Genomic DNA, 71,488 nt, shown 5'->3' with positions numbered 1-71,488 from the left:
AAGTGGGTCCCAGATCAAAAGTTTGAAATAAGTGTTTTGTTTTTTGTTGTTGTTGCTGCTGTTTTGTGGGGAAGAAGGGTTGGGCAATGAACAGTTCAGGTATTTCTTAAAGATTTGTTTTATTTCATTGGAAACAAGGATGTAAAGAGAGGAGCAGAGACAGAGGAAGATCTTCCATACTATGATTCACTCCCCAAGTGACCACAATGGCCTGTGCTACGCTGATCAGAAGCCAGGAGTGAGGAACATTTTTCCGGGACTCCCACGTGGGTACAGGTTCCGAAGGCTTTTTGCCTTCCTTGACTGATATCCCAGGCCACAAGCACGGCATTAGATGGGGTGTAGAGCTGCCAGGATTAGAACCGGAGCCCACAGGGATCCCGGCATGTTCAAGACAAGAACCCTGACCATTGCACTATTGCACCAGGCCCATAAGTAATATTTGATGATGTTCACCTGGTTTGGAGGGATACATGTCCATGTGGACCACCCATGAGGGTGAGAAGGGTCAAGAAATAGGGGGCAAAGTGGAGGAGACAACTGCCTCCAATCCCCTTTTTTCTTCCTGCATCTGGGGAAAGCTGTGAGAGAAGGGTGGAGGGCCACTCAGAGCAGCCCAACTGCAGCGGTATCCACGCATGGGGGAAGGCCACTCAGTCTCATCCCAGGGTCCCTGGTGTGGAGCATGCTCTGAGGGCACTGCTACAATGCTTTGATAGTTCTGAGATGATGTTGATCCTGTCGTTCCAATGTTGAGGACATCCCTCCAAGGTCCATTGGCTGACAGCCCACCTTAGCGTCTCCACTCACCCAGACACTCCTTGTCAAAGCTTGGCTGGGAGAGCTCTCCAATTTGTGCCTCCTCCATGATGCTAGATGTCCTCTGTAGACCTCAATGACCTGGTTGTCCTATCCCTCCTGTGTGTCTGGGCATGTTGTCCACTTCACAGGCCATAGGAGCGAGGAGACCCAGTTCTGATGTATACACTCCATCAGCACATCAAAGCTCCAGTGATTTCCACGTGTTTGGAGCTCTGAGTCCAATGGGCCAGTTGAGGGTCCAAATAAAAACATCACCAGAGGTGACCCCAGACCTGACTCCTGTGTGCAAGTAAGTGTGGGGTCTTACTCAAGCCATCACCCTCATCAGCTCACACACACACACTGGTATTTGCACTGGACCTCTGACTAGGGTGCAAAGGTCAGGTACAGAGAAGGTGGGTGGGAATGGGACCCATGGTGCAGTACTTTTTTTTCTTCTGTGTGCTTCTTGTTGTCAAACTATATCAACATCCATGGTTGGAGGCCATCATTGGATGACACCTTAGTGACCTCAAAGTGGGGAAGAGTATCTCAAGGGTGCCACTGGACTGCCTTGATGGTTTTGAGAACTTTTGGGGATCACTGTTCAATGGTTGAGAAAATCTGTCTGAGGTCTTTCACATGACCAAGTCCACTTCAGTGCATGGGCAGCCCCAGGGACATGCTGCACAGCTTGGCCAGGAGAGTGGGTCAACCTGTCCCGCTCTCCATCCTCTGGCAAGGCAGTCAATGTCCCCTGCTGGCCTAGTTGAGCCAGCTGCCATGATCCCTGTGTACACAGCTGGGCATGCGGTCCAACACATGGGCATCAGCAACTGAGGGCCAGTCCCCATACATGCACCCCAAGGTCAGACCACACAGCCTGTGTTTCCCTGTAGCCAGGACCTGAGTCTAGAGGTCTACTTGAGAAGTCCACAAAGAAACCCAGGCTGACCTCAGACTTGACCCTTGTGATGCACCAGCTAGTGTGGGGTTCAGTTCAGTCACCCCCATCAGCCTACACACATACTGGTGCATGCAACTGCAGGGTCGTTCTGTCCCCAGCCCCATATCTCACACAAACCAACAGGTGCTCTAACCCAGCTACCAGAGCCCTTTCAGAAACCTGTGTGCTGAGGGACGCTGGCAGTCCCTTCCCCTGGGTGAGCTCCTCCTGTGACCTTGAACTCCTGGCACCACCATCTCAGGGTCTGACCTGGGATAAGCATGGCCGGCACGCGCACCCATGCCCATAGCAGCTCTTCCCCAGCAGTGCAGTGCAGCCCCCTGGGGTCAGCAGGTCTCTGCCTGTGGCTGAGGGCTTGGAGTTTCTGACCACTCAATAGGAACCTGGGGAAGGGCCCTGCAGCATGGCAGCGGCTAAATTCCTCGCCTTGAAGGCGCCGGGATTCCATATGGGCACCAGTTCTAATCCCGGCAGCTCCACTTCCCGTCCAGCTCCCTGCTTGTGGCCTGGGAAAGCAGTCGAGGATGGCCCAACCTTGGAACCCTACACCTGGTGGGGTACCCGGAAGAAGTTCCTGGATCCTGGCTTCGGATCAGCATAGCATCGGCCGTTACACTCACTTGGGGAGTGAATCATCAGACGGACGGGAGATCTTCCTCTCTGTCTCTCCTCCTCTCTGTATATCTGATTTCCCAATGAATAAATATATCTTAAAAAAAAAAGAACCTGGGAAAACTGCTACAGCTGGGCTCTGGGGGCACAAAATGGGACCAAATGCATTCCAAACAAACAATTTAATTGCGCATCAAGAGGGTGAGAAGTCCTGAGAGTTCCTTCAGGAGGGCACAAGGGGGCACAGCCCCAGAGCTCCAGGCTCAGTGCCTGGACTCATGTGCCTAGTCAACCAAGAGGAGTTGGGAGGGGCCAGCAAAGAGGTCTCCAGCTAGGGAGTGCAGGCGGGGCTGTTCTCCCATCAGTGAGGCTCGGGGAGGCAACAGTCCATCAGTGTCACCACGCTCCAGGAGAGACTGGTGCAGGTCCTGGCATGAAGCCGTCTTCAGCCCTGTTACTGGAACCCATATGGCCTGCCTGGGCCCTGGGCCAACAGGCTTGAGGTAATGCAGGGAAGGGGCCCGTGGGCCCTCCTGGCTGCCCAGCTCTGGGGCCGGGCCGTCTGTGCCATGCACAGGCACTGGGAGATTCGGCAGACTCCACCACCGGAGCAGCCTTCCTCCGTGCCATACGCTCCATGGGGCCCTGGCAGGGCTGGGCCCACGTGCAGTCCCGCAAGCCAGCACTGGGGTGTCTTGCTCAAGGTCCTCAAAGATGTCTTCGTCCGTAGAGTTGTCCTCCTTGTCTGTATCTTCTAGCGAAACGACACAGACGCTGAGTGTTTCTGAAAAGCTAGTCTTGGCCAGGGAAGCTGGAGACTCAGGGCGCTGGCACAGCGGCCTGGGGTCCTGAGCTGTCTCCCTGTCCTGCAGGGCTGTGGGGGCAGCAGCAGGCCTCTCAGGGACGTGGCCCTGCCCATGCCCCTTGCTGCATGCCTCACTGGGCTTTGCTGAAAGGAAAATAGAGCAGGTTTGCTTCTCCACAGGCGCCATGTGGCCTGCAGGGTGAATCGCCCATACCTCACCCTTCGGGTCCCCAATACCAGGGCTGACATGAGAACACCCTCCAGGCTGCTGATCCTGAAACTGGCTGTGCGCGTCCTGGGCCAGGGCTGTGGCAGGGACACTTCTGGATCCCCTGGATGGCTCCCTGGATGCCCCCCTAGATGTGCACGGGCCCTGAGCGCCCTTCCTCTCAGGCTCATTTCAGGGCACACTTGGCATCCACTGAGGATCCAGGGGTGCCCCTGACACCTAACCCCTCCTTCTGTTTGCCCCATCATGGGAATGGCTGACCTAGGAGCATCTGAGTCCCCCTTAATGACCACAATGAATCTGAATGCTCCAGTGTTGGTGGGAAGAGACAGCATGTTGGGCAGAGCTGCAGTCCCAGGCAGCCCTGGGGGACAGGGCATGCTCTCCTTCACAGAGGGGGCAGGGCAGGCTCTGTGCTCCCAGTCCTTGGGCCTCTGCCACCTGAGCACAACATGAACCCCGGGTGCTGGACAATTCAGCCATCACCATCTCTGCTGCACACGGACACAGGGAAGGCACCCGCTGGGAGGCACAGCTGGGCCTTGCCAGTTCCTGCACAGGCCTGCCCTGGGCACACTCTGTATCCTCCAGCTGGGACAAACCAGCTCTGTGCCGCATGGCTGACCCAGGCTCCCCGGCCATCTCCAGCAGCAGCTGTGAGCAGACACAGGGACTCCCATCACACCAGGAGCCCTCAGAGGCCTTGGCCCAGCTGAGGCTGTAATGCCACACTCAGCCGCACTCTGGTTGTGCTCAAGGACATTCAGTCCTGTGCCCACATGTGGAGTCAGGGAGACTGAGCCTTCCAGGTGGGGAGGTGCCTCTGTGGGGGTAGGAGAGCCCCTGCACCCTCCCACATGGGCACATCTGGAAGCTGCCCGAGGCCCAGCCAGGCCTTGTGATCAGAAGCTTCTCTAACAGAACCGAGGAGCAGGGGAACACAGGGCATGAGGAGGAGGTAGAATGCCCCACTGCCAGGTCCTCCCACTGCTGACACCCCAACGGAGATCCGCCTGAGTCCTGGGCAGGGCCCACCTGCGGGAGGCAGCAGGCACTTTCGCTTAGCCAGCTCAAGCTTGCAGGCCTGCAGCTGCTTGATGACAGCATCATCATCCAGGTCCCAGTTTTCTTTAAGGGTCACCCTGAGGTGACTTCCGGTCATCTTGAGCAGGCGCTCTAGGCAAGAGGGTGGGTGTCAGACAGGGAGGGTCCACAGGGATGGACAAGCAGCCACGGCTGCTCCAAGCCCTGTCCCTGCACTAATAGCTGCCAGCTGCTGCCCTGGGAACCCGTGGGTGACAAGCCAAGCATGGAAGGGACTGGGCAGGGCCACACTGCTGGGGAAGGATCCTGCTGATGGCCCCCTGTGGACTGTGCTGGACTGATGGGGGTATCCCAGGGGCATTCTCAGAGCCCTCCCCACGTACCAGGGCTTCCCAGGCCTCCTCATCCCCACCCAAAGCCCTGTTCCCTGGGCATCACCAGGGGACCCCAGCTCCTCTCCCCTGGCACTCTGGCCTCCCAGCCCTGAGCACTTACTTTGGTTCAATTTCAACACCACATAGCCCATGGTGCTGAGCACCTGTGCCCCTTCCAGGATAAAGGTATCCCATAGCCTCAGGGCCAGTGGGAACGGCACCTAGGAAGAGCAGGCATGAGAGGACCCCACCCATCCAGGCCTGAGCAGGACCCCCAAGGGCTGTAGGGGGCAGGGCCCATGCCCCAGCACAGCTGCAGACCCCGGAAGCTGCCTCACATGATGCCATAGGCTCCTAGGTGGGGACTCCTCTGGCTAGCTGCTGGGGCCACGTCTGTCAGCCACATGTGAGCATGCAAGCCCAGAGAGAGGAGGGCTGAGGCCTGGCCAGCACAGACAGAGCCATGGGGGCATGGAGAGGGCTCTGTGTGTGTTGGAGGACATGGGAAGGCAGGTGCCACTGTGACCTGTGTGTGACAACAGGGCCCTGTGTCCAACCCAGCAGTGAGGCCACAGCACAGCTCCACCCTGTGGAGGCTGCCCAGGCCTTGGGCATCTCCTGCCTGCTCCTGCAGGCTCAGGGCTTTCTCAGGCTTCTGCTGCAGTGTGCCCAGGGCACCTGTCCCTCCCTGCTGGCTGGGAGACTCAGCATCTTCCCGGGCCACCGCCTGCAGGGCAGGGTCTCCCTGTGTAGAGCAGGGTCCCTCCCGGGTCTGCTGAGGTGGGCGAGCTCAGCCCTGCTGTGGACAGCATGTATGAGTGGGAGGATTAGCCAGGCCCTGGGCCAGCAGATTCCCTGGGTGAGGGATTCCTGCGGACACTTACCTCATCCAGAAAACAGTGGGTAAACCAGCGGGCCATGGTGTCACTCAGCCTCACTCCTTGCTTCTTCTGAGAAAAAAGCAGAGGGCGCTAAGGACTGGGAGCAGGCCTGCAACTCCCCTACTTGGAGCCCCTTAGCAGAGCCACTGGGTGCAGGGAGCCCGGCAGCTGCTGCATCTGCACCTCACAGCCACACAGGCTCTTGGCAGCATCCCCCTTACATCTTTGCAAAGCACAGGCACCAAGTGCTGGAAGGCAAACATAACACCCACACTGCCACAGACCCAGGGAACCATGCACAGCCTAGGGAGATCAGCCCCGAATAAACAAAGGCTGGAGATTTGGTGGCACTCCCTCCATGTGAGCAGGGCCCTGGGCCAGAGCAAGGAGCGCTCACTCACCAGGTGTTTTCCGAGAGTCGGGAGTGTGCGGTGCACGATGTGTCCCAGGTGCTCCAGGAGTGTCTCCAGCATTGGTGATCCCAGTTTGTAGAGCCCTGAGTAGGATCAGCCCCAGCCCTGGGATCAGAGCCCCTTCCCTGGAAGGCGGCAGAGCCAAGGGCTGGGCCAGAGGAGACTCTCAGGGGACAGGTGGGTGGACAGATGGCCAGGGAGAGAAACCTCAGCATGTGGGTGCGTGCAGGACTGTGTGGGATGCAATCCAGGCTGTCCCACGTGACTGTGGGAAACGCTGCAGCCAGACTCGGTGCATCGTGACCATGCCCGCGTGCATGAGTTGGGGACGCGGGGTTGCCTAGTGGGGCTGCTGCCTTCGGGAGTGTTCAGTGGGTGGGCGTCGGCGTAGACCCTTGGGAGGCACAGAGGCCAGTGTGGACATGAGTCACTTGGACATGGACAGGACCTATTGGTCTGGAGGTACCCACACAGGTGACAGCCAGAGCAAAGCTGCAGGGCCTTGGGTGATGGGAGGCCACTGTGTGGCTCAGCACACGAGGCCTCTGCCAGCCCTGGCTTCTAAGGAACTCTCCAAAGGGAGATTCCCTCCACACCAGAAGCCAGTGAGGACACAGACCCAGGCACGTGACTGCGTGTCGGGAGTGGACTTGCCTGCACAGGGCCCACCTCTCCCATCTACCTACCAGACATGGAATATTTTTCCTTCTCCATCACCTGCACCAGGGCCCAAAACGCGTCCTCCTGATCCAACCACATAAGGAAGAGAGCCACGATGTGACTCAGGCCCTGGCCATAGCCAACCGCCTCCTGCAAGAGCCCAGAACATTGTGTCAGCATGAACTCAGGTGGGTTGGGTGACCTCCCTGGGAGGGTTGGTCACCTGCTAAGGGAGTAGGAGGATGGAGGAGGGAACCCTGGGCCTGTCATGCCCTTGGCTCTCAGGGCTTTAAGAACTGGAGCGTGTGCCAGATTCCCACATTCCTGGAGACAGCCCTGCAGGGCCTCAGCTCAGGAAGTGGCTGGGAGAGACAAGAGGCAAGCACATGTGTGTACCCCAAGATTTCAGGGTGGGGCAGGCTGCTGTGGGAATCCAGGCTGCACCCCTAAGGCAGCCCCTGCAGCTCTGCCCTCTAGGGGTGCCCTAGTGGGTACCACTTCAGACAGAAGGAAGAAGCACTGGGCTCAGGCCTGCCAGGACCAGAGCACACAACAGACACATCAGGAGTGTGAATCCATGCTTTCTGGCCACCACTCATTCAGGCACCAGGCAGTGTTCCTGAGGCTGAGTCAGGAGGATGGGGTGCCCAGACCTTGGTGGGGTCTCCCGAGGTGTCCAGCAGCTGCACCCAACATGGGAAACCTCTGAGTGGGTTTGCGAGATCATGGAACTGTGTGAATGGCATTCAGTCCCATGGCACCTGCCGTGTGTCTGATGGGGCCACAGCGTCAAAACTGCCCAGGATTGACTGTGATGAGCACTGCAAAGTGGCACAGCTTACCCATCCTCCTTGTGGAACGCAGGTACTCAGAGAAGCATCCTCCACCCTGCCTGCTCCTGGGGCACAGAGAGCAGATCACGGGGAAGGCACTCCTTCTCTTTCCACAACTCGAGGTGGCGTCCAGAGCCTGGACCCTGAACCTACTCTCTCCAGTGGGGATCACAGAGCCCCCAACAAGCCCACCTTGCTTCTCTGGGACAAGGGACTCCCTGGATGGACAGCCCAGGAACAGAACCTGCAAAAGGTATTCGAGCATACTCACGGGCTTGTAGATTGCATAGGCTGCCAGCACTTCAAATAAGGCCCGTTGTCTGGAAGAGAGAGGAGGCAGCACTGCTTCCTTGCCACCCACCACATCCTGCCAGTCCCACAGAGGGCCCAGTCCACTGCTCTGCCACAGCAGCAGGGCCCTGCTCAGGCCACTGCAGGTTCTGCACTGTCTGGGTGAGGGCTGCCCACCAGGACCCACACACATCTCAGGGGTGCAGTGTGTGCAGTCGGACCTTCCTTCTGCTGCCTTTCCATTTGGCACAGCTGAGCATCTCACAGACGAGGTGCAGTCCGAGGGTGTTCCATGCCTCAGACAGTCACCACCCACAGCCAGTGCAGCCATGTGAGGGGCAGTCCCTGCACCCAGCAGTTCCCCATGCAGTCTTTTGGCACCTCTCCCCCTCCACCAGCCTGCGCCACCCTCGCCTCATCCTGGCCTCTGGCCTTGGCCTCTTTCAGCTGTCCTTGAATGGCTCACAGCCTCAACAGGCCGGCCTTGAGGCTCTGTCTCCTGACTTGGCAGAACAAGCCCGGGATCCCTCAGGTCAGCAGAGGAGGGACCTGGGCTTCCTGCCTCTCCCTGAATCTCTGATGCCTGTCTAGGAATCAGACACCACACAGATGAGCCGTTCCCAGGTGACCGTCACCCAGGCTACCTCCATGTTTCCTGAGTGTGAACACAGCAGCAGACCCGAGTAGGCGGTTCTTGTTTGCACTGGGTTCCTCAGTGGTTGGGGAAGTGTGCCTGCGTGTGGTGTGTTCCCATGGGAACTGGATGTGGCTCTCTGTGAGCATCTGCCCGGGGTGCTGTTGAGCAGCAGGACCTCTGCCCCTTCCTCCTAGCAATGACCCAGCCCCGTGCCTGTGTCCCACACTCACGGCCACAGTGTCCTGATTGGATCATTCCACCACTCGAGCAGCAAGTGCAGGCACCCGTGTTGATGCAGGCACTAAGCCTGCGTCCCTTGTGCACGACATGAACTGCCTGCGCTCTCATGCAGTGTCCCCCCACCCTCCCCCGAGCCTGTGTCCCTGGGTGCTGGCAGGCTGTCCATTGCTCTTGGTTAACAATGGCACCTAAGGGCTCTTTGCACATGCTGGCAGTCATAGCATGATGAGGTGTGAGTGCAATAGGTTATCTGCCCTTGAGTGTCTTCTCCTTTCTTTCTCTCATGCTGGCTTTAGAAAGTGTATGCAGTATAAATAAGGCCTATGGGTCTATTTGTTTTTCCCATAAATGCTCTGTGCTTTAGACCTCCATCTAGACTCCCTCATTCCCCCAGCTCCCTGGCCCCTCCACACCCCCCAGGACCCCAGCAGCCCAGAGGCCTTACTTCATGCCATAGCGCTCTCTGAAATGCAGGTGATTGGGGAATGTCCTCTGCACCGCAATGTTAATCAGGTGGAATTGATCACAATGCACTCGGGCCTGCTCTTTCAGCATCTGCACAGGGGACCACTGTGGTCAGCATCAGGCCAGCGGCATGACCACGTCCCTCTGCCAAGTCCCCTCCTGCCCACAGCACTGCTCAGGCAGCAGCCCCAACCAGCTCTCAGCTCCTCCCCACTGGGCTCTCAGCCACAGCCTCATCAGCCTCAGTGCTGCCCCCTGCAGGAGAACCCATCTCCATCCAGACAGTGGAAGCTGCCCTTGGCTTTGATCTGACCCAGGGAGATGAATGGCTCCCAGCCCAGCTCTCAGGGACAACTACCAACTCAAGACTTGGCGTTGGTGATGTGGGGGATAGGGCTGGCTACACCAGTGGGCCCTGTTTCCTGATGGCAGCACAGGAGGGTGACAGTTGGCCCTTGTTGCCAACCCTCTCAGGTCCTGCTCCCACATCTCCCACAAGTTGCTGACGGCTGAGTGGGACAAGTGGACCAGCCACTTGAGATGTGGGCATTGCTGGGTGATGCAAGGCCAGGAGAAGGCAGGCCCCGGTGAGGGCAGGCCAGATAGCACAGAGCCTGTGGAAGGTCAGGGTGTCACACTGCAGCCTCCTGCCCTTCATGGACCGACATAGCCACTGCTCAATGCCTGCCCTGTGCCAAGCTGCCCAGCTGTGCCCAACAGGGAGAAGGGCAGGGCCTGGTCAGAAGCACAGGTGGCCAGGCATGGCTGGGTCTGAGGAGCAGGATGCCAAGACATGAAAGCAGGATGAGGAGGCACCCAGGCTCCATTGCAGGACCATTCACCTTTGGGTATTGGGTCAATGGTGCTAAGGCCTGAGCTGGACAGTTGTTTGTGGGCTTAGGGCACAGCCATACCTCGAATGTCCCCGGGTTCTGGGCCTTCTTGGCTTCTACATCCAAAAGCATTTTCCACACTCTCCCCCGCACCTCGCTGGGGATTCCCTTGCGGCATCTCTGGTAGAACTGCAGGAGAGAGGGGGCTCAGGAGAGTGGGGCCATGGGCACTCTGGGGAAGGAGGATCAGGGGAGGGACCAGAATGGGGAATCCATGACTCCATGTGCTGTCAGCAGAGGGAGGATCTGCCTGAACCTGGTGACCCACAGTGAGAGGAGGGCAGGGCTGAGGGCCCAGGTGGGCATGCACTGCCTGCTCTCTGTGGGATCTGCATCTGGGCATTTCCACAGTGGTGAGCCTGGCTTGTTTCCTAGGATAGTCCCCTGCACGTGTGGACATGGGGTTTAGGTGACCCATGTTCTTTAGGGCAGGACAGTTAGCCCGGGTGTCTGAGAGGCAGAGATGTGCAGCCCAGCAAAGGGCCCTGCTCATCCCTGTGCTGCTCAGTGTGGTCCCCAGGGGGCGCTCCCTTCCACACTACCTTTTCACTCTGATGGTACTTGGAATAGTTGCCCAACATTTTGACCCACTTTCGGAGTCTCCGGGACTCTGTCCGTCTTTGCTGCAAAAGGAGAGAGGATGGGATGAGCCCAGTGTCTGGGCTCTGAGAGCCACCCTCAGGAGCAGCTCAGTGCCCTGTGTGGACTCACGGAAGGAGCCCCACATGCCACAGAGCTTGTGGCTCTCACCCCCACAGGTGCCTGCAAGAAGGGCAGGTGCAGCACCTTGCAGCTCCCACTGCCCACCTCCTGCACCCACGTGCTCCCCAGCTCTGCTGACCAGAGGAGGGGCCCATGGCCAAGGGCTGGCTCTCACCTTAGTCCCCAGGGCTCTGTCCCTGGGCTGTGACTTCTCCCTGGAAAGGAAGGGGATGGAAGCAGAGCCGTGAGTCTCACACCGGGCACTTCTACCTCCAAAGACGTCCGGGAAGAAGCAGCCGCATGACCTCAGTCCAGGGAAGTGAGAAGGGAAGAGGGGAGGTGGCCATCCTACTGGCCCATGCCAGGCAGGCCTTGGTGACTGTGAGCTCAGGGCTCCAGGACCAGGCAGTTGCTGTCTGTGGGGTCTAGTGCTGTCATCAGGCCCATGCCCTGGGGAGTGGCAGCCCCTCTGCAGCAGCTGTGAGGTTACTGGCCTGAGCAGGCACAGGATGCCCAGGGGCGAGGGGACTGTGTGCTCACATCAGCCACACAAGGAGTCAGCCTGGACTGGGCCGAGTCTGGCTGGCCTCCTGAGACCTGCTCAGGGTGAGCAACTCACCGCAAGAAGCCAAACTTGTCCGGGATGAGCTGGATGTTGTCTTTGTCCTCATCTCCAGGATCAGCAAGGAGACTTCTGCGGGGTCCCTGAAGCCAAGAGGGGATTCCCGTCAAAGAACAGGGGTGATCGGAGTCCAGCCCCTCCCTCTTTTGTGTCCCCAGAGATGCCAGGGCTTCGCATCACAGCCACAATCTGAGGCAGTGACCACCTCCTCCCCAGCACCTGCCCTGTACCTGTTCATAGAGGGAGAAGATCTGAGCTCTCTCCTCGGCCATCGACTGGGCTTCCTCCAGGAACATCAGGGTGCTCAGGGCAGACCCACTGATACTGTAAAACACACACACACACATGACCCAGTACAAATGAGTGGCCAGGAACTGATGCCCCATGAGGTCTGTCTCCATGGTCAGAGCAGGGAAGAGCCTGACAAGCAGGCAGGCAGGCACCTGGCGGCTGGGTCCCAGTGCAGGGGACAGAAGGATGGTGGTGCAGGGATGGCTTCCCAGGAGGGAGACTCTGACCCAAGCAGAGCAACCAACCCCCGGGGTCTCCCTGCCCTTCTCAAACTCTCAGGGTCTGGGCTCACAGATTGGCCCAGCTGTTCCCCACCCGCTCTGTTCCAGGTGAGAGCTGAGCAGAATAACGTCTGTGATCCCACACAGACACACAGAGACATGTTCACACCTGCTGTGTAGATGCAGCTGAGCAGAGTGTAGCAGTGAGGTGGCTGTGCACACGCCCTGAACACAGGGGCACCCCTCTCAGCTCAGGAGCTCAACCATGGAAAATACAATTGGGGGGCCGAGGCCTCCCACCTGGGAGTGGCTGTCCCCATGCCACAGCACACGCACATGCTAAGTCCCACTCACCTCCATTGAGAATCCATTGAATTCAACAAACGTGTCTCCTACGGTCACTTCTAACACCTTCACAGTTTGCTAGTCAACAGACTACAGGCCACTGCTTGTGTCACTCTCAGGATGTACACCTGCCAGTGACTGTGACATCATGAATGCTGCCAGCTGCTCACAGGCAGTGTCTCAGGCAGCAGGAGGGCCAGGGTCCTGAGCCCTGCCATCATCCACAGTCACCAGGGATAGGGCCAGGGCTCTCTCAGAGCCCAGGAGGAGGGGAGCCCAGATAAGGCTGGGATGCCATGGCCAGGGCTGCCAGGACCCTCTCTCTCTGCCACCTGCTGGGAAGGTCCCCATCCCAGGACACTGGCCCTCCTACCCCTCCTTCACTTCCTCCTCTGCACTTGAATTCTCTACCTACCAGCTGGGAAGGTCCCTTTCCTAGAGTTCAGGAAGCACAGGGAGCCCACCCTTGCCTGTGCACACTCCTGTGTCCCCACCCCCTGTGCCTCTCACTCCATCACCAGACCTGGGGACTGCAGGGGACCACCTCTTGTCCTACAGCAGCCCCACCACCACCACCCAGACAGAGGCGGGAGAGCCCAGCAGGTTGGCTTCAGGCTCATGGGCTCTGGCTCAGCCTGCCTGCCTGAAGCTTCCCCTGCCCACCCTGGGGAGGGGAGCTGCTTTCTGTGTGGGGTGTTTCCATTCCTCTCCTGTCCTGATGCGTGTGCGTCCAAAGTGTGTGTGCTCCCTTGGTCTGGAGGCTCCTTGTCCAAGGTGTCTCAGGGTGTTTGCTTTCATCATCTCAGCAGAGAAAGAAATACTCAGGGAGCAGTGAGGAGCAGAGAGAAACTGTGTGCAAATTCAATGGGAAAGCCCCCAGCACCCACAGCAGCATGGAGCTGGAAGGGGTCACCACCCACATGACCATCGGGGTCTCAGGGAGAGTCCTGAGGTCTAAGGGCTCCCTGACCCTCACTGTGTCCCTTCACTGGGCATGCCTTGTTCTGTGGGACGTCACCTGCATGGGGACCCAGGAAGACCTTCCTCGTGGCTGGTGACTCATCAGTTAGGAGAGAGCTCAGCCATTCCTGTGCTGCCCACTTGAAAGTGTTATCAAGGACAAATGACATTGCCCCATGCTGTCTGTGTGTGCTAACTTTAACCTTGGGGACTTGCCTCTTCCCCACTCACCCCAGTGACAGCAGAGCAGAAAGAACACCAGGGCATAACTTTGAGTCCCGCACAAGGACACATTCACACATGCCACAGGGCACAGTGTAGGAGTGAGGTGGCTGTGCACACGCCCTGAACACAGGGGCTCCCCTCACAGCTCAGGAGCTCAACCATGCACGATACACCTGAAAAGCCAGCGCCTCCCACCTGGGAGTGGCTGTCCCCATGCCACAGCGCACGCACAGTCTCAGTCCCACTCACCTCCATTGAGAAGCCATTGAATTCAACAAACGTGTCTCCTACGGTCACTTCTAACACCTTCACAGTTTGCTAGTCAGCAGACTACAGGCCACTGCTTGTGTCACTCTCAGGATGTACACCTGCCAGTCACTGTGACATCATGAATGCTGCCAGCTGCTCACAGGCAGTGACACAGGCAGCAGGAGGGCCAGGGTCCTGAGCCCTGTCACCATCCAGTCACCAGGGATAGACCAGGGCTCTCTCAGAGCCCAGAAGCAGGAGCCCAGATAAGGCTGGGATGCCATGGCCAAGGGCTGCCAGTACCCTCTCTCTCTGCCACCTGCTGGGAAGGTCCCCATCCCAGGAGACTGGCCCTCCTACCCCTCCTTCACTTCCTCCTCTGCACTTGGATTCTCTACCTACCAGCTGGGAAGGTCCCTTTCCTAGAATTCAGGAAGCACAGGGAGCCCACCCATGCCTGTGCACACACCTATGTCCACACCCCTGTGCCTCTCACTCCATCACCAGACCTGGGGACTGCAGGGGACCACCTCTTGTCCTACAGCAGCCCCACCACCACCCAGACAGAGGCGGGAGAGCCCAGCAGGTTGGCTTCAGGCTCGTGGGCTCTGGCTCAGCCTGCCTGCCTGAGGCCTTCCCCTGCCCACCCTGGGGAGGGGAGCTGCCTTCTGTGTGGGGTGCTCCCATGCTGCTCCTGTCGTGATGCGTGTGTGCCCAAGGTGTGTGTGCTCCCTGGGTCTGGAGGCTCCCTGTCCAAGGTGTCTCTGGGTGTTTGCTGCCATCAGTTCAGCAGAGAAAGAAAACCTCAGGATGCAATGGGGAGCATAGAAAAGCCTTTTTTTTTTTTAACAGACATTTATTTTAATGCAAAGTCAGATATACGGAGAGGAGAGAGGGACATCTTCCGTCTAAATATTCACTCCCCAAGTTACCGCAACAGCTGGAGCTGAGCCGATTTTAAGTCAGGAGCTTCTTCCCGCTCTCCCAGGAATGTAGGGTCCCAAATCTTTGGCCCATCCTTGACTGCCTTCCCAGGCCATGGGCCCTTACTGTGTCCACGCACCCAGCAGCCAGGCCACTGGGCTAAGCCTTTGTTGCCATGACGGCTGTTCACTAAGACTGTGTGTCTATGCAGGAGTTAGGGGTTTCACTGTGCTCCCTGATGGTTTGTGCGGAAGCTGGTGAGAGTGAGTGCCCACTGTCTCGGCTCCCTGGTGGGCACACGAATCAGTGCATTCAGGCCAGGGCTGCTGGGTGCTTTCCTGGCATCTAAGGAGGGCCTTTGGGTAGGGATGAGCCTGTGTCCTGTGGTTGCTAGGATGGCATCCTGAGACTGAGGCCCCTTGGCTTGCCTGGGAAGCCAGTGCAGGGGCCAGAGAGCACTCCCAGCAGCCCTGGCCCTGTCCACCTCCAGGGTCAACCTGATCCTTTGGACACACGTCAGGGCCTCCAGAACTGGGACCGAAGCAAGTGTCACCATACCAAGAGGCAAGCCCAGGCTAGTCCAGGGTCAGCTCCTGTTACCTTCCAGCTACAGCAGGGTCTGCCGCGTCCTGCCCACTCCCACCTCTCCTGCCCTGGGCTCAGACCCACCCCACACTGTCCCTTCTCCAATGCTCCCATGCCTCGCTCCATCCCTTGTCTCCTCCACTGGCCTGACAGGGGCACTGTCCCCCCATCACTCAGTGTGATATTGTGGCATTTCCTGCAAGTTTAAGAACACCTTTAGTCAGAAATGTGGAAATACACGGAAAATAAAAAGAAACACAAGAAAAGTGACCCTCTGGACTTGTGTCCTGAATCTCTCACACCTGAGAGAAACCCGGGGTGGCAGAGGAGTGTGTGGTGGTGGCAGGGCAGCACGCATTCACGCATGTGCAGCCAAAGCTATACACCTCGGGTTAACGGTACCTGTGCTCCCCTCGGATGGTGGCAGCTGCTGCACCTCCAAAGCTGAAGCCCTGCCCTTGAGCACAGAGCCTGCCACCTGGGAACTGCACAGCCCCACAACCAGTGAGGCCAGCTACAGTTGGCTGTGCATGCTCCTTGCCCTGGCATGAGGTCTGCAAGTGTGACGGTCGTCATTATGCCCCAAGGCCAACCAGCACAAGAACTGCCATTGTGCACCTAGGATGACAAGCACGAGGAGGACAGGTGTCCAGCAAGGACAGACAGTGAGTGCCAGGACAGCCACTCTCTGCAGAGCTGCAGAGCATGTGGACACCAATGTCCCCCGAATAAGGACAAATGTCATCCATCCACGTCACCAAGAGCTGGGTTGGAGAGGGCCTGGAGAGCTGTCTTCCTAACCTCTCCTGGCCACCATGTGTAGAGTGCCCACTTGCAGGTCAGGTCCAGGATGCAAGCGGCAAAGCTCTGGGAGCTGCTTGGTTCAGCATCCCAGGGCTGCCCACCTCAGCACAGATGAGGCTGTGATGGGGGGCAGCTAAAGGATAGTGCCCCACAGCGGTGGGCAGGCTTGCTGGGTTAATTGACATGATGGACCCAGTGGCTCCTCACACCCTGCCCTTACTGCCTCCTCCTCCTTCAGAAACTGCCATGAGGCATCAGCTGAGTGGGTGGGTGGCTGGGTGGGCAGTTGAGCTCATTGGAATGTGAGGACTCAGGGCCCCCTGCTGGGAAGTTAGAGCAGTTGGCAGATATGTCAGTTAAATGGCTCTCTGGCCCGGAATGCTTAAAAACCACTGACTTCAGCCAAGCAGTGTTGGGAGCTCTCCTGCAGGGCAGTGGGAGCTGCTGTCGCCTCCGTGGCCAATAAAGACTCCACCTTACAGCCTGCATTTGTGTCCAGTTCATTCAATCTTGCTCTAGGCAACAAGGCAGTCCTTTAGGGGGTGAGCATGGGATGACCCCAAGAAGTGCTCACACTGGAGAGTGGAACTAAAGGGGCTGGGCATGGAGAGTGGTGCAAGGTGTCGAGAGACCCAGGAACAAGGGGGACAGAAGGGACAGAGGGGACAGAGGGCCCAGGAGCTCTATTCAGGCAGTGGCAACAGAAAGTTTGAACCACACAAATGATTCACCTGGGCTCATGGTTTCAGAAATGGGAGGAGGCTGGGAAGCCAGAAGGCCAGCGCTCCCGGTGCAAATCCAGGACCAGGGCTGGGGGCTGGTCTGGGAGTTTGGGCCATGACCAAAGTGGAGATGCAGCTAGAGGGCCATGTGGACTGCCTCCTGCCCTCTGGAAACAGTCTCACTGCTGCTCTGAAGATGACTCTGTGCTGCCCATGGGCCTGAGGGCCTGAGCAGGTGGAGGAGACCAGCAGGCTTGGCTCCAGGAGGAAATGCTGGGAGAGCAGCTCTGGCCCTGCCCTCCGTGAACTGCAGGAAGGAGGGAAGAGCACTTCAAAAAATCAACATATAGGAAAGCACACTGGCTCCGCAGGCTCATGCCCCAGTTGCAAGGACTAGGACCCAGTACATGTGTGGTTCGTATCCTGCCTTCTGCACTTCCCATTCAGCTCCCAGCTTACGGCCTAGGAAACCAGGGAGGATGGATCCATTTCTTCAGCCCCTGCACCCATGCTGGATATCCAGAAGAGGGGCCTGGCTTCATGGTTCACCGTTGCAGCCATTTGGGAAATGAAACAAGAGGTAAAAGATTTTTCTGTCTCGTTTTCTGTCTGTAATTCTGCCTTTCAAGTAAAAAGCACAAAATTTTAGAATAAATTGAAAAATAAGCAGGACATGTGGAAGCTCCTGCTGGGGACCCCTGCGATGGGAGGCTGTGGAAGCAGCTGCATCCATCCAGTGCTGGCTGCCCTCAGGGTTGGAAAATTCCCAGCACTCCAGCCAAGGTAACTGCCCAGTTGGGCGACCCTGTGGGTCACCTGGCTGCTCCTTCAAGTGCATTTGTATCTAAGGGCTTCAGAAGGTGGATGCTGTACCTGGAACCGTGTGACCTCTGAGAGAAAGTTTGCCTCTAAGAGCTTTTCTTTGAGTCGTTTCAAGAGCATGCCTTCTCAATGTTCTCCTCAAACCTCTTTTCAAATAGCAGGGAAAACTCTTCCAGCCCGAAGCACGTGCGTCTTTCTCATCTCCTCCTCTGCTTTGATTGCCTTCTGCAACACGTCTTCATGAGCACTCCCTTCTCAACCACAGCGGCTGGACTTGGAAGGTTTCTGGCAGGTGTCTGAATGGTTCCTGCAAAAAGAAATGACCATAGGCTTGCTGCAGTGAATAGCACAATCAAAGCTTATTTTGGTTACCTAATTTTTAGCCTGTTGCCCATATAACTATTTTTAGATCTATGAGGTTATAGGGTTGTTTAAGTGTATATTAACCAGACTGACTGATTTTCTTCTTCGTTAATGAACTCGAAGACTCTTCTGAAAGCTGCCTGCTAGTCTCTATCGGCAACCCCTCCCTTCTCCCCTGCAGCCATCCCATCCTTAATCATCTTCTCTGGCACTTAGCATTTCTGCTCTCAGAACTGCCTTCAGCTCCTAGCTGTTCCTAGCCATCACCTGCTTCTGCACTGGCTGTTGGCAGAAGCAGAGCTGATGGCGACTTAGGAATGGCAGCATTCCATCTGGGGTGCACAGTACCCTAAAAAGGGGGTGTGTGTTGCGAAGTGCAAGAGCGATCACACTGCACCCAAGTGTAGGATGCTAGGACAAGTCTTGATTTCCCAAGCTTGGTGACAGCAGCTCCCACTACACTCCAGGAGCTCTGCACCAAGCCTCTCAAGTCAGACTTTTCTAAGCTCTCAGCCTGGGTCAGACTGAGAGCCATGCAGTAGAAACAAAGTTTCAAGCAGGCAGGGAGTTACCAGAGCCCAATGTTACAATGAACTAGCCTGCAGGAGGCAGGAGGGGCCAGGTGCATGGAACCTCCCCAGTAATTTCCTCCCACAAAGTCCATTGTTCTGAATGTTGCAAAGGAGTGGGGTGCACTTTAAGAGCCTTCAATTAACTTGAATGGCAGGAAAGGAGGTGGGAAAGGTGGGGTGCAGAAAATCGGATTCTGGGCCCTGTCCACTGTCAGTTAACCTGACAAGCAGGTGCATGCCACCAGTGGTGGCACCCCATGACAGTTTGTTTACTGTGTCTGCAGTGGACTTGGGCCCAAGCAGCTACTCATGAGTGTGTCTGATTTAGCATCTCTGGATATGTTAGCGCAGGTCTGAACTCATCTATCCAATGCCAGCCATGCTCAGAGAGTCGCCTGATTGGCTGGAAACTCTTGATTCAGAGGGTGTCCTTTGGGGATCCAGGTGCATGTGAACTTGGAATTGGGCCGGTTTTTATTGCTTTTTGTTTGTTTGTTCTATTTTTTTGCTGGGGGGTGGGGTGGGGGAGAGCAGGTCTGTGTGGAAATTGCTTTGACTTGTAAAGTAGCTGTGGGCTCCTAACACCTAACAGCCTGTGAATTTCCCCAGATGGGTCCGAGTTCCTAACTAGCAACCCTGGGAGAGAAACTCAAATCCTTTTGTGCCTCAGACTTTCTCAGCAAACTCACCACTTTGCTGTTTCTCTGAGACCTGTAAACTCTGACTACATTGTATGGCTTCAGCATCCCTGTAGAGGGACGAACTTGATGATGTCAGAGCAGAAATAGTTCAAAATACTGTGGCATTGAGGAGGCTGGATTTAGACAAATGATATTTATACACACATCCAAACTAGAAGAGAAAGCAGATTTCCTTAGATGTCAAACACTGAACTTGATGTAAAGCACATAGAAAACCCTGCTGCTAAATTGAAAGCAAAATAAACAATAAATAATTTTTAAAAAACAGGTTTGAAAGCATTGAGACAATGCAGGAAGAGCTGACTAAACAAATTGATAATTCCATCAGTATTATGGAAGGATTGCTTGTTGTCCAAGTCTTCACCAGCCTATGTTACTACTATCTATATTGTTGTTCACAGTGAGAAGGTGTTTCCAAGTTGAGGAAGTCAGACACGCATGGGGCATGTTTAGGGTACAGTGGATCAGGAAGGGAAAGGTGGGAGAGAAACTGCTCTATCTTCCACCTGCGGCATCCACAGGAGGAGAAAGCGACTTCCTGTCCTCTGGTCACAGCCTTTCTGACAGAAATTAGGTCATTGTGAATTTGATTGGCATTTCTGCAACAACTGGTGATTTATCACTAGTTTGTTAAACTTTTTACAATTTCCTGATATAGTTGGATATCAACCTTTCTAAGATAAGTGACTTGCAAATATTTCCTCCTCCTTTTTTCAAGTTATTCTTCACTCTACTATTTTTTTTATTTGCTTCAGTAACTGATGAGTTTTAAAATATCCTAATTTTCTTCTTTTTTTTCTGCCTGTACTAAGGAAATTTTCTATAAAAAATTTTGTTGACGTCGCGGGTGTCATGGAATGCTATCTGCATATGTTTCATAGAATTTTTTTTCAAACATTACGTTTAGGTTTCTTGATCCATCTCGTGTTGATTTTGGTTGTGGTGAAATGTAGGGAACTTATTTCATTCTTGTATATTCTTGCTTTGGGGAGATTGACACCTGCAATTTTCTTATGTGCAAGGTATAGTTTTCCTTGTCTCATACAAGTCCTCTCTCTCCTACAAGTCCTTGTTTCAAAACGAGGCCTGAAGAATCAGTTCACAACAGAGTGACATTGGGACAAATTCAGTCAACATAGGCCACCACCTGTGTCTATACCTTTAAATACTGGCTGAGCCCCCTGGGCTGAGTGATGTCACCAGGACATCCTAGAATTCCGAGGTCTTCGTTGTGATTTGAATCATAACAGTCCTGCTGCCGGACTGCGTACCAGGCAGGACAGTGCTTGGGAGCCGCGAGCGTCTCCTGTGATTTGGTGTCCTCGGATTTTCATATTCAGTCTTTTCTTGATACCATCAACTACCTGACAGTAGAGTTACAGGTAGAAAGTTTAGCTTTTTTGAGTAACTCTTTAAAGAGTTGAACCATGGAGCAGAGAGAGAAAAGGAAACATCTGGAGCGTGAGTACAGTCCTCCAGCTGTAAAGAAACCAAGAGGTATGTGGAGGAGACCCTTGGGAATGTGGTAACCAAGAATGCCCTCCAAGGGAACAAGAGTAGGTCCCTGGTAGTAGTGGAGAGAACAGTCAAGGCAGGCGACTGGGACAGTGACGCGAGGAAGCAGGGAGTGAGGAGCAGCTGTCTTTTCATGGCTCCTTCTGAGAGCCCAGCTCGCTTTCAGGTGACCCAGGACACGGTCTACGTTGTTGACACAAAGTTCAGCCTGGCCTGAGTTTGGCCATTGGCAGCCAACTGGGGAGTGAACTGATGCATAAAAGATCTCTGTTTCTTTGTAACTCTCATTTCAAGATAAATGTTTTTCAGATGATTATGGATAGGTACAAGCTTATAAAATGTGTTCCTTACTAGGGCATAAAAAAGATGTCTAAGGAAGAGCATAAGCTCAGAAAGAATTGATTGTTTACTAAGGAATAGGAACAAAATATTTGTTTAGGTCTGTGCAAATGTGAATGTGGATCTCCTTGGTTAATGTAAGCAATAAGGTAGGATGGGCCCAGCATGATGCTCAGTGGCTACATGCTCACCGTGTGAACACTAGGATCCCATATAGGTGCTGGTTTGTGTCCCAGCTGCTCCACTTCCCATCCGGTTCCCTGTTTGTGCCCTGGAAGGGTAGTGGAGGATAACCCAAAGCCTTGGGACCCACATGGGAGACCTGAAAGAATCTCCTGGCTTCAGATTGGCTCAGCTCTGGCTGTTGTGGCCACTTGGAGAATGTACCAGTAGATAGAAGATCTTTCTGTCTCTCCTCTCTGTGGATCTGTCCATCCAATAAGGGTGAATAAATCTTAAGTGAAAGAGGACACAACCATACGTAGTCCCATTAAGTCATATTGATTACATGGAAAGTGGGTTTGACTCTTTCTGGAAATATAGGCAATTGGCAGTTATGGTTACCATGGAACCTAACCAAAAACAAACAACTCATTAGACAGGGCAACTGCTCAGTGGGGGCAGTGGCAGATTGAAGCCAACTGCAACATTCAAAACTAGAATTCATGTAACATAGAAGTATCTGCTATTTTCAACAGAATTTAAGGTTTTCCATATTCTGAGGCTCACTTTGAGAGGGTCTGAAGAGTGAATGACTTTATTTCAACTTCACTAAGATTAGTGCATATTAAAAGATGTCATTGAGTGTAAACAATGAGACATGTAGAGCAAGGGTCATAACTTAGATGCTGTACACACAACTATACATGCATAAGATGCATGAGTAAGAGGGACAGAAGTGTGATATTGAATATATTTGTTTACATGCTGTCTACCCATTGTGATTATTTGACTCTCAAAAATGCCATTAGAAATTAGGCAATGATACTTTATACATGATTGATCTATTTCTTTTCTCTATAAGAATTCAGGGTTTATGTGCAGGTCAAGTGGGCAGATTTTCTCCATATGATACTTTATGAGCCATCAGAATTGAGTCACACCAGCACCCCAAAAACAGGAGAGATGCTCCAGTCATAGGAGTGCTAATGTGGTCAACAATATATAAACTTTATTTCCTGAACTTATAAGTATGACTGTTCTCAATCCTTAGCATGTGATATTCAGAATATGTATAAGTTAAAGAAATGAAAGAAACACATTGTTCATCGAATGACTGTTATTCCATTCTCCATCAATCACAGATTTACAGAAGAGGGAGTCACCACCTGGGAGCGTTTTGGATGACAAGATCCTGGTCCAAGAGGAAGAAGATCCATCTGGCAAGTTGCAGTGCTACACCCGTGACTCCAGTGTGTGCACGCCTTATGATGTTGGTAAGGAGGCAGGATGCTCAAGGTCAGATAAATCAGGGCAACGGGAGGGGGAGCAGATCTGTAGCCACTAAGTTGATCAACATTTCTCAGAGAAACTCAATGACAGCAATATATGTATAAGGTGCAGTTTCCAAGATGAACTGTAGTACTGTCAAGAGAGGTTATCTACATTTTTAAAGATTAAGGTGACAAGAAAAATGTAGAACCATTAGTGGAGTAACTCTAGCCAGCAAACATAAAATCAGAGAAATGAAGAAAAGGAACAAACTCTGTGCTCTGAGGTGGGCAAGTGTGTGTTTGAACACTAAAACACTCTACATATAAGCATGCTTGTACTGAAGCTAGTGGGTCAAATAAAATGAATGTGTGCACTTGATCATCAAGTTCAAGTGAGCTGCATAGGCCAACCCTGATTGGCTTCCCTTTCCCTCAAATATGAGCAGCTGCTTCCCAAAGAAAGACTACTATTGAGGCCTTGAGGGAATGACAAAGAGTGGCTATTCCTCCAAGAACAGGACACAGCCTCTCTGTACAGAGGCACCGCAGTTGATCCAGGACATCTGTGGGGGAGGCTGTGAGCACTGCAGGTGTGTACAGAATGAGATCGTAAACTCCCAGCAAACTGAACACCTGCCCACATGTTCTACTGCTTCTCCCCAGCAACCACACTTCTCTTTCAAAGTAAATAGGAGCGCTTACTAGAAAACGTGTACTCCATGGCTTTCCCATACACAATTTCTCCCAAGGAGAGGGAAGCTCATCATGGACATCAGGCTTGATTAACTCACTGCATCTTCTGTTTGGGCATGGTTCCCACTTTTCAGTATTCTGTGAACATCTTCAGCAATGTCACATCAGAGATACTCAATCCTACTCATGTCTACCACATACTCCATTTAACACCTTCTCTTCTCTGTGGCAATTTGCATGGTTCAGTTATCTGTGAGAGCAAGTGCCATGGTGGGTGGTGGACAGGGAGGGGGCAGCAATGCCTGAAGCAAAACAGCCACTCGGGATGCTCCTTGTAGAACAGACACAGAGAAAGCCATGACACAATGTGTTTTCTTGTCTTTTCCTTCTCAGACTTCCAGCTGCTTCAACAAGATGTGCCTGAGCCGTGTGAGGTTGTGGAAATTGAAACCTGCAGCCAGGCACCAGGAGACAGGGATCCCACCTCAGCATCTGTCTACTCTTCAAACACATCCAGAAATTCTGATGAAGAAGGTAAGGCAGATGCAAATGGAGTGCCTGAACCTACCCAGGATATTCAGTGGAGCTGCCCAGGACACCCCCTAATTACCTCACACTCCCTTCAGTTACACAAAAGAACTTCAAGGAAGAGTAAGACTGAAGCCTTGGGGTGGGACAAACAGACAATGTGTTCCCAAGAAAGAGCACAGTCCTTCAGCACAGAACCAGAACACAGAATCATCTCCACCAGATATACCATCGCCTGTTGTTGCCTTACCCATTCCATCACATACAGGAAATGTCATTTGAAGACACCTCCAAGTGAAGCATCACATTTGTGCACACATCCGTCACACACATCCCATGGGCAGGGATACTCTGAGTGCCCCAGAAACACCACACCTTTCTGCAAGCTTACTCACGTTTTCTAATGGTTGAAATTTTCCTTCTTAGGAATGCGTCAAAACCAGAAGGAAGATGTCTGTGGTAGACCATTGGATGGGCCTTTGCCCAAGGATGAGGAACAGACAACCACCACCACCTGGAATGACATGTGTTTCCATGTCCACCTAGCAAATGAGCCCTGCTCAGATGAATTACATATGAGAAAGGAGCGGGTCATAAAAATATATTACATGTATGTCAAAAGGCAGAGAGAGGCCAACACTGTATATAACACACAGGAAGGCTTGTTGCCTCCCAAGAAGAGGGCAAGAGTGCAAGAACTGAGCTGCATTGGCAAAGTCCCTTCGGAGGCCAGCTCTTCTTCTGTGATTACAGAAGATATGATCCTCAACAGTGAGGCCGATGTAGACACAGTCCATGAAGACAATTTCGAGGATGATGACCCAGCGGAGCTCCTAGCCCTGGAGGAGAGGCCCAGAGTGAAGACACCTGAGTGGCTCTTGTGGCCAGAGCATGGCTTTAAATGCATGGCCTGCTGCCGAGTGTTCCCCAGCCTGGACATCCTGGAGGATCACGTGCGGAATGGAGTCAAGGAGGGCTTCAGCTGCCGCATTTTTCATCTGGCCTTTGCCTGGATGAAATCAAAAAAGGAATAAACAAGAAGGCAAAGAAAAGGAGAACACAGAAAAACCAGGCAGAGTACACCTATGTATGCAAGGCAGAAATGTTTATACATGAGGAAAACATCAAGCAAATAAGCAAAGTGCTTTCGGCCCGTGAGCGAGAGGACAGGCAGCAGCCTCACTGTGCTGACACAGCTGCATCCACTCCAAGCACCAGAAGACCTGCTTTGATTGCACACACCCACCAGCTAGTGACCCACAGGACCATGGAACCCTGGCTGATGGCATCTGCAATTCTCTACAGCCAGAAAGAATAGAAGGCAGACCCTGACACGAAGACCATCGCCCTCCCAACGGTAGCAAAACCCTCAAGTTACCACCAGCCCAGGTGAGAGGAAACTCACTCCCTAGAAGTACAGACCGCTGTGGTCTGCAGTGAAAGCAGGTGAGAGCTAACAGGTAGGAAAGCATCCCCAAACACTCAGCAGTCATGGTTTGAGACAAGTGGGATCAGTAGGATATCTGCTTGGTTGACAACACTAGGGCCAGTGTCCTGTCCAGGTCCTGCCAGCGAGTTGCAGCAAAGGCTATTTTAGCAGCTCAGCCAAACAGAGCAGCCTGCACTCTCCTTCTGAGATGATCCAAGCTTCAGAGGAGTCACACCCCCTCTAGCAGTGGTCCTTGGCCCCCTTGTGTAAGGAGCAGGACAGGCCAGAAGGCTCTCTGACCCTGAGGAAGCGTGCATGTGCCCACCAAGGATGGGCCAGGCCCTCTCCATGAAGGTCAGGCCTCAGGCTCTGCTCTCAGATGTTCATGCCCAGGAGGAGCTGAGTAAGAAACCACGACCCCTCCAAGACCAAGCACTTGTAGGATCTTATTTGTTCGTCTTCCATGACATAAGCTGATTGAAGAATGAAGCTTCTTTGCTCAGGGTGAGCAGGGGTCAGAGGACAGAGAGGCAGAGGGGCTCTTTGCCAGGCAGCTTTGTTCATGATTTTCATCCTGGGGGTGGGGGCACATGTATTCATCCTCACAATGCTTATAGATACTTTCTGTTACAGAATGAAGTATTCTGTCATGAAACAGCAGCGAAGACAGGTGGAACGCAAACACCACTGCAAAGAGTTTGCAAAACCAGCTTTGCACTGCAACAAATGTGTATTTGGTTAGCTGGTGGTCAAAGGAAGGGCTTTTGGTCCCTACTCTGAATGCTGCTGATAGAATGGGAGCTGGAAAGAGTCTTGAATGTCCTGATCCTGCTGGGAATTCTGAAAGAGGCTGACTCCTAGTCACTGCACGAACTCAGACTGCCTTCCTCAGAGAACTGACTGTCTTCTTGTTTTGATTCTCTTGTAGTGCCACAGGCTCACTGGCCTGCATCAAAGGTGACTGTCACCATCTAAGACAGCCTTCTTCACGGCCCTGACAGCATCAAGTGAGGGCTGGTCTCCAGAAAGAAGCAAAAGATCCTTCGCAGCTACTCCGCAATGTGTTGGTGAAACTGTGGTGCCAACAGTCAGGAGAATACCCAGGCATCTGAAGCCCCTAGGTACTCTGGAAGTACATCTTCCTGAGGCCTCTGCCTGCCCACCCCGCAGGAGGCCAGGGCACAATTGATAGCATCTCAGACATGCCTTGTGGAGACACAACTGGACACATAGGACATCGTAGATGAAGATCATGGGAAGTGCACTTCACATTTGCAGAATCCTGGTGACAGCTCAGCAGGGATTTGGGATGGAGATCGCTCACCTGACTGAACATTTAGGATATGCTGGCTTATCTTCCCATTGAGCCCTCTACCTTAAGACCATTTCATTTCATGTGTGCTTCAACACCTGGCGCATAAGCTCATGCCCCAGAACAGACACTGCTCTCTGTCCTCACCCTCACTACCTCTCCTTCTCCCCTCACCCACAGGCACACCACTATGTGCTTGATGCAGAAAGCAAAATCATCTAGGACCTGAAGGATGCAAACTGTAACATCCAATCACTGAGTTCCATTTACTCTCTGAGTGTTCTTCAACAACCATTTGATACATGTTTCTGCATCATTTTTAGCACAGACCTTATCTCACATTCCTCCTAATATTCTTATCTGTACATTATCTGGCCAAGGACCAAGATTTATTATCAGAAGAGGGAAATCAGATGCTATATGGATGAAACCAAAAGCAACTGGCACCTAGTCCTTGGCTCTTCTGAGCAATGCACACACAGGGGAACAAGTGCTGCTTCTGCACTCGCAGCGGAAGGATGGAACACATCATCAACCATCCGAGACACTCAAAGCTGTGTCTCTCTCTCCTTTCTTTACATTGCTCTTTTCACTGCACTCCTCACGCCCTGTGCCTCTTTTCCTCTCTGTAGTCTCATTACATGGTACCTCTTCTATCATCCCCCTTGCAAACAGTCCTTCAGGCCTAACCTGTTACTGACTAATCCCTTGAATACAGCACACACTGGCAGGACACCTATCTGAACTAGCCCAGGGACTACGCTAACCTGAAGAAAACCCTTGCATTTGGAGAGAACTGAGTTTCTTAGCTAGCCTTTCTCTGATGTGGCCACATTCACAGTGTCTGCAGCCTTTCAGAGCTGCATGACTTGAGCGCTCATGTGTACTTCCTACGACACTCTGTCTACTCTCTCAGCAGGAGCAAAGATAGGAGCCAGACCTGTACTCGCTGAGCTGTGCTACACATTATACCATGCACACACACACACACACACACACGCACGCACAACACTAGCATTTACTAACTCCAGAAAAACACACCAAGTGTGTATCAGATCACAGAATCATCTCTAGCAGATATACCATGCACCTATTGTCACATACAAGTCTTACCAATTCCATCATATATACCACATATCATTTGAAGACACCTACAAATATCGTTCCAATATTAGTCTATGTGCTGCCAAAACGAGCACATGAAGGCACCCACAAATAAAGGGTCACATTTGTGATTATCAGATGAGAGAAATCAGATGATACATGAATAAAACTAACAGCAACTCAAAGCTACCCCTTGGCTCTCCTGAGCAACGCACACGTAGGTGAACAGGTGCTGCCTCTGCACCCACAGTGGATGGAACACCAGATCTCTGTCTCAGCAGCTGTCCCTCCATCCAGGTTTCCATTTCAAGCTCAGACACCTAGGATTGTAAAAGCTAAACCTTTTTTGGAAAACCTCATTGCATATTTTATTTGCCTGCTATTCCTTCTTATTTCGCTTTGTGTGTTCACACAGAAAAAGTGTCACTCCTCACCTGCACTAAGGTATAGAGTGGACTAGAAATGGGAAATACTCAACTTTCAAATGATGTTTTAGCTTTTACACATTTACAATTAATGCTACTTGAGACTGCAGAATCACCATTGGGCATCTGTGGGGAATACATATATTTGGTTACTTGAATTGATTGATCACGTGTTCCTTCCTTCCTTCCTTCCTCATCACTGTGTGTATGAGAAGAGTAAATGAGCCTGTGTGTGTGAACTCATCGGAGACGAGAGGTGGACTGCAGCTGACTTGCTTTTAGCTGCCTCCCAGCTTTCCCCTCTGCTTTCATACAAATACCTCCATTGCAGCTCTGTACATGGGCAAGTGAGCCATCCAAAGAGTGAGGTCTGTTCTTCTCCACTTGGCTTCTGGGACTGACCTAGGGATAAACATCTGTCTGTGTCACACCAATCCAAGCTCTATAAAGACATTCAGGAAAACACACAGTATATCTAAAACAGCCAACAACCCAGAACAAGCAATCCTGAGTGAGGCTGTGGGCTTTGGCTTTGGGTTACATCTAGTCTGTGGCTGAGTTCCATGGTTCTCTGCTGCTCAGCTTGAGTCAACCCTCCTTTCTGATTTGCCTGGATATGAGAACTGCTGCTGCATTTTGCTAAGCATCCTACCAAACATCTGTGTTCCATCAATCTACTACATCTGAAGACTGTGATAAGAGAGAGATGTTGCTGGTTTTTCCTAAGTCATCGTCTGCCACTTGAATTGAGTTTCAACAATTCTCTGCCCTTGCACTTTCTCCAATTACTCTTCTTTCAAATATCTCATTGTTTGGTTACTTGAATTGACTTCCCTTTCAGTAAAGTGTCATGTTCTCTCCGTTATCCCGAGTCCTGTACTGTTGTTACTTAGGCACGTTAGCTTTAACATGGTCATTTCTTCCATTGTTATCACGGAAAGCCTATATTGTCCAAAGCACAGCAAAGCAAATTCCTTGGATATGATGTTAAAGCAGTGAGGTTTTCTTGATCTTAGAGGACACAGCATGGCCTTGATTGATCAAGGAGGTAAGAATGAAGATATTTCTGTATCTAAACAAAAAGTTTTGGTTTCAATACACTAGAGCTGGGTTTAAATTGCTGTCAGAAGAGCCAGCTCTCATCATGTGAAAGCAGATACTATGAAGTGTGATATTTAAATATTACAGTGATGAAATGTTTGAGGCAGCTTTTGTGAGCACAATAACACAGGGAATAGCACACAATACAGTTCCTGATACACAGCTACTCGGCACATTTTGATTTATTTTTACTTGTGTTTCGCATTCTGTGCTGTCATCTAATGACTTCTGCATTACAGAGGATGAGATTGGCATTCAGAACAGTGAAACATCTTAAATGTCACACCCAGTGTGGCTCTACTCTGTCACACTCTAGACACTCATGAAGCTTTCGCTTCAATGTGACACATACATCACACCTAGACATATGTTCAGTCCAAGTTGGGCTCTGCGGAATAGTAACAATGCCTGTGTTGATGGGCTGCTGTGGGACATGTCAGTTCATGCACACAGCAGCACTGACAGATCAAATCAGAGGAAACGGTGATTTTCCCTTTGACGAGAGTTTCTGGTTCCAGGCTTAGAGCTCTAGTTTCTGCTCATGAATTTCATAGAGGTGATTGTGAACTAAACTGTTCCCACTCTGCAATAGCACTAGGGACTTATTCTTTCAATCTGATTCTGATCTGATATTTATAATCCAAAATGCCTCTATGCCTCCCATCCCTCCCAGACTCTACAACATCACAATCCTCTATTCATCTCGAGGCTTTCATTATTTTATTGGATATGTATTTATTTTTAGATGTTACATAGGTGGATGGATTGCAGACACATACAAGCCTCTGGGTGGGATGGGAAGGGATGTGGGGGTAGAAGATGGATGAGACAAAAGACCCTGCCTTGGGCCCAGCACGAGGGCTCAGTGGCTAAAATCCTCACCTTACAAATAACAGGATCCCCTGTGGGCACTGATTTCTGTCCTGACTGCTCCACTTCCCATTCAGCTCCCTGCTTGTGGCCTAAGAATACTGTAGTGGGTGGCACAAAGCTTTGGAACCCTGCAATCTCATGGGAGATCCAGAACAAACTCCTGGCTGCTGGCTTCAGCTCAGCTCAGCTCAGCTCTAGCTGTTGTAGCCACTTGGGGAGTGATCCAGTGGATGGAAGATCTTTGTCTCTGTCTCTCCTTCTCTCTTTGACTCTGCCTTTCCAATAAAAATAAACATAAATGTTGACCCAACACAGTGGCCTAGCAACTAAAATCCTCTCCTTGATCATGCCAGGATCCCATATGGGCACCGGTTCTCATCCTGGCAGCTCAACTTCCCATCCAGCTCCCTGCTTGTAGCCTGGGAATACAGTCACAAATGGCCTAAAGCCTTTGTTTGACTTTTTTTTAATTGATTACGTTGCATTATGTGACACAGTTTTATAGGCATGGGACTCCTCCCCTGCCCTCCCTAAAGCTCCGACCCCCTGCCCCGTGGTGGATTCTTCCACCTTGTTGCATTACCACAGTTCAAATTCAGTTGAGATTCTTTCATTGCAAGCATCTACCAAGCATAGAGAACCACCATCTTATTATGCAGATAAATTCAACTGCTTCTTGGGGAGACCGTCTCTGGTCTGAAAATAGAGCTGACAGAGTATCATCCCAATCAATTAAAAGCCCCGACATTACATCAGTAACAATTTATAACGTAATGGAATTAGTTGACATGGTATTGAGTAACCAACATGTTAAAAGAGAGAGAAAAAAAAAAGAGTGCAAGTTCTGAACCACATCCTATGACTTCTACATTGACATTACAATTATTAGTTTATATACAACTGGGTTCTATACACCTTAAAATGGCTATAGATTACTATTCAGCTGTCTCATGTCTATTTTAATTTTAGTATTTAGCAGTTTATAGTGTTGAAGCATGATTTTGCAGAACCTGGCTGTTTTTTGGGTAATCTAACTCTATAACAAGACATATGTCAACATTTTAGATGAACAGTTTTAGGAGGGGCGTGCAGAGAAATTTTCAATACCCTGGTGAGGAGTAACTAATCTTTGTGTCCCACCCAGTGAGTTATAAGTGCATCCCCACTGCCCCTTTCCTGTCTGATTCTAAGCGTTCCTTGCTGTTCTCTATCTATTATAGAGTGGTTTTTTTGTTTGCTTGTTTATTTATTTGTTAGTTTGTTTTGAGGGGTTTCTGGAGCAATCCTGATGGTCATTACGAGAGAGGGTGGGGACCCAAAGTCAGAACCAGGCAAGAACCAGAGAAAGCTCCTCTCCCTAGTCCTGAAGGAAGTTTACTGTTCTGTTTCTGCAGACTGCTCAGTGCTCCTGGTTGTCGTTCCGATGACCTTGGTTCCTGCAAGGCAGGATTTGGGCTTCTTCCATCCCATATGAGAGATCCAAATGGAGGTGGGTGACCTCAGAGTCCTCGCCCCAAAGCCTTTGATCCCTGCACCTGTGTGGCACACCTGCAAGAAGTTCCTGGCTCCTGGCTTTGGATCGGCGCAACACCGGCCGTTGTGGTCACTTTGGGGTTAATCATCAGACCCCAGCCAGTGTTTCAGCCTTGCAGGAGTGTCCCCAAAGACCCCCTCCCAGACCTACTCTCGGTCCCAATTGTTGCACACGCTAACTGGTGCTGTAGCCCAGCCCAACTGGGCACAACCTCAACCCCAACATTTACTGCTGGTGGGTTGTGGCCTAGCAGCAATCCCAAAGAACCTGACCAGGCCAAAAATGACTCTCCTTAGCAGCATCAGGTCCTGCACCTAGCCTGGTCTGCTCTGCCCCTAGCCCCAGCTCTTGCACTTACAGGCAGTGGCTTTAGCCTGACCCAGGAAGGCCCTCTGCATTCCCCCTTCTGGGCCACTTCATCTCAGCCCCCTTGATTAACAGTGGGTTTTGCAGCTGGGCCCATGAAAGTCCCCAGTTACTCATTCCTACTTGCTCCAGTCCCTGAGCCTCTACCAGTGCATGCTCCTCTCCCATATGTGCTCATGGTGGCAACGATGGTGTCTGGGTGGCCCTGGCTGGCATGCACTCATGGTGGCTTGGAGAACAATCTGTTCTTTCACTGCAGCTCCTTTAAAACATAACAGAAACACAGAATAGGCGACTGTTCTGGACACAGTACAGTAAATGCAGAGTACTGCTTCTAGATTATACCCATTTTCTAAGCAATGCCCGAGCTATCTTATCGTCCACGCACGAAGTCATCATTATCCGCGGAAGCTGGGAGATTACACTTGTGTCATGAAACCACAAGTTTGCACTAATTCATTATGCAACAGTGAAATCTATTCCTTTGTTTTTAATTCTGTGCAGAAAAGTGTAGGGTATATAACCATGGCAAAAATGAAGAGAAGAGGAAACATTTCTGAACTAACTCCAAATGTTACATCTTCATACCGTGCCTGAAGGCTATAAATGCCTCGTAGCTAAATGCTCGCCTTGCATGTTCCGGGAGGTCAGGTGGGCACTGTGCTGCCTACTCCCTACTTGGGTCCTTGGAAAGCAGTGGAGGATGGCAGAAAATCTAGGGTCCCGACACCCAAGTGGGAGACCTGGCAGAAGCTCCTGCCTCAGCACGGCTCGGCTCTGGCCCTTGTGGCCATTTGGGGAGTGAACCAGTGGATGGAAGATCTTTCTCTTTGTAAATTTGCCTTTCCAACAAAAGTAAATAAATCCTAAGAACAGTTTAAGTTGCTTCTCATGATGTATAAATAGCTAGGTCCCGGAGTAAAAAAGAACAAATCTTTACGTATTTTCCTTTTTTATTAAAAATGTCTATTTATTTTCATTATTATTATTGAAAGGCAGATTCACAGAGCGGAGAAGGAGAGAAGCTCAGAGATCTTGTGAAGTTGGTTCACTTCCCAAATGGCCACAATGGCCGGAGCTGAGCCCATGCAGAGCCAGGAACTTCATCCAGGTCTCCCATGTGGGTGCTGGTGCGCAAGGACCTGGGCCGTCCTCCACTGCTTTCCCACAAGCAGGAAGCTGGGTGCAAAGTGCAGCATCTGGCACATGACCCAGGGAGCACATGGGATGCCAGCACCTGCAGGTGAAAGATGAGCCTGGTGAGCTCCCATGCCACCCCCTCTATTCTTGTTTCAGCTTTGGGAAGCTTGTCCATCAGGTTACTCAGAAATAGAAAGCAAAACACAGAGTCACACTTTATTTTATTTAAAGATTTATTTATTTTTATTACAAAGTCATATATTTAGAGAGGAGGAGAGATAGAGAGGAAGATCCTCCGTCCGGTGATTCACTCCCCAAGTGAGCACAACGGTCAGTGCTGTTACAATCCGGAGCCAGGAGCCAGAAACGTACTCCATTGACACCGTTTCATACAGCATCTTCGGGGCCTCTCTGCGCACTCTGGCGGAGGTGAGGGGGCTCTGCTGCGGCAGCGACGGCGGCATGAAGGAGGAGGAGAATGCAGGGTGCTCCTGCTGGGGGCTCGCCCAGGGCTGAGGACGCCGCAGCATCAGTGGCACCTGAGCGCGGGCGGGGCGGCCAGAGAGAGTCCCCAGGTTGAGGTCAGCCCCGGGGTGTTGTGCACGCCAGGAGACACCGCGATGGCGAGCGTCAGCTCAAAGGTCAGAGGCGACGGCCAGGCAGTGGCGCTGGCCCTCGGGCTGGCCATGCTCAGCCTGCTGCTGGGCACAAGCCTGGCGGGCCACGTGCTGCTGACACTGCTCGTCCTCTGGGAGCGCAGCCTGCATGTGTCCTTACTGCCTGCTGCTGCACCTGTGCCTGCCTCCTGGCTGTGCGAGCTCTCCTGCCTCCTGCCAGTCCTGCTGGCTGGGCGCCTGGCCGCAGCTGCCCAGGGACCCTGCTGGGCCCTCTGGGCTGCAGGCTGCTCACCTTCCTGGCTGGGCTCTTCTGCTTCCAGGTCCCCTGCCTGCTGCTCGGAGTCACCCGCTACCTGGCCATGGCCCACCACCACTTCTACGATGAGCTCCTGGCCAGCTGGCGGTGCGTCACCATGCTTCCCACCTGTGCTGAACAATGGCGGCGACGGCAATAACCAGGACATGCTATGCGCCCTGCAGCAGCAGCCCACAGGCGCCCCACACATGCTCAGCTTCCTCCTACTGCTGACCGTGGTGGTGGGCACCACGCACCTCCTCTACCTCCACCTGCTCTTCTTAATTCAGGATAGCCACAAGATGATATTTGCGAGAACAGGACCCGCCCTCAGCCACGACTGGACCTTCCACGGGCCCGGTGCCACTGGCCAGGTGACTGGCAACTGGACGGTGGGCTTTGGCCGTGGACCTATGCCACCCGAGATCATGGGCATCCAGGCGGTGGGGCCCGGGTGCGGGGCTCACCACCTGCTAGTGCTGGAGGAGTTCAAGATGCAGAAGAGGCTGTGCAGGATGCTCTACGGCATCAAACTGCTATTCCTGCTGTTCTGGGGCCCGTAATTCCTGGCCAGCTAACTGTAGGTCCTAATTCGGCCCGGCGCCGTGCCCAGGCTTAAATGATGTCCTCAGAGTGGCTCACCTTGCACAGGCTGGCATCAACCCCGTCCTGTGCTTCCTGTTCAACAGGGAGCTCAGGGACTGCTTCTGCGCCCAGTCCCCCTGCTGCCAGAGCCCCCAGGCAGTGCAGGTCACCCTCCCTTGAGACTTGAAAGGCGTTGGGCTGGGAGGGCTCTGCAGAACCCCACACGCTGGCACATCCGCAGCTCTGCCAACCTCTTCAGTCTGGACAATGCTTCTGGAAAGATCGTCGGTTTCAAAGCTGCCTTGAAGATGACTCTCAAAGTGAACATACAACTGGATCGTACAGACCTGTGGTCTCTTTGGGGGTGGGTGGGTAGAGAATGGTGGAAGGTGGGGTTGGGGGTTAAGAGGGGAGGTTCCATGTGCCAGGCTTGCCCCAGCTCCAGCCTCTCCCAGCAAAGGACGCTTTCAGGCTTTCTGGGCGGCGGTAGGCTCCACCTGCTTGTCCTGGATCTTGGCATCTTCTTTCCCACGTGTGGTTACTCTTCTCCTTTCTTTCAAGCGCAGGCTACACTCATTTGATCCTTGGACCATTTCTTAAGGGTCCGGGCCAGTTTCCTGTGGTAGCCGTCTCTATGCTGACCTCCAAGTGACCTGCAGAAGAGCCTGGGGAGGGATTGGCTGCCCGTGTCCCATTTCTGGGAATCTTCTAGGGAAGGAAGCAGGTGGTGGTGGTGAGGGGGGTGGGAGGGTTTGTGACCTGCCTTCAGTGGGTGTGGCCTGCGTGGCAGGGTCGCGGGGCCCCTTTCAGGTTCTGGCCAAGTGCTGGACACCCGTGTTTCTTGTTGCTGTGGCTTTGGATGAGCAGACAAGGGAGTTAGTGGGAAGGGCCATATTTTTCTCCACAGGGAGAAAGTGACAAGGGCCATTTTGGTTCTTTCCTTTCTACTGCTGAAAACCCACTGGGCAACTGCTCTCTCCTTGTCTTACCCATTTGAAATGGCTGCATTTCTGTACCATTGTGCCTTCTGAAACAGTACAAAGTGTCATGGTGGGGGTGGTGTGAGGGTAAATTTATCACTGCATGTGGCTGTGTGTTCCTGGTGTTTGGGTCTTGGACAGGGCAGGGGTCTGAGAAGTGGGTCCCAGATCAAAAGTTTGAAATAAGTGTTTTGTTTTTTGTTGTTGTTGCTGCTGTTTTGTGGGGAAGAAGGGTTGGGCAATGAACAGTTCAGGTATTTCTTAAAGATTTGTTTTATTTCATTGGAAACAAGGATGTAAAGAGAGGAGCAGAGACAGAGGAAGATCTTCCATACTATGATTCACTCCCCAAGTGACCACAATGGCCTGTGCTACGCTGATCAGAAGCCAGGAGTGAGGAACATTTTTCCGGGACTCCCACGTGGGTACAGGTTCCGAAGGCTTTTTGCCTTCCTTGACTGATATCCCAGGCCACAAGCACGGCATTAGATGGGGTGTAGAGCTGCCAGGATTAGAACCGGAGCCCACAGGGATCCCGGCATGTTCAAGACAAGAACCCTGACCATTGCACTATTGCACCAGGCCCATAAGTAATATTTGATGATGTTCACCTGGTTTGGAGGGATACATGTCCATGTGGACCACCCATGAGGGTGAGAAGGGTCAAGAAATAGGGGGCAAAGTGGAGGAGACAACTGCCTCCAATCCCCTTTTTTCTTCCTGCATCTGGGGAAAGCTGTGAGAGAAGGGTGGAGGGCCACTCAGAGCAGCCCAACTGCAGCGGTACCCAGGCATGGGGGAAGGCCACTCAGTCTCATCCCAGGGTCCCTGGTGTGGAGCATGCTCTGAGGGCACTGCTACAATGCTTTGATAGTTCTGAGATGATGTTGATCCTGTCGTTCCAATGTTGAGGACATCCCTCCAAGGTCCATTGGCTGACAGCCCACCTTAGCGTCTCCACTCACCCAGACACTCCTTGTCAAAGCTTGGCTGGGAGAGCTCTCCAATTTGTGCCTCCTCCATGATGCTAGATGTCCTCTGTAGACCTCAATGACCTGGTTGTCCTATCCCTCCTGTGTGTCTGGGCATGTTGTCCACTTCACAGGCCATAGGAGCGAGGAGACCGAGTTCTGATGTATACACTCCATCAGCACATCAAAGCTCCAGTGATTTCCACGTGTTTGGAGCTCTGAGTCCAATGGGCCAGTTGAGGGTCCAAATAAAAACATCACCAGAGGTGACCCCAGACCTGACTCCTGTGTGCAAGTAAGTGTGGGGTCTTACTCAAGCCATCACCCTCATCAGCTCACACACACACACTGGTATTTGCACTGGACCTCTGACTAGGGTGCAAAGGTCAGGTACAGAGAAGGTGGGTGGGAATGGGACCCATGGTGCAGTACTTTTTTTTCTTCTGTGTGCTTCTTGTTGTCAAACTATATCAACATCCATGGTTGGAGGCCATCATTGGATGACACCTTAGTGACCTCAAAGTGGGGAAGAGTATCTCAAGGGTGCCACTGGACTGCCTTGATGGTTTTGAGAACTTTTGGGGATCACTGTTCAATGGTTGAGAAAATCTGTCTGAGGTCTTTCACATGACCAAGTCCACTTCAGTGCATGGGCAGCCCCAGGGACATGCTGCACAGCTTGGCCAGGAGAGTGGGTCAACCTGTCCCGCTCTCCATCCTCTGGCAAGGCAGTCAATGTCCCCTGCTGGCCTAGTTGAGCCAGCTGCCATGATCCCTGTGTACACAGCTGGGCATGCGGTCCAACACATGGGCATCAGCAACTGAGGGCCAGTCCCCATACATGCACCCCAAGGTCAGACCACACAGCCTGTGTTTCCCTGTAGCCAGGACCTGAGTCTAGAGGTCTACTTGAGAAGTCCACAAAGAAACCCAGGCTGACCTCAGACTTGACCCTTGTGATGCACCAGCTAGTGTGGGGTTCAGTTCAGTCACCCCCATCAGCCTACACACATACTGGTGCATGCAACTGCAGGGTCGTTCTGTCCCCAGCCCCACATCTCACACAAACCAACGGGTGCTCTAACCCAGCTACCAGAGCCCTTTCAGAAACCTGTGTGCTGAGGGACGCTGGCAGTCCCTTCCCCTGGGTGAGCTCCTCCTGTGACCTTGAACTCCTGGCACCACCATCTCAGGGTCTGACCTGGGATAAGCATGGCCGGCACGCGCACCCATGCCCATAGCAGCTCTTCCCCAGCAGTGCAGTGCAGCCCCCTGGGGTCAGCAGGTCTCTGCCTGTGGCTGAGGGCTTGGAGTTTCTGACCACTCAATAGGAACCTGGGGAAGGGCCCTGCAGCATGGCAGCGGCTAAATTCCTCGCCTTGAAGGCGCCGGGATTCCATATGGGCACCAGTTCTAATCCCGGCAGCTCCACTTCCCGTCCAGCTCCCTGCTTGTGGCCTGGGAAAGCAGTCGAGGATGGCCCAACCTTGGAACCCTACACCTGGTGGGGTACCCGGAAGAAGTTCCTGGATCCTGGCTTCGGATCAGCATAGCATCGGCCGTTACACTCACTTGGGGAGTGAATCATCAGACGGACGGGAGATCTTCCTCTCTGTCTCTCCTCCTCTCTGTATATCTGATTTCCCAATGAATAAATATATCTTAAAAAAAAAAGAACCTGGGAAAACTGCTACAGCTGGGCTCTGGGGGCACAAAATGGGACCAAATGCATTCCAAACAAACAATTTAATTGCGCATCAAGAGGGTGAGAAGTCCTGAGAGTTCCTTCAGGAGGGCACAAGGGGGCACAGCCCCAGAGCTCCAGGCTCAGTGCCTGGACTCATGTGCCTAGTCAACCAAGAGGAGTTGGGAGGGGCCAGCAAAGAGGTCTCCAGCTAGGGAGTGCAGGCGGGGCTGTTCTCCCATCAGTGAGGCTCGGGGAGGCAACAGTCCATCAGTGTCACCACGCTCCAGGAGAGACTGGTGCAGGTCCTGGCATGAAGCCGTCTTCAGCCCTGTTACTGGAACCCATATGGCCTGCCTGGGCCCTGGGCCAACAGGCTTGAGGTAATGCAGGGAAGGGGCCCGTGGGCCCTCCTGGCTGCCCAGCTCTGGGGCCGGGCCGTCTGTGCCATGCACAGGCACTGGGAGATTCGGCAGACTCCACCACCGGAGCAGCCTTCCTCCGTGCCATACGCTCCATGGGGCCCTGGCAGGGCTGGGCCCACGTGCAGTCCCGCAAGCCAGCACTGGGGTGTCTTGCTCAAGGTCCTCAAAGATGTCTTCGTCCGTAGAGTTGTCCTCCTTGTCTGTATCTTCTAGCGAAACGACACAGACGCTGAGTGTTTCTGAAAAGCTAGTCTTGGCCAGGGAAGCTGGAGACTCAGGGCGCTGGCACAGCGGCCTGGGGTCCTGAGCTGTCTCCCTGTCCTGCAGGGCTGTGGGGGCAGCAGCAGGCCTCTCAGGGACGTGGCCCTGCCCATGGCCCTTGCTGCATGCCTCACTGGGCTTTGCTGAAAGGAAAATAGAGCAGGTTTGCTTCTCCACAGGCGCCATGTGGCCTGCAGGGTGAATCGCCCATACCTCACCCTTCGGGTCCCCAATACCAGGGCTGACATGAGAACACCCTCCAGGCTGCTGATCCTGAAACTGGCTGTGCGCGGCCTGGGCCAGGGCTGTGGCAGGGACACTTCTGGATCCCCTGGATGGCTCCCTGGATGCCCCCTAGATGTGCACGGGCCCTGAGCGCCCTTCCTCTCAGGCTCATTTCAGGGCACACTTGGCATCCACTGAGGATCCAGGGGTGCCCCTGACACCTAACCCCTCCTTCTGTTTGCCCCATCATGGGAATGGCTGACCTAGGAGCATCTGAGTCCCCCTTAATGACCACAATGAATCTGAATGCTCCAGTGTTGGTGGGAAGAGACAGCATGTTGGGCAGAGCTGCAGTCCCAGGCAGCCCTGGGGGACAGGGCATGCTCTCCTTCACAGAGGGGGCAGGGCAGGCTCTGTGCTCCCAGTCCTTGGGCCTCTGCCACCTGAGCACAACATGAACCCCGGGTGCTGGACAATTCAGCCATCACCATCTCTGCTGCACACGGACACAGGGAAGGCACCCGCTGGGAGGCACAGCTGGGCCTTGCCAGTTCCTGCACAGGCCTGCCCTGGGCACACTCTGTATCCTCCAGCTGGGACAAACCAGCTCTGTGCCGCATGGCTGACCCAGGCTCCCCGGCCATCTCCAGCAGCAGCTGTGAGCAGACACAGGGACTCCCATCACACCAGGAGCCCTCAGAGGCCTTGGCCCAGCTGAGGCTGTAATGCCACACTCAGCCGCACTCTGGTTGTGCTCAAGGACATTCAGTCCTGTGCCCACATGTGGAGTCAGGGAGACTGAGCCTTCCAGGTGGGGAGGTGCCTCTGTGGGGGTAGGAGAGCCCCTGCACCCTCCCACATGGGCACATCTGGAAGCTGCCCGAGGCCCAGCCAGGCCTTGTGATCAGAAGCTTCTCTAACAGAACCGAGGAGCAGGGGAACACAGGGCATGAGGAGGAGGTAGAATGCCCCACTGCCAGGTCCTCCCACTGCTGACACCCCAACGGAGATCCGCCTGAGTCCTGGGCAGGGCCCACCTGCGGGAGGCAGCAGGCACTTTCGCTTAGCCAGCTCAAGCTTGCAGGCCTGCAGCTGCTTGATGACAGCATCATCATCCAGGTCCCAGTTTTCTTTAAGGGTCACCCTGAGGTGACTTCCGGTCATCTTGAGCAGGCGCTCTAGGCAAGAGGGTGGGTGTCAGACAGGGAGGCTCCACAGGGATAGACAAGCAGCCACGGCTGCTCCAAGCCCTGTCCCTGCACTAATAGCTGCCAGCTGCTGCCCTGGGAACCCGTGGGTGACAAGCCAAGCATGGAAGGGACTGGGCAGGGCCACACTGCTGGGGAAGGATCCTGCTGATGGCCCCCTGTGTACTGTGCTGGACTGATGGGGGTATCCCAGGGGCATTCTCAGAGCCCTCCCCACGTACCAGGGCTTCCCAGGCCTCCTCATCCCCACCCAAAGCCCTGTTCCCTGGGCATCACCAGGGGACCCCAGCTCCTCTCCCCTGGCACTCTGGCCTCCCAGCCCTGAGCACTTACTTTGGTTCAATTTCAACACCACATAGCCCATGGTGCTGAGCACCTGTGCCCCTTCCAGGATAAAGGTATCCCATAGCCTCAGGGCCAGTGGGAACGGCACCTAGGAAGAGCAGGCATGAGAGGACCCCACCCATCCAGGCCTGAGCAGGACCCCCATGGGCTGTAGGGGGCAGGGCCCATGCCCCAGCACAGCTGCAGACCCCGGAAGCTGCCTCACATGATGCCATAGGCTCCTAGGTGGGGACTCCTCTGGCTAGCTGCTGGGGCCACGTCTGTCAGCCACATGTGAGCATGCAAGCCCAGAGAGAGGAGGGCTGAGGCCTGGCCAGCACAGACAGAGCCATGGGGGCATGGAGAGGGCTCTGTGTGTGTTGGAGGACATGGGAAGGCAGGTGCCACTGTGACCTGTGTGTGACAACAGGGCCCTGTGTCCAACCCAGCAGTGAGGCCACAGCACAGCTCCACCCTGTGGAGGCTGCCCAGGCCTTGGGCATCTCCTGCCTGCTCCTGCAGGCTCAGGGCTTTCTCAGGCTTCTGCTGCAGTGTGCCCAGGGCACCTGTCCCTCCCTGCTGGCTGGGAGACTCAGCATCTTCCCGGGCCACCGCCTGCAGGGCAGGGTCTCCCTGTGTAGAGCAGGGTCCCTCCCGGGTCTGCTGAGGTGGGCGAGCTCAGCCCTGCTGTGGACAGCATGTATGAGTGGGAGGATTAGCCAGGCCCTGGGCCAGCAGATTCCCTGGGTGAGGGATTCCTGCGGACACTTACCTCATCCAGAAAACAGTGGGTAAACCAGCGGGCCATGGTGTCACTCAGCCTCACTCCTTGCTTCTTCTGAGAAAAAAGCAGAGGGCGCTAAGGACTGGGAGCAGGCCTGCAACTCCCCTACTTGGAGCCCCTTAGCAGAGCCACTGGGTGCAGGGAGCCCGGCAGCTGCTGCATCTGCACCTCACAGCCACACAGGCTCTTGGCAGCATCCCCCTTACATCTTTGCAAAGCACAGGCACCAAGTGCTGGAAGGCAAACATAACACCCACACTGCCACAGACCCAGGGAACCATGCACAGCCTAGGGAGATCAGCCCCGAATAAACAAAGGCTGGAGATTTGGTGGCACTCCCTCCATGTGAGCAGGGCCCTGGGCCAGAGCAAGGAGCGCTCACTCACCAGGTGTTTTCCGAGAGTCGGGAGTGTGCGGTGCACGATGTGTCCCAGGTGCTCCAGGAGTGTCTCCAGCATTGGTGATCCCAGTTTGTAGAGCCCTGAGTAGGATCAGCCCCAGCCCTGGGATCAGAGCCCCTTCCCTGGAAGGCGGCAGAGCCAAGGGCTGGGCCAGAGGAGACTCTCAGGGGACAGGTGGGTGGACAGATGGCCAGGGAGAGAAACCTCAGCATGTGGGTGCGTGCAGGACTGTGTGGGATGCAATCCAGGCTGTCCCACGTGACTGTGGAAAACGCTGCAGCCAGACTCGGTGCATCGTGACCATGCCCGCGTGCATGAGTTGGGGGACGCGGGGTTGCCTAGTGGGGCTCCTGCCTTCGGGAGTGTTCAGTGGGTGGGCGTCTGGGTAGACCCTTGGGAGGCACAGAGGCCAGTGTGGACATGAGTCACTTGGACATGGACAGGACCTATTGGTCTGGAGGTACCCACACAGGTGACAGCCAGAGCAAAGCTGCAGGGCCTTGGGTGATGGGAGGCCACTGTGTGGCTCAGCACACGAGGCCTCTGCCAGCCCTGGCTTCTAAGGAACTCTCCAAAGGGAGATTCCCTCCACACCAGAAGCCAGTGAGGACACAGACCCAGGCACGTGACTGCGTGTCGGGAGTGGACTTGCCTGCACAGGGCCCACCTCTCCCATCTACCTACCAGACATGGAATATTTTTCCTTCTCCATCACCTGCACCAGGGCCCAAAACGCGTCCTCCTGATCCAACCACATAAGGAAGAGAGCCACGATGTGACTCAGGCCCTGGCCATAGCCAACCGCCTCCTGCAAGAGCCCAGAACATTGTGTCAGCATGAACTCAGGTGGGTTGGGTGACCTCCCTGGGAGGGTTGGTCACCTGCTAAGGGAGTAGGAGGATGGAGGAGGGACCCCTGGGCCTGTCATGCCCTTGGCTCTCAGGGCTTTAAGAACTGGAGCGTGTGCCAGATTCCCACATTCCTGGAGACAGCCGTGCAGGGCCTCAGCTCAGGAAGTGGCTGGGAGAGACAAGAGGCAAGCACATGTGTGTACCCCAAGATTTCAGGGTGGGGCAGGCTGCTGTGGGAATCCAGGCTGCACCCCTAAGGCAGCCCCTGCAGCTCTGCCCTCTAGGGGTGCCCTAGTGGGTACCACTTCAGACAGAAGGAAGAAGCACTGGGCTCAGGCCTGCCAGGACCAGAGCACACAACAGACACATCAGGAGTGTGAATCCATGCTTTCTGGCCACCACTCATTCAGGCACCAGGCAGTGTTCCTGAGGCTGAGTCAGGAGGATGGGGTGCCCAGACCTTGGTGGGGTCTCCCGAGGTGTCCAGCAGCTGCACCCAACATGGGAAACCTCTGAGTGGGTTTGCGAGATCATGGAACTGTGTGAATGGCATTCAGTCCCATGGCACCTGCCGTGTGTCTGATGGGGCCACAGCGTCAAAACTGCCCAGGATTGACTGTGATGAGCACTGCAAAGTGGCACAGCTTACCCATCCTCCTTGTGGAACGCAGGTACTCAGAGAAGCATCCTCCACCCTGCCTGCTCCTGGGGCACAGAGAGCAGATCACGGGGAAGGCACTCCTTCTCTTTCCACAACTCGAGGTGGCGTCCAGAGCCTGGACCCTGACCCTACTCTCTCCAGTGGGGATCACAGAGCCCCCAACAAGCCCACCTTGCTTCTCTGGGACAAGGGACTCCCTGGATGGACAGCCCAGGAACAGAACCTGCAAAAGGTATTCGAGCATACTCACGGGCTTGTAGATTGCATAGGCTGCCAGCACTTCAAATAAGGCCCGTTGTCTGGAAGAGAGAGGAGGCGGCACTGCTTCCTTGCCACCCACCACATCCTGCCAGTCCCACAGAGGGCCCAGTCCACTGCTCTGCCACAGCAGCAGGGCCCTGCTCAGGCCACTGCAGGTTCTGCACTGTCTGGGTGAGGGCTGCCCACCAGGACCCACACACATCTCAGGGGTGCAGTGTGTGCAGTCGGACCTTCCTTCTGCTGCCTTTCCATTTGGCACAGCTGAGCATCTCACAGACGAGGTGCAGTCCGAGGGTGTTCCATGCCTCAGACAGTCACCACCCACAGCCAGTGCAGCCATGTGAGGGGCAGTCCCTGCACCCAGCAGTTCCCCATGCAGTCTTTTGGCACCTCTCCCCCTCCACCAGCCTGTGCCACCCTTGCCTCATCCTGGCCTCTGGCCTTGGCCTCTTTCAGCTGTCCTTGAATGGCTCACAGCCTCAACAGGCCGGCCTTGAGGCTCTGTCTCCTGACTTGGCAGAACAAGCCCGGGATCCCTCAGGTCAGCAGAGGAGGGACCTGGGCTTCCTGCCTCTCCCTGAATCTCTGATGCCTGTCTAGGAATCAGACACCACACAGATGAGCCGTTCCCAGGTGACCGTCACCCAGGCTACCTCCATGTTTCCTGAGTGTGAACACAGCAGTAGACCCGAGTAGGCGGTTCTTGTTTGCACTGAGTTCCTCAGTGGTTGGGGAAGTGTGCCTGCGTGTGGTGTGTTCCCATGGGAACTGGATGTGGCTCTCTGTGAGCATCTGCCAGGGGTGCTGTTGAGCAGCAGGACCTCTGCCCCTTCCTCCTAGCAATGACCCAGACCCGTGCCTGTGTCCCACACTCACGGCCACAGTGTCCTGATTGGATCATTCCACCACTCGAGCAGCAAGAGCAGGCACCCGTGTTGATGCAGGCACTAAGCCTGCGTCCCTTGTGCACGACATGAACTGCCTGTGCTCTCATGCAGTGTCCCCCCACCCTCCCCCGAGCCTGTGTCCCTGGGTGCTGGCAGGCTGTCCATTGCTCTTGGTTAACAATGGCACCTAAGGGCTCTTTGCACATGCTGGCAGTCATAGCATGATGAGGTGTGAGTGCAATAGGTTATCTGCCCTTGAGTGTCTCTCCTTTCATTCTCTCCATGCTGTCTTTAGAAAGTGTATGCAGTATAAATAAGGCCTATGGGTCTATTTTTTTTCCCATAAATGCCCTGTGTTTTAGAACTCCATCTAGTCTCCCCCAACCCCCAGCTCCCTGGCCCCTCCAAACCCCCCAGGACCCCAGCAGCCCAGAGGCCTTACTTCATGCCATAGCGCTCTCTGAAATGCAGGTGATTGGGGAATGTCCTCTGCACCGCAATGTGAATCAGGTGGAATTGATCACAATGCACTCGGGCCTGCTCTTTCAGCATCTGCACAGGGGACCACTGTGGTCAGCATCAGGCCAGCGGCATGACCACGTCCCTCTGCCAAGTCCCCTCCTGCCCACAGCACTGCTCAGGCAGCAGCCCCAACCAGGTCTCAGCTCCTCCCCACTGGGCTCTCAGCCACAGCCTCAGTGCTGCCCCCTGCAGGAGAACCCATCTCCATCCAGACAGTGGAAGCTGCCCTTGGCTTTGATCTGACCCAGGGAGATGAATGGCTCCCAGCCCAGCTCTCAGGGACAACTACCAACTCAAGACTTGGCGTTGGTGATGTGGGGGATAGGGCTGGCTACACCAGTGGGCCCTGTTTCCTGATGGCAGCACAGGAGGGTGACAGTTGGCCCTTGTTGCCAACCCTCTCAGGTCCTGCTCCCACATCTCCCACAAGTTGCTGACGGCTGAGTGGGACAAGTGGACCAGCCACTTGAGATGTGGGCATTGCTGGGTGATGCAAGGCCAGGAGAAGGCAGGCCCCGGTGAGGGCAGGCCAGATAGCACAGAGCCTGTGGAAGGTCAGGGTGTCACACTGCAGCCTCCTGCCCTTCATGGACCGACATAGCCACTGCTCAATGCCTGCCCTGTGCCAAGCTGCCCAGCTGTGCCCAACAGGGAGAAGGGCAGGGCCTGGTCAGAAGCACAGGTGGCCAGGCATGGCTGGGTCTGAGGAGCAGGATGCCAAGACATGAAAGCAGGATGAGGAGGCACCCAGGCTCCATTGCAGGACCATTCACCTTTGGGTATTGGGTCAATGGTGCTAAGGCCTGAGCTGGACAGTTGTTTGTGGGCTTAGGGCACAGCCATACCTCGAATGTCCCCGGGTTCTGGGCCTTCTTGGCTTCTACATCCAAAAGCATTTTCCACACTCTCCCCCGCACCTCGCTGGGGATTCCCTTGCGGCATCTCTGGTAGAACTGCAGGAGAGAGGGGGCTCAGGAGAGTGGGGCCATGGGCACTCTGGGGAAGGAGGATCAGGGGAGGGACCAGAATGGGGAATCCATGACTCCATGTGCTGTCAGCAGAGGGAGGATCTGCCTGAACCTGGTGACCCACAGTGAGAGGAGGGCAGGGCTGAGGGCCCAGGTGGGCATGCACTGCCTGCTCTCTGTGGGATCTGCATCTGGGCATTTCCACAGTGGTGAGCCTGGCTTGTTTCCTAGGATAGTCCCCTGCACGTGTGGACATGGGGTTTAGGTGACCCATGTTCTTTAGGGCAGGACAGTTAGCCCGGGTGTCTGAGAGGCAGAGATGTGCAGCCCAGCAAAGGGCCCTGCTCATCCCTGTGCTGCTCAGTGTGGTCCCCAGGGGGCGCTCCCTTCCACACTACCTTTTCACTCTGATGGTACTTGGAATAGTTGCCCAACATTTTGACCCACTTTCGGAGTCTCCGGGACTCTGTCCGTCTTTGCTGCAAAAGGAGAGAGGATGGGATGAGCCCAGTGTCTGGGCTCTGAGAGCCACCCTCAGGAGCAGCTCAGTGCCCTGTGTGGACTCACGGAAGGAGCCCCACATGCCACAGAGCTTGTGGCTCTCACCCCCACAGGTGCCTGCAAGAAGGGCAGGTGCAGCACCTTGCAGCTCCCACTGCCCACCTCCTGCACCCACGTGCTCCCCAGCTCTGCTGACCAGAGGAGGGGCCCATGGCCAAGGGCTGGCTCTCACCTTAGTCCCCAGGGCTCTGTCCGTGGGCTGTGACTTCTCCCTGGAAAGGAAGGGGATGGAAGCAGAGCCGTGAGTCTCACACCGGGCACTTCTACCTCCAAAGACGTCCGGGAAGAAGCAGCCGCATGACCTCAGTCCAGGGAAGTGAGAAGGGAAGAGGGGAGGTGGCCATCCTACTGGCCCATGCCAGGCAGGCCTTGGTGACTGTGAGCTCAGGGCTCCAGGACCAGGCAGTTGCTGTCTGTGGGGTCTAGTGCTGTCATCAGGCCCATGCCCTGGGGAGTGGCAGCCCCTCTGCAGCAGCTGTGAGGCTACTGGCCTGAGCAGGCACAGGATGCCCAGGGGCGAGGGGACTGTGTGCTCACATCAGCCACACAAGGAGTCAGCCTGGACTGGGCCGAGTCTGGCTGGCCTCCTGAGACCTGCTCAGGGTGAGCAACTCACCGCAAGAAGCCAAACTTGTCCGGGATGAGCTGGATGTTGTCTTTGTCCTCATCTCCAGGATCAGCAAGGAGCTTCTCGGGGTCCCTGAAGCCAAGAGGGGATTCCGGTCAAAGAACAGGGGTGATCGGAGTCCAGCCCCTCTCTCTTTTGTGTCCCCAGAGATGCCAGGGCTTGGCATCACAGCCACAGTCTGAGGCAGTGACCACCTCCTCCCCAGCACCTGCCCCGTACCTGTTCATAGAGGGAGAAGATCTGAGCTCTCTCCTCAGCCATCGACTGGGCTTCCTCCAGGAACATCAGGGTGCTCAGGGCAGACCCACTGATACTGTAAAACACACACACACACATGACCCAGTACAAATGAGTGGCCAGGAACTGATGCCCCATGAGGTCTGTCTCCATGGTCAGAGCAGGGAAGAGCCTGACAAGCAGGCAGGCAGGCACCTGGCGGCTGGGTCCCAGTGCAGGGGACAGAAGGATGGTGGTGCAGGGATGGCTTCCCAGGAGGGAGACTCTGACCCAAGCAGAGCAACCAACCCCCGGGGTCTCCCTGCCCTTCTCAAACTCTCAGGGTCTGGGCTCACAGATTGGCCCAGCTGTTCCCCACCCGCTCTGTTCCAGGTGAGAGCTGAGCAGAATAACGTCTGTGATCCCACACAGACACACAGAGACATGTTCACACCTGCTGTGTAGATGCCACAGGGCAGAGTGTAGCAGTGAGGTGGCTGTGCACACGCCCTGAACACAGGGGCACCCCTCTCAGCTCAGGAGCTCAACCATGGAAAATACAATTGGGGGGCCGAGGCCTCCCACCTGGGAGTGGCTGTCCCCATGCCACAGCACACGCACAGTCTCAGTCCCACTCACCTCCATTGAGAATCCATTGAATTCAACAAACGTGTCTCCTACGGTCACTTCTAACACCTTCACAGTTTGCTAGTCAACAGACTACAGGCCACTGCTTGTGTCACTCTCAGGATGTACACCTGCCAGTGACTGTGACATCATGAATGCTGCCAGCTGCTCACAGGCAGTGTCTCAGGCAGCAGGAGGGCCAGGGTCCTGAGCCCTGCCATCATCCACAGTCACCAGGGATATGGCCAGTGCTCTCTCAGAGCCCAGGAGGAGGGGAGCCCAGATAAGGCTGGGATGCCATGGCCCAGGGCTGCCAGGACCCTCTCTCTCTGCCACCTGCTGGGAAGGTCCCCATCCCAGGACACTGGCCCTCCTACCCCTCCTTCACTTCCTCCTCTGCACTTGAATTCTCTACCTACCAGCTGGGAAGGTCCCTTTCCTAGAGTTCAGGAAGCACAGGGAGCCCACCCATGCCTGTGCACACTCCTGTGTCCCCACCCCCTGTGCCTCTCACTCCATCACCAGAGCTGGGGACTGCAGGGGACCACCTCTTGTCCTACAGCAGCCCCACCACCACCACCCAGACAGAGGCGGGAGAGCCCAGCAGGTTGGCTTCAGGCTCATGGGCTCTGGCTCAGCCTGCCTGCCTGAAGCTTCCCCTGCCCACCCTGGGGAGGGGAGCTGCTTTCTGTGTGGGGTGTTTCCATTCCTCTCCTGTCCTGATGCGTGTGCGTCCAAAGTGTGTGTGCTCCCTTGGTCTGGAGGCTCCTTGTCCAAGGTGTCTCAGGGTGTTTGCTTTCATCATCTCAGCAGAGAAAGAAATACTCAGGGAGCAGTGAGGAGCAGAGAGAAACTGTGTGCAAATTCAATGGGAAAGCCCCCAGCACCCACAGCAGCATGGAGCTGGAAGGGGTCACCACCCACATGACCATCGGGGTCTCAGGGAGAGTCCTGAGGTCTAACGGCTCCCTGACCCTCACTGTGTCCCTTCACTGGGCATGCCTTGTTCTGTGGGACGTCACCTGCATGGGGACCCAGGAAGACCTTCCTCGTGGCTGGGGACTCATCAGTTAGGAGAGAGCTCAGCCATTCCTGTGCTGCCCACTTGAAAGTGTTATCAAGGACAAATGACATTGCCCCATGCTGTCTGTGTGTGCTAACTTTAACCTTGGGGACTTGCCTCTTCCCCACTCACCCCAGTGACAGCAGAGCAGAAAGAACACCAGGGCATAACTTTGAGTCCCGCACAAGGACACATTCACACATGCCACAGGGCACAGTGTAGGAGTGAGGTGGCTGTGCACACGCCCTGAACACAGGGGCTCCCCTCACAGCTCAGGAGCTCAACCATGCACGATACACCTGAAAAGCCAGCGCCTCCCACCTGGGAGTGGCTGTCCCCATGCCACAGCGCACGCACAGTCTCAGTCCCACTCACCTCCATTGAGAAGCCATTGAATTCAACAAACGTGTCTCCTACGGTCACTTCTAACACCTTCACAGTTTGCTAGTCAGCAGACTACAGGCCACTGCTTGTGTCACTCTCAGGATGTACACCTGCCAGTCACTGTGACATCATGAATGCTGCCAGCTGCTCACAGGCAGTGACACAGGCAGCAGGAGGGCCAGGGTCCTGAGCCCTGTCACCATCCAGTCACCAGGGATAGACCAGGGCTCTCTCAGAGCCCAGAAGCAGGAGCCCAGATAAGGCTGGGATGCCATGGCCAAGGGCTGCCAGTACCCTCTCTCTCTGCCACCTGCTGGGAAGGTCCCCATCCCAGGAGACTGGCCCTCCTACCCCTCCTTCACTTCCTCCTCTGCACTTGGATTCTCTACCTACCAGCTGGGAAGGTCCCTTTCCTAGAATTCAGGAAGCACAGGGAGCCCACCCATGCCTGTGCACACACCTATGTCCACACCCCCTGTGCCTCTCACTCCATCACCAGACCTGGGGACTGCAGGGGACCACCTCTTGTCCTACAGCAGCCCCACCACCACCCAGACAGAGGCGGGAGAGCCCAGCAGGTTGGCTTCAGGCTCGTGGGCTCTGGCTCAGCCTGCCTGCCTGAGGCCTTCCCCTGCCCACCCTGGGGAGGGGAGCTGCCTTCTGTGTGGGGTGCTCCCATGCTGCTCCTGTCGTGATGCGTGTGTGCCCAAGGTGTGTGTGCTCCCTGGGTCTGGAGGCTCCCTGTCCAAGGTGTCTCTGGGTGTTTGCTGCCATCAGTTCAGCAGAGAAAGAAAACCTCAGGATGCAATGGGGAGCATAGAAAAGCCTTTTTTTTTTTAACAGACATTTATTTTAATGCAAAGTCAGATATACGGAGAGGAGAGAGGGACATCTTCCGTCTAAATATTCACTCCCCAAGTTACCGCAACAGCTGGACCTGAGCCGATTTGAAGTCAGGAACTTCTTCCCGCTCTCCCAGGAATGTAGGGTCCCAAATCTTTGGCCCATCCTTGACTGCCTTCCCAGGCCACAGGCCCTTACTGTGTCCACACACCCAGCAGCCAGGCCACTGGGCTAAGCCTTTGTTGCCATGACGGCTGTTCACTAAGACTGTGTGTCTATGCAGGAGTTAGGGGTTTCACTGTGCTCCCTGATGGTTTGTGCGGAAGCTGGTGAGAGTGAGTGCCCACTGTCTCGGCTCCCTGGTGGGCACACGAATCAGTGCATTCAGGCCAGGGCTGCTGGGTGCTTTCCTGGCATCTAAGGAGGGCCTTTGGGTAGGGATGAGCCTGTGTCCTGTGGTTGCTAGGATGGCATCCTGAGACTGAGGCCCCTTGGCTTGCCTGGGAAGCCAGTGCAGGGGCCAGAGAGCACTCCCAGCAGCCCTGGCCCTGTCCACCTCCAGGGTCAACCTGATCCTTTGGACACACGTCAGGGCCTCCAGAACTGGGACCGAAGCAAGTGTCACCATACCAAGAGGCAAGCCCAGGCTAGTCCAGGGTCAGCTCCTATTACCTTCCAGCTACAGCAGGGTCTGCCGCGTCCTGCCCACTCCCACCTCTCCTGCCCTGGGCTCAGACCCACCCCACACTGTCCCTTCTCCAATGCTCCCATGCCTCGCTCCATCCCTTGTCTCCTCCACTGGCCTGACAGGGGCACTCTCCCCCCATCACTCAGTGTGATATTGTGGCATTTCCTGCAAGTTTAAGAACACCTTTAGTCAGAAATGTGGAAATACACGGAAAATAAAAAGAAACACAAGAAAAGTGACCCTCTGGACTTGTGTCCTGAATCTCTCACACCTGAGAGAAACCCGGGGTGGCAGAGGAGTGTGTGGTGGTGGCAGGGCAGCACGCATTCACGCATGTGCAGCCAAAGCTATACACCTCGGGTTAACGGTACCTGTGCTCCCCTCGGATGGTGGCAGCTGCTGCACCTCCAAAGCTGAAGCCCTGCCCTTGAGCACACAGCCTGTCACCTGGGAACTGCACAGCCCCACAACCAGTGAGGCCAGCTACAGTTGGCTGTGCATGCTCCTTGCCCTGGCATGAGGTCTGCAAGTGTGACGGTCATCATTATGCCCCAAGGCCAACCAGCACAAGAACTGCCATTGTGCACCTAGGATGACAAGCATGAGGAGGACAGGTGTCCAGCAAGGACAGACAGTGAGTGCCAGGACAGCCACTCTCTGCAGAGCTGCAGAGCATGTGGACACCAATGTCCCCCGAATAAGGACAAATGTCATCCATCCACGTCACCAAGAGCTGGGTTGGAGAGGGCCTGGAGAGCTGTCTTCCTAACCTCTCCTGGCCACCATGTGTAGAGTGCCCACTTGCAGGTCAGGTCCAGGATGGCAAGCGGCAAAGCTCTGGGAGCTGCTTGGTTCAGCATCCCAGGGCTGCCCACCTCAGCACAGATGAGGCTGTGATGGGGGGCAGCTAAAGGATAGTGCCCCACAGCGGTGGGCAGGCTTGCTGGGTTAATTGACATGATGGACCCAGTGGCTCCTCACACCCTGCCCTTACTGCCTCCTCCTCCTTCAGAAACTGCCATGAGGCATCAGCTGAGTGGGTGGGTGGCTGGGTGGGCAGTTGAGCTCATTGGAATGTGAGGACTCAGGGCCCCCTGCTGGGAAGTTAGAGCAGTTGGCAGATATGTCAGTTAAATGGCTCTCTGGCCCGGAATGCTTAAAAACCACTGACTTCAGCCAAGCAGTGTTGGGAGCTCTCCTGCAGGGCAGTGGGAGCTGCTGTCGCCTCCGTGGTCAATAAAGACTCCACCTTACAGCCTGCATTTGTGTCCAGTTCATTCAATCTTGCTCTAGGCAACAAGGCAGTCCTTTAGGGGGTGAGCATGGGATGACCCCAAGAAGTGCTCACACTGGAGAGTGGAACTAAAGGGGCTGGGCATGGAGAGTGGTGCAAGGTGTCGAGAGACCCAGGAACAAGGGGGACAGAAGGGACAGAGGGGACAGAGGGCCCAGGAGCTCTATTCAGGCAGTGGCAACAGAAAGTTTGAGCCACACAAATGATTCACCTGGGCTCATGGTTTCAGAAATGGGAGGAGGCTGGGAATCCAGAAGGCCAGTGCTCCCGGTGCAAATCCAGGACCAGGGCTGGGGGCTGGTCTGGGAGTTTGGGCCATGACCAAAGTGGAGATGCAGCTAGAGGGCCATGTGGACTGCCTCCTGCCCTCTGGAAACAGTCTCACTGCTGCTCTGAAGATGACTCTGTGCTGCCCATGGGCCTGAGGGCCTGAGCAGGTGGAGGAGACCATCAGGCTTGGCTCCAGGAGGAAATGCTGGGAGAGCAGCTCTGGCCCTGCCCTCCGTGAACTGCAGGAAGGAGGGAAGAGCACTTCAAAAACATCAACATATAGGAAAGCACACTGGCTCCGCAGGCTCATGCCCCAGTTGCAAGGACTAGGACCCAGTACATGTGGTGGTTCGTATCCTGCCTTCTGCACTTCCCATTCAGCTCCCAGCTTACGGCCTAGGAAACCAGGGAGGATGGATCCATTTCTTCAGCCCCTGCACCCATGCTGGATATCCAGAAGAGGGGCCTGGCTTCATGGTTCACCGTTGCAGCCATTTGGGAAATGAAACAAGAGGTAGAAGATTTTTCTGTCTCGTTTTCTGTCTGTAATTCTGCCTTTCAAGTAAAAAGCACAAAATTTTAGAATAAATTGAAAAATAAGCAGGACATGTGGAAGCTCCTGCTGGGGACCCCTGCGATGGGAGGCTGTGGAAGGAGCTGCATCCATCCAGTGCTGGGTGCCCTCAGGGTTGGAAAATTCCCAGCACTCCAGCCAAGGTAACTGCCCAGATGGGCGACCCTGTGGGTCACCTGGCTGCTCCTTCAAGTGCATTTGTATCTAAGGGCTTCAGAAGGTGGATGCTGTACCTGGAACCGTGTGACCTCTGAGAGAAAGTTTGCCTCTAAGAGCTTTTCTTTGAGTCGTTTCAAGAGCATGCCTTCTCAATGTTCTCCTCAAACCTCTTTTCAAATAGCAGGGAAAACTCTTCCAGCCCGAAGCACGTGCGTCTTTCTCATCTCCTCCTCTGCTTTGATTGCCTTCTGCAACACGTCTTCATGAGCACTCCCTTCTCAACCACAGCGGCTGGACTTGGAAGGTTTCTGGCAGGTGTCTGAATGGTTCCTGCAAAAAGAAATGACCATAGGCTTGCTGCAGTGAATAGCACAATCAAAGCTTATTTTGGTTACCTAATTTTTAGCCTGTTGCCCATATAACTATTTTTAGATCATGAGGTTGTAGAGTTGTTTAAGTGTATATTAACCAGACTGACTGATTTTCTTCTTTGTTAATGAACTCCAAGACTCTTCTGAAAGCTGCCTGCTAGTCTCTATCGGCAACCCCTCCCTTCTCCCCTGCAGCCATCCCATCCTTAATCATCTTCTCTGGCACTTAGCATTTCTGCTCTCAGAACTGCCTTCAGCTCCTAGCTGTTCCTAGCCATCACCTGCTTCTGCACTGGCTGTTGGCAGAAGCAGAGCTGATGGCGACTTAGGAATGGCAGCATTCCATCTGGGGTGCACAGTACCCTAAAAAGGGGGTGTGTGTTGCGAAGTGCAAGAGCGATCACACTGCACCCAAGTGTAGGATGCTAGGACAAGTCTTGATTTCCCAAGCTTGGTGACAGCAGCTCCCACTACACTCCAGGAGCTCTGCACCAAGCCTCTAAAGTCAGGCTTTTGTAAGCTCTCAGCCTGGGTCAGACTGAGAGCCATGCAGTAGAAACAAAGTTTCAAGCAGGCAGGGAGTTACCAGAGCCCAATGTTACAATGAACTAGCCTGCAGGAGGCAGGAGGGGCCAGGTGCATGGAACCTCCCCAGTAATTTCCTCCCACAAAGTCCATTGTTCTGAATGTTGCAAAGGAGTGGGGTGCACTTTAAGAGCCTTCAATTAACTTGAATGGCAGGAAAGGAGGTGGGAAAGGTGGGGTGCAGAAAATCGGATTCTGGGCCCTGTCCACTGTCAGTTAACCTGACAAGCAGATGCATGCCATCAGTGGTGGCACCCCATGACTGTTTGTTTACTGTGTCTGCAGTGGACTTGAGCCCAAGCAGCTACTCATGAGTGTGTCTGATTTAGCATCTCTGGATATGTTAGCGCAGGTCTGAACTCATCTGTCCAATGCCAGCCGTGCTCAGAGAGTCGCCTGATTGGCTGGAAACTCTTGATTCAGAGGGTGTCCTTTGGGGATCCAGGTGCATGTGAACTTGGAATTGGGCCGGTTTTTATTGCTTTTTGTTTGTTTGTTCTATTTTTTTGCTGGGGGTTGGGGTGGGGGAGAGCAGGTCTGTGTGGAAATTGCTTTGACTTGCAAAGGAGCTGTGGGATCCTAACACATAACAGCCTGTGAATTTCCCCAGATGGGCCCGAGTTCCTAACTAGCCACCCTGGGAGAGAAACTCAAATCCTTTTGTGCCTCAGACTTTCTCAGCAAACTCACCACTTTGCTGTTTCTCTGAGACCTGTAAACTCTGACTACATTGTATGGCTTCAGCATCCCTGCAGACGGACGAGCTTGATGACGTCAGAGCAGAAATAGTTCAAAATACTGTGGCATTGAGGAGGCTGGATTTAGACAAATGATATTTATACACACATCCAAACTAGAAGAGAAAGCAGACTTCCTTAGATGTCAAACACTGAACTTGATGTAAAGCACATAGAAAACCCTGCTGCTAAATTGAAAGCAAAATAAACAATAAATAATTTTTAAAAAACAGGTTTGAAAGCATTGAGACAATGCAGGAAGAGCTGACTAAACAAATTGATAATTCCATCAGTATTATGGAAGGATTGCTTGTTGTCCAAGTCTTCACCAGCCTATGTTACTACTATCTATATTGTTGTTCACAGTGAGAAGGTGTTTCCAAGTTGAGGAAGTCAGACACGCATGGGGCATGTTTAGGGGTACAGTGGATCAGGAAGGGAAAGGTGGGAGAGAAACTGCTCTATCTTCCACCTGCGGCATCCACAGGAGGAGAAAGCGACTTCCTGTCCTCTGGTCACAGCCTTTCTGACAGAAATTAGGTCATTGTGAATTTGATTGGCATTTCTGCAACAACTGGTGATTTATCACTAGTTTGTTAAACTTTTTACAATTTCCTGATATAGTTGGATATCAACCTTTCTAAGATAAGTGACTTGCAAATATTTCCTCCTCCTTTTTTCAAGTTATTCTTCACTCTACTATTTTTTTTATTTGCTTCAGTAACTGATGAGTTTTAAAATATCCTAATTTTCTTCTTTTTTTTCTGCCTGTACTAAGGAAATTTTCTATAAAAAATTTTGTTGACGTCGCGGGTGTCATGGAATGCTATCTGCATATGTTTCATAGAATTTTTTTTCAAACATTACGTTTAGGTTTCTTGATCCATCTCGTGTTGATTTTGGTTGTGGTGAAATGTAGGGAACTTATTTCATTCTTGTATATTCTTGCTTTGGGGAGATTGACACCTGCAATTTTCTTATGTGCAAGGTATAGTTTTCCTTGTCTCATACAAGTCCTCTCTCTCCTACAAGTCCTTGTTTCAAAACGAGGCCTGAAGAATCAGTTCACAACAGAGTGACATTGGGACAAATTCAGTCAACATAGGCCACCACCTGTGTCTATACCTTTAAATACTGGCTGAGCCCCCTGGGCTGAGTGATGTCACCAGGACATCCTAGAATTCCGAGGTCTTCGTTGTGATTTGAATCATAACAGTCCTGCTGCCGGACTGCGTACCAGGCAGGACAGTGCTTGGGAGCCGCGAGCGTCTCCTGTGATTTGGTGTCCTCGGATTTTCATATTCAGTCTTTTCTTGATACCATCAACTACCTGACAGTAGAGTTACAGGTAGAAAGTTTAGCTTTTTTGAGTAACTCTTTAAAGAGTTGAACCATGGAGCAGAGAGAGAAAAGGAAACATCTGGAGCGTGAGTACAGTCCTCCAGCTGTAAAGAAACCAAGAGGTATGTGGAGGAGACCCTTGGGAATGTGGTAACCAAGAATGCCCTCCAAGGGAGCAAGAGTAGGTCCCTGGTAGTAGTGGAGAGAACAGTCAAGGCAGGCGACTGGGACAGTGACGCGAGGAAGCAGGGAGTGAGGAGCAGCTGTCTATTCATGGCTCCTTCTGAGAGCCCAGCTGGCTTTCAGGTGACCCAGGACACGGTCTACGTTGTTGACACAAAGTTCAGCCTGGCCTGAGTTTGGCCATTGGCAGCCAACTGGGGAGTGAACTGATGCATAAAAGATCTCTGTTTCTTTGTAACTCTCATTTCAAGATAAATGTTTTTCAGATGGTTATGGATAAGTACAAGCATATAAAATGTGTTCCTTACTAGGGCATAAAAAAGATGTCTAAGGAAGAGCATAAGCTCAGAAAGAATTGATTGTTTACTAAGGAATAGGAACAAATATTTGTTTAGTCTGTGCAGATGTGAATGTGGATCTCCTTGGTTAATGTAAGCAATCAGATAGGGTGGGCCCAGCATGATGCTCAGTGGCTACATGCTCACCGTGTGAACACTAGGATCCCATATAGGTGCTGGTTTGTGTCCCAGCTGCTCCACTTCCCATCCGGTTCCCTGTTTGTGCCCTGGAAGGGTAGTGGAGGATAACCCAAAGCCTTGGGACCCACATGGGAGACCTGAAAGAATCTCCTGGCTTCAGATTGGCTCAGCTCTGGCTGTTGTGGCCACTTGCAGAATGAACCAGTAGATAGAAGATCTTTCTGTCCCTCCTCTCTGTGGATCTGTCCATCCAATAAGGGTGAATAAATCTTAAGTGAAAGAGGACACAACCATACGTAGTCCCATTAAGTCATATTGATTACATGGAAAGTGGGTTTGACTCTTTCTGGAAATATAGGCAATTGGCAGTTATGGTTACCATGGAACCTAACCAAAAACAAACAACTCATTAGACAGGGCAACTGCTCAGTGGGGGCAGTGGCAGATTGGTGCCAACTGCAACATTCAAAACTAGAATTCATGTAACATAGAAGTATCTGCTATTTTCAACAGAATTTAAGGTTTTCCATATTCTGAGGCTCACTTTGAGAGGGTCTGAAGAGTGAAAGATGACTTTATTTCAACTTCACTAAGATTAGTGCATATTAAAAGATGTCATTGAGTGTAAACAATGAGACATGTAGAGCAAGGGTCATAACTTAGATGCTGTACACACAACTATACATGCATAAGATGCATGAGTAAGAGGGACAGAAGTGTGATATTGAATATATTTGTTTACATGCTGTCTACCCATTGTGATTATTTGACTCTCAAAAATGTCATTAGAAATTAGGCAATGGTACTTAATACATGATTGATCTATTTCTTTTCTCTAGAAGAATTCAGGGTTTATGTGCAGGTCAAGTGGGCAGATTTTCTCCATACGATACTTTATGAGCCATCAGAATTGAGTCACACCAGCACCCCAAAAACAGGAGAGATGCTCCAGTCATAGGAGTGCTAATGTGGTCAACAATATATAAACTTTATTTCCTGAACTTATAAGTATGACTGTTCTCAATCCTTAGCATGTGATATTCAGAATATGTATAAGTTAAAGAAATGAAAGAAACACATTGTTCATCGAATGACTGTTATTCCATTCTCCATCAATCACAGATTTACAGAAGAGGGAGTCACCACCTGGGAGCGTTTTGGATGACAAGATCCTGGTCCAAGAGGAAGAAGATCCATCTGGCAAGTTGCAGTGCTACACCCGTGACTCCAGTGTGTGCACGCCTTATGATGTTGGTAAGGAGGCAGGATGCTCAAGGTCAGATAAATCAGGACAACGGGAGGGGGAGCAGATCTGTAGCCACTAAGTTGATCAACATTTCTCAGAGAAACTCAATGACAGCAATATATGTATAAGGTGCAGTTTCCAAGATGAACTGTAGTACTGTCAAGAGAGGTTATCTACATTTTTAAAGATTAAGGTGACAAGAAAAATGTAGAACCATTAGTGGAGTAACTCTAGCCAGCAAACATAAAATCAGAGAAATGAAGAAAAGGAACAAACTCTGTGCTCTGAGGTGGGCAAGTGTGTGTTTGAACACTAAAACACTCTACATATAAGCATGCTTGTACTGAAGCTAGTGGGTCAAATAAAATGAATGTGTGCACTTGATCATCAAGTTCAAGTGAGCTGCATAGGCCAACCCTGATTGGCTTCCTTTCCCTCAAATATGAGCAGCTGCTTCCCAAAGAAAGACTAATATTGAGGCCTTGAGGGAATGACAAAGAGTGGCTATTCCTCCAAGAACAGGACACAGCCCCTCTGTACAGAGGCACCGCAGTTGATCCGGGACATCTGTGGGGGAGGCTGTGAGCACTGCAGGTGTGTACAGAATGAGATCGTAAACTCCCAGCAAACTGAACACCTGCCCACATGTTCTACTGCTTCTCCCCAGCAACCACACTTCTCTGTAAAGTAAATAGGAGCGATTTCTAGAAAACGTGTACTCCATGGCTTTCCCATACACAATTTCTCCCAAGGAGAGGGAAGCTCATCATGGATATCAGGCTTGATTAACTCACTGCATCTTCTGTTTGGGCATGGTTCCCACTTTTCAGTATTCTGTGAACATCCTCAGCAATGTCACATCAGAGATACTCAATCCTACTCATGTCTACCACATACACAATTTTAACAACTTCTCTTCTCGGTAGCAATTTGCATGGTTCAGCTAAGTGTGAGAGCAAGTGCCATGGTGGGTGGTGGACAGGGAGGAGACAGTAATGCCTGAAGCAAAACAACCACTCGGGATGCTCCTTGTAGAATAGACACAGAGAAAGCCATGACACAATGTGTTTTCTTGTAATTTCCTTCTCAGACTTCCAGCTGCTTCAACAAGATGTGCCTGAGCCATGTGAGGTCGTGGAGATTGAAACCTGCAGCCAGGCACCAGGAGACAGTGATTCCAGCTCCAAATCAGTCTCCTCTTCAAGCACATCCAGAAATTCTGATGAAGAAGGTAAGGCAGATGCAAATGGAGTGCCTGAACTTACCCAGGATATTCAGTGGAGCTGCCCAGGACACCCCCTAATTACCTCACACTTACTTCAGTTACACAAAAGAACTTCAGGAAAGAGTAAGACTGAAGCCTTGGGGTGGGACAAACAGACAATGTGTTCCCAAGAAAGAGCACAGTCCTTCAGCACAGAACCAGAACACAGAATCATCTCCACCAGATATACCATCGCCTGTTGTTGCCTTACCCAATCCATCACATACAGGAAATGTCATTTGACAAAACCTCCAAGTGAAGCATCACATTTGTGCACACATCCGTCACACACATCCCATGGGCAGGGATACTCTGAGTGCCCCAGAAACACTACACCTTTATGCAAACTTAATCACGTTTTCTAATGGTTGAAACTTTCCTTCTTAGAAATGCATCAAAGCCAGAAGGAAGATGTCTGTGGTAGACCATTGGATGGGCCTTTGCCCAAGGATGAGGAACAGACAACCACCACCACCTGGAATGACATGTGTTTCCATGTCCACCTAGCAAATGAGCCCTGCTCAGATGAATTACATATGAGAAAGGAGCGGGTCATAAAAATATATTACATGTATGTGAAAAGGCAGAGAGAGGCCAGCACTGTGTCTGACACACAGGAAGGCTTGCTGCCTCCCAAGAAGAGGGCGAGAGTGCAAGAACTGAGCTACATTGGCAAAGTCCCTTCGGAGGCCAGCTCTTCTTCTGTACTTACAGAAGATATGATCCTCAACAGTGAGGCCGATGTAGACACAGTCCATGAAGACAATTTCGAGGATGATGACCCAGCGGAGCTCCTAGCCCTGGAGGAGAGGCCCAGAGTGAAGACACCTGAGTGGCTCTTGTGGCCAGAGCATGGCTTTAAATGCATGGCCTGCTGCCGAGTGTTCCCCAGCCTGGACATCCTGGAGGATCACGTGCGGAATGGAGTCAAGGAGGGCTTCAGCTGCCGCATTTTTCATCTGGCCTTTGCCTGGATGAAATCAAAAAAAGAATAAACAAGAAGGCAAAGAAAAGGAGAACACAGAAAAACCAGGCAGAGTACACCTATGTATGCAAGGCAGAAATGTTTATACATGAGGAAAACATCAAGCAAATAAGCAAAGTGCTTTCGGCCCGTGAGCGAGAGGACAGGCAGCAGCCTCACTGTGCTGACACAGCTGCATCCACTCCAAGCACCAGAAGACCTGCTTTGATTGCACACACCCACCACCTAGTGACCCACAGGACCATGGAACCCTGGGGGATGGCATCTGCAATTCTCTACAGCCAGAAAGAAAAGAAGGCAGACCCTGACACGAAGACCATCGCCCTCCCAACGGTAGCAAAACCCTCAAGTTACCACCAGCCCAGGTGAGAGGAAACTCACTCCCTGAAGTACAGACTGCTGTGGTCTGCAATTAAAGCAGGTGAGAGTTAACAGGTAGGACAGCATCCCCAAACACTCAGCAGTCCTGGTTTGAGACAAGTGGGATCAGTAGGATATCTGCTTGGTTGACAACACTGGGGCCAATGTCCTGTCCAGGTCCTGCCAGCGAACTGGAGCAAAGGCTATTTTAGCAGCTCAGTAAAACAGAGCAGCCTGCACTCTCCTTCTGAGATGATCCAAGCTTCAGAGGAGTCACACCCCCTCTAGCAGTGGTCCTTGGCCCCCTTGTGTAAGGAGCAGGACAGGCCAGAAGGCTCTCTGACCCTGAGGAAGCGTGCATGTGTGCACCAAGGATGGGCCAGGCCCTCTCCATGAAGGTCAGGCCTCAGGCTCTGCTCTCAGATGTTCATGCCCAGGAGGAGCTGAGTAAGAAACCACGACCCCTCCAAGACCAAGCACATGTAGGATCTTTATTTGTTTGTTTTCCATGACATAAGCTGATTGAAGAATGAAGCTTCTTTGCTCAGTGTGAGCAGGGTCAGAGGACAGACAGGCAGAGGGGCTCTTTGCCAGGCAGCTTTGTTCATGATTTTCATCCTGGGGGTGGGGGCGCATGTATTCATCTTCACAATGCTTATAGATACTTTCTGTTACAGAATGAAGTATTCTGTCATGAAACAGCAGCGAAGACACTTGGAATGCAAACACCACTGCAAAGAGTTTGCAAAACCAGCTTTGTACTGCAACAAATGTGTATTGGGTTAGCTGGTTGTCAACGGAGGGCTTTTGGTCCTGACTCTGAAAGCTGCTGGTAGAATGGGAGCTAGAAAGAGTCTTGAATTTCCTGATGAGGTTGGGAGTTCTGAGTGAGGCTAACTCCTAGTCACTGCACTAACTCAGACTGCCTTCCTCAGAGAACTGACCGTCTTCTTGTTTTGATTCTCTTGTAGTGCCACAGGCTCACTGGCCTGCACCATCTAAGACAGCCTTCTTCACGGCCCTGACAGCATCAAGTGAGGGCTGGTCTCCAGAAAGAAGCAAAAGATCCTTCACAGCTACTCCGCAATGTGTTGGTGAAACTGTGGTGCCAACAGTAAGGAGAATACCCAGGCATCCGAAGCCCCTAGGTACTCTGGAAGAACATCTTCCTGAGGTCTCTGCCTGCCCACCCCGCAGGAGGCCAGGGCACAATTGATAACATCTCAGACATGCCTTGTGGAGGCACAACTGGACACATAGGACATCGTAGATGAAGATCATGGGAAGTGAACTTTACATTTGCAGAATCCTGGTAACAGCTCAGCAGGAATTTGGGATGGAGATCGCTCACCTCACTGAACATTTAGGATATGCTTGTTTATCTTCCCATTGAGTCCTCTACCTTAAGACCATTTCATTTCATGTGTGCTTGAACACCTGGCACATAAGCTCATGCCCCAGAACAGACACTGCTCTCTGTCCTCACCTTCACTACCTCCCCTTCTCCCCTCACCCACAGGCACATCACTATGTGCTTGATGCAGAAAGCAAAATCATCTAGGACCTGAAAGACACAGATGTAACATCCAATCACTGAGTTCCATTTACTCTTTGAGTGTTCTTCAGCAACAATTTGATACATGTTTCTGCATCATTTTTAGCACAGACCTTATCTCACATTCCTCCTAATATTCTTATCTGTACATTATCTGGTGAGGGGAACAAGGTTTCTGATCAGAAGAGGGAAATCAGATGCTATATGGGTGAAAGCAAGGGCAACTCGCAGCTCGTCCTTGGCTCTCCTGAGCAACGCACACACAGGGGAACAAGTGCTGCTTCTGCACTCACAGCGGAGGGATGGAACACGTCATCAACCATCCGAGACACTCAAAGCTGTGTCTCTCTCTCCTTTCTTTAAACTGTTCTTTTCACTGCACTTCTCACGCCCTGTGCCTCTTTTCCTTTCTGTAGTCTCATTACATGGGTACATCTTATATCATCCCCCTTGCAAACAGTCCTTCAGGCCTAACCTGTTACTGACTAATCCCTTGAATACCTTTCACACACTCACAGGACACCTATCTTAACTAGCCCTGGGACTATGCTAACCTGAAGAAAACCCTTGCATTTGGAGAGAACTGAGTTTCTTAGCTAGGCTTTCTCTGATGTGGCCACATTCACAGTGTCTGCAGCCTTTCAGAGCTGCATGACTTGAGCGCTCATGTGTACTTCCTACGACACTCTGTCTACTCTCTCAGCAGGAGCAAAGATAGGAGCCAGGCCTGTACTCGCTGAGCTGTGCTACACATTATACCATGTGTGAATACACACACACACACACACACACTTGCACGCACAAGCACTAGCATTTACTAACTCCAGAAAAACACACCAAGTGTGTATCAAATCTCAGAATCATCTCTACCAGATATACCATGCACCTACTGTCATGTCCAAGTTTGACCCATTCCATCACATATACCACATATCATTTGAAGACAACTACAAATATAGTTCCAGTATTAGTCTATGTGCTGCCAAAGCGAGCACATGAAGACACCCACAAATAAAGGGTCACATTTGTGATTATCAGATGAGAGAAATCAGATGATACATGAATAAAACTAACAGCAACTCAAAGCTACTCCTTGGCTCTCCTGAGCAACGCACACGTAGGTGAACAGGTGCTGCTTCTGCAGTCACAGTGGATGGAACTCAAATCTAAGTCCAAGCATGTGTCCCTCCAACCATGTTTCCATTTCAAGCTCAGACACCTAGGATTGTAAAAGCTAAACCTTTTTTGGAAAACCTCATTGCATATTTTATTTGCCTGCTATTCCTTCTTATTTCGCTTTGTGTGTTCACACAGAAAAAGTGTCACTCCTCACCTGCACTAAGGTATAGAGTGGACTAGAAATGGGAAATACTCAACTTTCAAATGATGTTTTAGCTTTTACACATTTACAATTAATGCTACTTGAGACTGCAGAATCACCATTGGGCATCTGTGGGGATACATACATTTGGTTACTTGAATTGATTGATCACGTGTTCCTTCCTTCCTTCCTCATCACTGTGTGTATGAGAAGAGTAAATGAGCCTGTGTGTGAACTCATCGGAGACGAGAGGTGGACTGCAGTTGACTTGCTTTTAGCTGCCTCCCAGCTTTCCCCTCTGCTTTCATACAAATCCCTCCATTGCAGCTCTGTCCATGGGCAAGTGAGCCGTCCACAGAGTGAGGGCTGTTCTTCTCCACTTGGCTTCTGGGACTGACCTAGGGATAAACATCTGTCTGTGTCACACCAATCCAAGCTCTATACTGACATTCAGGAAAACACACTACATCTAAAACAGCCAAACCGAGAACAAGCAATCCTGAGTGAGGCTGTGGGCTTTGGCTTTGGGTTACATTTAGTCTGTGGCTGATTTCCATGGTTCTTTGCTGCTCAGCTTGAGTCAACCCTCCTTTCTGATTTGCCTGGATATGAGAACTGCTGCTGCATTTTGCTAAGCATCCTACCAAACATCTGTGTTCCATCAATCTACTACATCTGAAGACTGTGATGAGAGAGAGATGTTGCTGGTTTTTCCTAAGTCATCGTCTGCCACTTGAATTGAGTTTCAACAATTCTCTGCCCTTGCACTTTCTCCAATTACTCTTCTTTCAAATATCTCATTGTTTGGTTACTTGAATTGACTTCCCTTTCAGTAAAGTGTCATGTTCTCTCCGTTATCCCGAGTCCTGTACTGTTGTTACTTAGGCACGTTAGCTTTAACATGGTCATTTCTTCCATTGTTATCACGGAAAGCCTATATTGTACAAAGCACAGCAAAGCAAATTCCTTGGATATGATGTTAAAGCAGTGAGGGTTTCTTGATCTTAGAGGACACAGCATGGCCTTGATTGATCAAGGAGGTAAGAATGAAGATATTTCTGTATCTAAACAAAAAGTTTTGGTTTCAATACACTAGAGCTGGGTTTAAATTGCTGTCAGAAGAGCCAGCTCTCATCATGTGAAAGCAGATACTATGAAGTGTGATATTTAAATACTACAGTGATGAAATGTTTGAGGCAGCTTTTGTGAGCACAATAACACAGGGAATAGCACACAATACAGTTCCTGATACACAGCTGCTCAGCACATTTTGATTTATTTTTACTTGTGTTTCGCATTCTGTGCTGTCATCTAATGACTTCTGCATTACAGAGGATGAGATTAGCATTCAGAACAGTGAAACATCTTAAATGTCACACCCAGTGTGGCTCTACTCTGTCACACTCTAGACACTCATGAAGCTTTCGCTTCAATGTGACACATACATCACACCTAGACATATGTTCAGTCCAAGTTGGGCTCTGCGGAATAGTAACAATGCCTGTGTTGATGGGCTGCTGTGGGACATGTCAGTTCATGCACACAGCAGCACTGACAGATCAAATCAGAGGAAACGGTGATTTTCCCTTTGACGAGAGTTTCTGGTTCCAGGCTTAGAGCTCTAGTTTCTGCTCATGAATTTCATAGAGGTGATTGTGAACTAAACTGTTCCCACTCTGCAATAGCACTAGGGACTTATTCTTTCAATCTGATTCTGATCTGATATTTATAATCCAAAATGCCTCTATGCCTCCCATCCCTCCCAGCCTCTACAAAATCACAATCCTCTATTCATCTTGAGGCTTTCATTATTTTATTGGATATGTATTTATTTTTAGATGTTACATAGGTGGATGGATTGCAGACACATACAAGCCTCTGGGTGGGAGGGAAAGGAAGTGGGGGTAGCAGATGGATGAGACAAAAGACCCTGCCTTGGGCCCAGCACGAGGGCTCAGTGGCTAAAATCCAACCTTACAAATAACAGGATCCCCTGTGGGCACTGATTTCTGTCCTGGCTGCTCCACTTCCCATTCAGCTTCCTGCTGGCGGCCTAAGAATCCAGTAGTGGGTGGCACAAAGCTTTGGAATCCGGCAATCTCATGGGAGATGCAGAACAAACTCCTGGCTGCTGGCTTCAGCTCAGCTCAGCTCAGCTCTAGCTGTTGTAGCCACTTGGGGAGTGATCCAGTGGATGGAAGATCTTTGTCTCTGTCTCTCCTTCTCTCTTTGACTCTGCCTTTCCAATAAAAATAAACATAAATGTTGACCCAACACAGTGGCCTAGCAACTAAAATCCTCACCTTGAACATGCCAGGATCCCATATGGGCACTGGTTCTAATCCTGGCAGCTCAACTTTCCATCCAGCTACCTGCTTGTAGCCTAGGAAAGCAGTCATGAATGGCCCAAAGCCTTTGATCCCTGCACCTGTGTGGTACACCTAAAAGAAGTTCCTGGCTCCTGGCTTTGGATAGGCACAGCACAGGCCGTTGTGGTCACTTGGGGAGTGAATCATCAGACCCCAGCCGATTCACAGAGAGGAGAAGGAGAGAAGCACAGAGATCTTGTGAGGTTGGTTCACTTCCAAAATGGCCACAATGCCCGGAGCTGAGCCCATGCAGAGCCAGGAACTTCATCCAGGTCTCCCATGTGGGTGCAGGTGCACAAGGACCTGGGCTATCCTCCACTGCTTTCCCACAAGCAGGAAGCTGGGTGCAAAGTGCAGCATCTGGGACATGACCCAGGGAGCACATGGGATGCCAGCACCTGCAGGTGAAAGATGAGCCTGGTGAGCTCCCATGCCACCCCCTCTATTCTTGTTTCAGCTCTGGGAAGCTTGTCCATCAGGTTACACAGAAATACAAATCAAAACACAGAGTCACACTTTATTTTTTGTAGACGCATTCATTTTTATTATAAAGTCAGTTATATAGAGAGGAGGAGAGATAGAGAGGAAGATCCTCCATCCGATGATTCACTCCCCAAGTGAGCACAACGGTTGGTGCTGTGTCAATTGGAGCCAGGAGCCAGGAACTTCTTTCTGGGTCTCCCTCACAGGTGCAGGGTTCCAAGTCTTTGGGCCATCCTCCACTGCTTTCCAGGTCACAAGCAGGGAGCTGGATGGGAAATGGTGATGCCTGGATTAGAACCAGCGCTCATATGGGATCCTGTCATGATCAAGGCAAGGACTAGAGCCACTAAGCCACACCACCGGGCCCAGACTCACATTTTAATCAGCTGTTTGCAACCTAAAGCGCTGTCACAACATCAGATATGCAAACTAGCAGCCTCAGGATGCACACTCCATTGACACCGTTTCATACAGCATCTTCGGGGCCTCTCTGCGCACTCTGGCGGAGGTGAGGGGGCTCTGCTGCGGCAGGACAGCAGCATGGAGGAGGAGGAGAATGCAGGGTGCTCCTGCTGGGTGGTCGCCCAGCGCCCACGCGCCGGCGGCTGCTGCAGCAGTGGCACCTGAGCGCGGGCAGGGCGGCCAGAGAGAGTCCCCAGGTCGAGGTCAGCCCCAGGGTGTTGCGCACGCCAGGAGACGCCGCGATGGCGAGCGCCAGCTCAATGGTCAGCGGCGCTGGGTCTCGAGCTGGCCATGCTCAGCCTGCTGCTGTGCGCGAGCCTGGCGGGTCACGGGCTGCTGGCACTGCTCGCCTGTGGGAGCTCAGCCTGCATGTGCCCTCACTGCCTGCTGCTGCACCTGTGCTGGCAGAGGGCTGTGCGAGCTCTCCTGCCTCCTGCCAGTCCTGCTGGCTGCGCGCCTGGCCGCTTCCACCCCGGGGACCCTGCTGGGCGCGCTGGGCTGCAGGCTGCTCACCTTCCTGGCCGGGCTCTTCTGCTTCCAGGTCCTCTTCCGGCTGCTCGGGGTGGGCGTCACCCGCTACCTGGTCATGGCCCAACAACACTTCCATGCTGAGCGCCTGGCCAGCTGGCACTGGTACTGCCCGTAGTCTTCCTGCCGACGCTGGACCGCGGTGGAGATAAGGAGCACACGCCATGTGCCCTGGATCAGAGGCCTCATGGCACTTCAGACGCTCGGCTTCCTGGCTGTTATTCAGCATGATGCTGGGTGCCACACACCTAGTCTACCTCCACCTGCATTTCTTCATCCGTGATCACTGCAAAACGTGGCCTGTGCGCCTAGTAGCCGCTGTAACCCACCTGTGGACTTCCACGGCCCAGTGCCTCTGGCCCAGCAGCTGCCAACTGAACAGTGGGGTTTGGCCGTGGACTTATGCCACCCGTGCTCATGGGGATCCTGATGGCAAGGCCTGATCGTGACGATCACAGCCTCCTTGTGCTGGAGGAGTTCAAGACTGAGAAGTGTCCGGGCCAACCTGATGGCCTCACTGTGGCTCACCTTGCACAGGCTGGCATCAACCCCATCCTGTGCTTCCTGTTCAACAGGGAGCTCAGGGACTGCTTCTGCGCCCAGTCCCCCTGCTGCCAGAGCCCCCAGGCAGTGCAGGTCACCCTCCCTTGAGACTTGAAAGGCGTTGGGCTGGGAGGGCTCTGCAGAACCCCACACGCTGGCACATCCGCAGCTCTGCCAACCTCTTCAGTCTGGACAATGCTTCTGGAAAGATCGTCGGTTTCGAAGCTGCCTTCCAGATGACTCTCAAAGTGAACAAACACCTGGATTGTACAGACCTGTGGTCTTTTTGGGGGTGGGTGGGTAGAGAATGGTGGAGGTGGGGTTGGGGGTTAAGAGGGGAGGTTCCATGTGCCAGGCTTGCCCCAGCTCCAGCCTCTCCCAGCAAAGGACGCTTTCAGGCTTTCTGGGCGGCGGTAGGCTCCACCTGCTTGTCCTGGATCTTGGCATCTTCTTTCCCACGTGTGGTTACTCTTCTCCTTTCTTTCAAGTGCAGGCTACACTCATTTGATCCTTGGACCATTTCTTAAGGGTCCGGGCCAGTTTCCTGTGGTAGCCGTCTCTATGCTGACCTCCAAGTGACCTGCAGAAGAGCCTGGGGAGGGATTGGCTGCCCGTGTCCCATTTCTGGGAATCTTCTAGGGAAGGAAGCAGGTGGTGGTGGTGAGGGGGGTGGGAGGGTTTGTGACCTGCCTTCAGTGGGTGTGGCCTGCGTGGCAGGGTCGCGGGGCCCCTTTCAGGTTCTGGCCAAGTGCTGGACACCCGTGTTTCATGTTGCTGTGGCTTTGGATGAGCAGACAAGGGAGTTAGTGGGAAGGGCCATATTTTTCTCCACAGGGAGAAAGTGACAAGGGCCATTTTGGTTCTTTCCTTTCTACTGCTGAAAACCCACTGGGCAACTGCTCTCTCCTTGTCTTACCCATTTGAAATGGCTGCATTTCTGTACCATTGTGGCTTCTGAAAGAGTACAAAGTGTAATGGTGGGGGGTGGTGTGAGGGTAAATTTATCACTGCATGTGGCTGTGTGTTCCTGGTGTTTGGGTCTTGGACAGTGCAGGGGTCTGAGAAGTGGGTCCCAGATCAAAAGTTTGAAATAAGGTTTTTGTTTCTTTTTTTGTTTTGTTTTGTTATGGGGGGAAGAAGGTTTAAACAATAACCAGTTCTTATAATTTTTTGAAGATTTGTTTTGTTTTATTTTGTTGGAAACAGGATGTACAGAGAGGAGGAGAGACAGGGAGGAAGATCTTCTGTCCGATGTTTCACTCCCCAAGTGACCACAATGGCCTGTGCTACGCTGATCAGAAGCCAGGAGTGAGGAATTTTTTCCGTGACTCCCATGTAGGTACAGGGACCCAAGGCTTTTTGCCTTCCTTGACTGCTTTCCTAGGCCACAAGCAGGGAGGTGGGTGGGAAGTGGAGCTGCTGGTATTAGAATCGGTGCCCATAGGGGATCCTGGCATGTTCAAGACAAGACCTTAAACATTAGGCTATCTTGCTTGGCCCTAAAGTAATTTTTACCTCCTTTACAGGGATACGTGCCCATGTGGACCATCCGTGAGGATGAGAAGGGTCAAGCAATTGGGGGCAATGTGGAGGAGACAACTGCCTCCAATCCCCTTTTTTCTTCCTGCTTCTAGGCAAAGTTGTGAGAGAAGGGTGGAGGGCCACTCAGAGCAGCCCAACTGCAGCGGTATCCAGGCATGGGGGAAGGCCACCCAGGCTCATCCCAGGGTCCCTGGTGTGGAGCATGCTCTGAGGGCACTGCTACAATGCTTTGATAGTTCTGAGATGATGTTGATCCTGTCGTTCCAATGTTGAGGACATCCCTCCAAGGTCCATTGGCTGACAGCCCACCTTAGCGTCTCCACTCACCCAGACACTCCTTGTCAAAGCTTGGCTGGGAGAGCTCTCCAATTTGTGCCTCCTCCATGATGCTAGATGTCCTCTGTAGACCTCAATGACCTGGTTGTCCTATCCCTCCTGTGTGTCTGGGCATGTTGTCCACTTCACAGGCCATAGGAGCGAGGAGACCCAGTTCTGATGTATACACTCCATCAGCACATCAAAGCTCCAGTGATTTCCACGTGTTTGGAGCTCTGAGTCCAATGGGCCAGTTGAGGGTCCAAATAAAAACATCACCAGAGGTGACCCCAGACCTGACTCCTGTGTGCAAGTAAGTGTGGGGTCTTACTCAAGCCATCACCCTCATCAGCTCACACACACACACTGGTATTTGCACTGGACCTCTGACTAGGGTGCAAAGGTCAGGTACAGAGAAGGTGGGTGGGAATGGGACCCATGGTGCAGTACTTTTTTTTCTTCTGTGTGCTTCTTGTTGTCAAACTATATCAACATCCATGGTTGGAGGCCATCATTGGATGACACCTTAGTGACCTCAAAGTGGGGAAGAGTATCTCAAGGGTGCCACTGGACTGCCTTGATGGTTTTGAGAACTTTGGGGATCACTGTTCAATGGTTGAGAAAATCTGTCTGAGGTCTTTCACATGACCAAGTCCACTTCAGTGCATGGGCAGCCCCAGGGACATGCTGCACAGCTTGGCCAGGAGAGTGGGTCAACCTGTCCCGCTCTCCATCCTCTGGCAAGGCAGTCAATGTCCCCTGCTGGCCTAGTTGAGCCAGCTGCCATGATCCCTGTGTACACAGCTGGGCATGCGGTCCAACACATGGGCATCAGCAACTGAGGGCCAGTCCCCATACATGCACCCCAAGGTCAGACCACACAGCCTGTGTTTCCCTGTCGCCAGGACCTGAGTCTAGGAGTCTACTTGAGAAGTCCACAAAGAAACCCAGGCTGACCTCAGACTTGACCCTTGTGATGCACCAGCTAGTGTGGGGTTCAGTTCAGTCACCCCCATCAGCCTACACACATACTGGTGCATGCAACTGCAGGGTCGTTCTGTCCCCAGCCCCACATCTCACACAAACCAACAGGTGTTCTAACCCAGCCACCAGAGCCCTTTCAGAAACCTGTGTGCTGAGGGACGCTGGCAGTCCCTTCCCCTGGGTGAGCTCCTCCTGTGACCTTGAACTCCTGGCACCACCATCTCAGGGTCTGACCTGGGATAAGCATGGCCGGCACGCGCACCCATGCCCATAGCAGCTCTTCCCCAGCAGTGCAGTGCAGCCCCCTGGGGTCAGCAGGTCTCTGCCTGTGGCTGAGGGCTTGGAGTTTCTGACCACTCAATAGGAACCTGGGGAAGGGCCCTGCAGCATGGCAGCGGCTAAAGTCCTCACCTTGAAGGCGCCGGGATTCCATATGGGCACCAGTTCTAATCCCGGCAGCTCCACTTCCCGTCCAGCTCCCTGCTTGTGGCCTGGGAAAGCAGTCGAGGACGGCCCAACCTTGGAACCCTGCACCGGTGTGGGAGACCCGGAAGAAGTTCCTGGATCCTGGCT

General features: G+C 52.8%; 2 pseudogenes; both read left to right on the top strand.

Moving 5' to 3' along the window:
- The first annotated feature begins 33,665 nt into the window (after positions 1-33,665).
- Positions 33,666-34,848, top strand: LOC121167543 (annotated as a pseudogene).
- Positions 34,849-56,348: 21,500 nt separating this feature from the next.
- Positions 56,349-69,708, top strand: LOC121167542 (annotated as a pseudogene).
- The last annotated feature ends 1,780 nt before the right edge of the window (positions 69,709-71,488 follow it).

This window comes from Ochotona curzoniae, unplaced genomic scaffold, assembly GCF_017591425.1.
Source record: "Ochotona curzoniae isolate NIBS_2020 unplaced genomic scaffold, NIBS_Ocur_1.0 patch386, whole genome shotgun sequence".
In the NCBI taxonomy this organism is placed as follows: domain Eukaryota; kingdom Metazoa; phylum Chordata; class Mammalia; order Lagomorpha; family Ochotonidae; genus Ochotona; species Ochotona curzoniae.
The sequence above is the reverse complement of the archived record's forward strand: the minus strand, read 5'-3'. Positions and strand labels throughout refer to the sequence as shown.